The sequence below is a fragment of the Pelmatolapia mariae genome, linkage group LG18, assembly GCF_036321145.2.
Source record: "Pelmatolapia mariae isolate MD_Pm_ZW linkage group LG18, Pm_UMD_F_2, whole genome shotgun sequence".
In the NCBI taxonomy this organism is placed as follows: domain Eukaryota; kingdom Metazoa; phylum Chordata; class Actinopteri; order Cichliformes; family Cichlidae; genus Pelmatolapia; species Pelmatolapia mariae.
Window position 1 is genome coordinate 30,844,948 of NC_086243.1, and position 70,094 is coordinate 30,915,041.

The 70,094-nt window shown below is 40.8% G+C and overlaps 6 protein-coding genes and 1 pseudogene across 6 annotated transcripts; all 7 read left to right on the top strand.

Annotated features, from left to right (window-relative positions):
• The first annotated feature begins 323 nt into the window (after positions 1–323).
• Positions 324–2,000, top strand: LOC134616187 (uncharacterized). The gene is made up of 4 exons (XM_063460917.1): positions 324–608; positions 731–898; positions 1,135–1,230; positions 1,667–2,000. The coding sequence occupies exons 1-4, from the start codon at positions 324–326 to the stop codon at positions 1,979–1,981; spliced, it is 864 nt and encodes a 287-aa protein (XP_063316987.1). The 3' UTR covers positions 1,982–2,000.
• A 1,791-nt stretch (positions 2,001–3,791) lies between these two features.
• Positions 3,792–5,732, top strand: LOC134616837 (tripartite motif-containing protein 16-like). The gene has a single exon (XM_063461877.1). It carries the CDS (start codon positions 3,828–3,830, stop codon positions 5,490–5,492), a length of 1,665 nt encoding a protein of 554 aa, XP_063317947.1. The 5' UTR covers positions 3,792–3,827; the 3' UTR covers positions 5,493–5,732.
• A 21,153-nt stretch (positions 5,733–26,885) lies between these two features.
• Positions 26,886–36,510, top strand: LOC134616188 (E3 ubiquitin-protein ligase TRIM47-like). The gene is made up of 4 exons (XM_063460918.1): positions 26,886–26,949; positions 27,346–27,422; positions 28,836–30,674; positions 35,224–36,510. Exons 3-4 carry the CDS (start codon positions 29,019–29,021, stop codon positions 36,508–36,510), a joined length of 2,943 nt encoding a protein of 980 aa, XP_063316988.1. The 5' UTR covers positions 26,886–26,949; positions 27,346–27,422; positions 28,836–29,018.
• A 5,401-nt stretch (positions 36,511–41,911) lies between these two features.
• LOC134616564 (tripartite motif-containing protein 16-like) lies at positions 41,912–43,984 on the top strand. The gene has a single exon (XM_063461437.1). It carries the CDS (start codon positions 41,935–41,937, stop codon positions 43,600–43,602), a length of 1,668 nt encoding a protein of 555 aa, XP_063317507.1. The 5' UTR covers positions 41,912–41,934; the 3' UTR covers positions 43,603–43,984.
• Positions 43,985–49,976: 5,992 nt separating this feature from the next.
• LOC134617098 (tripartite motif-containing protein 16-like) lies at positions 49,977–52,209 on the top strand. The gene has a single exon (XM_065469572.1). It carries the CDS (start codon positions 50,081–50,083, stop codon positions 51,716–51,718), a length of 1,638 nt encoding a protein of 545 aa, XP_065325644.1. The 5' UTR covers positions 49,977–50,080; the 3' UTR covers positions 51,719–52,209.
• A 4,536-nt stretch (positions 52,210–56,745) lies between these two features.
• Positions 56,746–60,709, top strand: LOC134616783 (E3 ubiquitin/ISG15 ligase TRIM25-like). Its single transcript, XM_065469527.1, has 2 exons — positions 56,746–57,879; positions 60,704–60,709. The coding sequence occupies exons 1-2, from the start codon at positions 56,746–56,748 to the stop codon at positions 60,707–60,709; spliced, it is 1,140 nt and encodes a 379-aa protein (XP_065325599.1).
• Positions 60,710–66,986: 6,277 nt separating this feature from the next.
• Positions 66,987–68,081, top strand: LOC134616782 (E3 ubiquitin/ISG15 ligase TRIM25-like; annotated as a pseudogene).
• The last annotated feature ends 2,013 nt before the right edge of the window (positions 68,082–70,094 follow it).

Here is a 70,094-nt window from a genome sequence, read left to right on the forward strand (position 1 = left end):
CTGCAGACACGGGCATTGGCAGACTCTGCTCCTCCCGACTGTAAACGTAAATTTAAAATCCATTTTTTCCTACGTTTTTCGGTTAGAATTTTCCATTTTTCTCCTCTTCGTTGGGCTATTTTTGGTACCCTAAAATACCGTTTATCGGTTTCTCTGGTCGACCTACTGGAGCATCCGTAAACACAACAGGACATAGGCATTTTGCGTACTGTCTGTCTGTGATTTTGCGCTTATCTTTTTCACTTCCGACCGCCAGTCAAATTTCGCGCTTTACGTCGACGTCACGTCTACGTCAAATGAAACCTAGCTATTATAGGATCAAGATGAGACGGGCTGGATGTCAGGAGGTCACTGTTAATGCTGGAAAAAGAAGTAGAAGTAATCCTGATAATGAACCTTCACATTCCAACATTAAAAGGGATCCTTCAAGCCTTGACCAGTTGAGGCAAGCAATTGTTGAAGAAGTCAAGAAGGCTGAGAAGAACCTGCCCCTCATTAGAAAGTTGATGGAGACCACATTTCCCCTGCGCAGACAAACCATAGTGATGTCCTGCCCACCAGTGAAGGAGCTCTTGGACCTCTGGCCTGCTCTAAAAATGGAGTCTGAGGTAATATGGATCAGCTCTCTTTAAAATGAAAATTGTAATTCTTACTCATGTGGCAGCTTTTTGCTGCTTTATAAAGGTGTGCGAGATTCTTCAAATTGAACTGTATTGTCCTTCTGCTGTAGTTGTATGCAGAGTTTCAGCGGATTACAAATCAGAACCTGCCCAATACATTCTACGCTGAACTTGACCGCCATCTTCCTCGACTGATGACCTTATTCAGACAGAAGGCATCAAAAACTGGGAAGACAGCAGATGCCCTGGCTGAAATTCTAAGAATTCACGATGAACAGGTAATAATAGATTGTTACACATTTCATAGGTTGAACCAGTGAACATTGGACAGGTTCAATGATTTAAATGAGCTTTTTGAATTTTGCTATTAGTCCACTTTGTGTTTGCTATTTGTCTGACTGTATTAAAGATGTGAACAGGTTATTTGTGGACATATGTTCTGATTTGACTGTTGTTGTTGTTGTTGTTCAGTAAACTCACCAGTATATACAATTCTGTTTTTATCTGGCAATAGGACATCCATGATATCCACACCAAGCGCACTACCGTTCTCCACGCCCTTCCTGTCTATCTGCGTGAGGATGTCTCTGGATTTTTCAGAACCTGCACTGTGAGTGTCCTTAAGTATCTAACAGATACTACTGTACATACAAAGTACAAACATGTATTTTGATGCACTGTTTGGACTTACCTTTGTTTAGTCTACCCATACGGTTTCCATGTATGGTCTTTTCTGTCTCCTCACTACGAATGAACTGAATTGGTGTTTTGTTGAAAGTGATAAGATGTTTAGTAAAACATTTTCCTGTGTATTTCCTTTAGCTTAGTTTCAGTCTATCTCACACCACTTGATTCTCTGGTGAATTAGCTGATTTATGTGTGCAGAACATGGATCTTCTGTTTTTCACCTCTTACAGTGAGACCCAGGTCTCCCTTGTAAAAGAGGTATTGGATCTCAACGGGAGTTGGTAAAATGAGAAATTATATGTCGTCTGTTGTATTTCTTGGGTTAGATTGTGATTAGTATCTCTTTTTCATTCATTCAGGACGAATCTGATGAGTTGGAGCTTGATGGTGTTGAAGTGGCCCTCTTCACTGTCATCAGTGACCATGACACGACAAGTCCAGTTCACTACCAACCTGTGAAAACCTCTGTCGTCATTGAAAGTGATGCCGTGGTCAGTCTCCCCAGATTTGGTGAAGCCTTCCTGGTAATGTTTGGACTGATCTATGCACTTCACCTCAGCTACCCCAAAGCCCTGACCAACACTTTAGAATTTACTCAAAAGATTTTACTTGGTCTAGAAAGTGGTAAACTGTCACCCAGGTTACAGACCCTCAAGAATGACTTGGTTATGTAGGAACTCATCTGAAAGAAGGATGCAGGGTAAAGCATTATAAAAGGCTAGTTCAAAGTTCTCTCCTTTTATCTAAATAATGCCTCAAAACGTTATTGCATTACTCTACAGGTGTTCAGCCAATAGGTCCAAACTATACAACGTGCCTTTGTTCTCATTAACATAATGCAAAGAAACACTAATGTTTTGTATGTTTTAATGTTTTTCGTAATACTATTTCTAAAACATTGTGGGCTGCGCAAGATGACCTAAATTTCACTGTTTGATACTGGTTAATGTAAAACAAATAGCATTGTAATTCACTCAAATTGCTGCCCTGTTGCCTTATTCAGATATTAGCCATAGAGCCAAAGGCACATTTTGATATTATTTATTATTATTTGGCATTATTTTTTATTACTCTGACAGTTTTCCTGACTAAACAATTTTTGGTCTACTTATTTTAATTTATAAATGTTTTTGTTAATTATTTTTAATTTTTTTTTTTTTTTATGTATTTAATTTCAACATAATGTGCTAAAAGGGAGCAGGCAAGATACTGTTCAATGGCAGATGTTTATGACTTTTGCATATTAAGTTACCGATACTCAGTGTAATTGAGGCAATCAATTGCCTCAAAAATTTTAAGTTTTGAGTCACATGTTTCTAAGTATCAAGTATTCAACATATTTGACTAACGTGTACTTAAAATAATGACAACACAAACTAATAAACATTTGAGTTTTGTTAACATAAAAATGTTGTGGTTGTGTACTTATTTTTTATAAGTTCTGTGAACTTATTCCTTTGAAATTTGTAAACTTGAAACTTTAAGTCATATTAACTGCAAATATTTGAGTTGACCGTTCTCAAAAGATACAAGTACCATGTAATCCAAACTTTTATGTTCTGGAAAAATTTGACTTTTAAGTTGATCAACTTTAAAAAATTGAGGCAATCGATTGCCTCAATTTTTTTGAGTTCTGGTAACTTATTCGGGTTTACAGTCTAGATGTGTGTGTTCATGGAGCTTGCATTGTCACCTGCTGGACATCACTACCTGACAAGTTTAACTGTCTTCAGAACATAGCAGAGGCCTTATTGACAGTATTTGGCTCTACATATCTGTGTGAGCAGATTTTCTATCACATGAGTGTCCCCGGGTAGCCGTCTGAATGCTGGGCACTCAGAGACCTGTGTCTCTGAGTGGGAGACCAGAGATCACATTAACATTTGTATCTCTGTATTAACAAACATGCCATATTGGCCCAGTTTATTTTTCTTATCATTGTTGTGAGGAGACCATAAATAGCATTTGTATTTTCTGTATTTGCTGTTATGGAGTTCTTGTTATGGATTAAAAAGTGTCTTTTTTTTTTTGTTTGTTTCAAAATAGCTGATAACTATTCGCTGATAGCTGCCAACATCTGCGAACAAATATAATTCTATAAAGTTGTTCTATATAGTGTGTAACTGTTCATATAGAGCGTTATTAAATTTATTGCTAATGCAATCATATGGCACACTGACTTCTGAGGACATTTTAAATGGCACTCGTCATCAGAAAGGTTGCCTACCCCTGATACAGAGTGTCTGTGACTGCACAGTAGAACTGCAGCCATACCCTGGTTCTTATAAACAACTCATTGTCACTCTGCCAAGATATTTTTAGTGCCTCCCTTCACAGATGTGTCTGTATCAGGATGGGTCTAAACAACATGGTGTAAATGCAGTTGCTGGTGAGCCTCATTTCCTGTAGGAGGTGAACAAGAGCAGAGATCTGTTTCCCTTCAGAGCACAGAGGCTGTTTCTGTTCAGAGAAAGTCAAACTGTCTGACAGTCACTGAGAGACGGTGAAACGGCACAGCACATGAATCAAATGGACCAAACAAAATTCTGCTGTTCAGTCTGTTTGGATCTACTGAAGGATCCGGTGACTATTCCCTGTGGACACAGCTACTGCATGAACTGTATTAAAAGCTTCTGGGATGAAGAGGAAAAGAAGAAAATCTACAGCTGCCCTCAGTGCAGACAGACTTTCACAGCGAGGCCTGTCCTGGTGAAAAACACCATGTTAGCAGATTTAGTGGAGGAGCTGAAGAAGACTGGACTCCAAGCTGCTCCTGCTGATCACTGCTATGCTGGACCTGAAGATGTGGCCTGTGATGTCTGCACTGGAAGAAAAATGAAAGCCTTCAAGTCCTGTTTATTCTGTCTGGCATCTTACTGTGAGAAACACCTTCAGCCTCATTATGATGTGGCTCCATTAAAGAAACACAAGCTGGTGGAGCCCTCCAAGAAGCTCCAGGAGAACATCTGCTCTCGTCATGATGAGGTGATGAAGATGTTCTGCCGTACTGATCAGCAGAGTATCTGTTATCTCTGCTCTGTGGATGAACATAAAAGCCACGACACAGTCTCAGCTGCAGCAGAAAGGACTGAGAGGCAGAGAGAGCTGGAGGTGAGTCGACAAAACATCCAGCAGAGAATCCAGGACAGAGAGAAAGATGTGAAGCTGCTTCAACAGGAGGTGGAGGCCATCAATCAGTCTGCTGATCAAACAGTGGAGCACAGTGAGAAGATCTTCACTGAGCTGATCCATCTCATCCAGAAAAGAAGCTCTGATGTGAAGCAGCAGATCAGATCCCAGCAGGAAACTGAAGTGAGTCGAGTCAAAGAGCTTGAGGAGAAGCTGGAGCAGGAGATCACTGAGCTGAAGAGGAAAGATGCTGAGCTGAAGCAGCTCTCACACACAGAGGATCACATCCAGTTTCTACACAACTACCCCTCACTGTCAGCACTCAGTGAGTCTACAGACTCATCCAGCATCAATATCCGTCCTCTGAGCTACTTTGAGGATGTGACAGCAGCTGTGTCAGAGGTCAGAGATAAACTACAGGACATTCTGAGAGAGGAATGGACAAACATCTCACTGACAGTCACTGAAGTGGATGTTTTACTGTCAGATCCACCAGAGCCAAAGACCAGAGCTGGATTCTTAAAATATTCACGTGAAATCACACTGGATCCAAACACAGCAAACAAACAGCTGTTATTATCAGAGGGGAACAGAAAAGCAACATTAATGAAACAACAACAGTCTTATTCTGATCATCCAGACAGATTCACTGTACGATATCAGGTCCTGAGTAGAGAGAGTCTGACTGGACGTTGTTACTGGGAGGTGGAGTGGAGAGGGGGAGGAGTTTATGTAGCAGTCGCATACAAGAATATCAGCAGAAAAGGAGGGAGTGAATGTGTGTTTGGACGTAATAACAAATCTTGGTCATTAAATTTTTACAACAACAGATATACATTTCGGTACGACAACATTGAAACTCCTGTCTCAGGTCCTCGTTCCTCCAGAGTAGGAGTGTACCTGGATCACAGAGCAGGTATTTTGTCCTTCTACAGCGTCTCTGAAACCATGACTCTCCTGCACAGAGTCCAGACCACATTCACTCAGCCGCTCTATGCTGGACTGACATTTTGGTTAAATTATGGAGACTATGCTGAGTTGATTAAACTGAAATAGACTGAAGTCTTTCATATTGTGGATTTAAATCTGTATTTTAGTTTCATTTTATTTTCTCTCCATCATTTCTGCACAGAGATCAGCTGTCAGTCAAACATTATGGGTGGTACCTCCACATCTTCTAGTTCTTCTCTTGATGTTTCTGAGTTTTTAAAGGAGATCTTTCCTGTGACTGTTTATGGAGGCTATCACTGCTCATCATCATTTTGATTTACTAAAATATTTCTCCACATGAAAATGTAAACTTCTCTATCCTCTAAATGTTTCTGGAATATTTGTATTGAAAAATGTCGACATTTCTCTTTATGAGTATGGCAGACCATGTGTGTTTGTTTGTTTGTGTTTGTCTTTGTCAAAATCATCAAACAAATGAGGAAAAACTGTGATTTTAATGAATGAATTCATATATTGTGTTGATGTTTTATTGTGTGAATAAACTGGAAGGTTTAACTATAAATCAAACTTTGAACAAAGTCTTTTCTTCTGTCTTCATTCCAGGATCTCGCTCAAATCTGATGCAGAAAATATGAAACTAATCTGAGAGAATAACTGAAGCAGTTTTCCTCCTGAAGCATCACAAAGTTCAGAGTTCATGTTTAGAGCAGAAGATTCAGCAGTCGCTCTGTGACCTTTCAACTTTCTTCACTAAAACAGCTTCATTACAGAGAAACAAGTCACATTTTCTTCATGTTCTTCAGTCCTTTCAGATGTTTGTAATGGTCCTTGAATGCAGCATCAGTGTTACAGGTTGTGACTCCTGTGAACAAACTGACACAGTGTGATATTACACATATTTAAATCTGTCTTTACTGATGATGTTGAAGCTGCTGAAGGCTCAGTGAAGTTTTGTCTTCCTGCAGGTTAACAAGTGAAATCTGAAAGTGATGCACAACACAAGAGGGCGCCTTCATCCTGCTAACAGGGATGTAGAGGAGGTTAAAGCACCTCAGCTCAGTTTGTCCACATGTTTTACATTCTGACATGTTTTTAGGCTGAATAAAGCCTTTGTCATAAAGTGCATTATGTCATAGATCATTTTGTGTTATAAAAATGATAAGAATTATTGTAATATTGATATAGCACCAGGTTCAGTTACCTTTACATAAAAATTGATGGTAGAATTTTCCTTTAAGGAGCAACTTTTTACTTTAAGTACATTTCAATAAGGAGAGATCATCAGAAAGAATGAACATGATTTATTGATGAACTTACACAGAAGCTTTATTTCAGAGCCTGAACTTTTTTACTCTTAGTTGAGTAACACGAGTATTTGTACTTCTACTTAAATACAGAATGTCTGCACTTTTGCCACCTCTGCTTTTTGGTAGCTCCAGGAATGAGAACAGAGAGCAGAAAGAACAGAAAAAAAAAAAAAAAAAAAAAAACCCACACACACACACACACACACACACACACACACACACACACACACACACACACACACGTTCCGGAGGCCGGCCGCGCGGAAGGCAGCGGCGGCGGCGGAACAGCACAGAACAACAGCATTCAGGAGGGCGTCCACAATGGCGGACAGGACGAGGACGAGCAGGCCGGACAGGACGGGGTGAGGCAGGACCAGACGTTGCGGAGACCTCCGGCGTAGACGAGGCAGGACCAGACGGCAGCATGGCAACCGCAGGCGATGGAACAGGTGGTGGCACTGCGGGCCCCTCGGACCCTCCAGCGGAGGCAGACGAGCGAACAGGTGAAAACATAATTGGCCGAAAAACACTAACCTTTGCTTGATCCATAAGCTCTGCAACGCCAAGTCCCAGTTCTTTAGCCAACTTAGTTATGGCAGGTGGCACTCTGTTGCCAGTTCTATTTGCCAGCTGAGGCATGGAAAAAGACAGGCTGAGAATCTGCCAGAGAAACAAAAGGAGTCCTAGACATAATGGCAGCCACAGGGGCTGGCCGGAACACTAAACAGTCACCGGCTCCCAAAAGAAATGGGGTGCGCTCAGTCGTTCTGGAGTGGCAGTGGCGTGAACGCTGTTTACCCCGGGAAGGGGGAGGAGGCGAGCCGGACCATGAACCCTCCAGCTGACCGGGCTACAAGTCCTCCAGCTCATCACACAGAAGCGGTTCTCCAGAACCTCGAGCAGAAACGCCGTCCTGCTGTGGCGAACGCAGCTGCTTTACAGCGAGCTCCGTCTGCTGCTGGTGCGTTGGTGTGGAGAGAGAGATAGCAAGCTCGGTGGCTCTGACATGCTCCCTCCATGCGGCTATGGTGTGGCCCAGATAAGTGTCCATGGAGAACTGATGAAGCCGGGGGTTGGTCGTAATCATTGCCTCCACCGCGCTCAGTCCCACAGCCATAGCCTGTAAGTTATCGGCCTGAGCGATGTGGTCCAGCAAATCCACCAACCCCTTCATCTCAGCCTCAAAATCCGAGGTGGAAGAGTCTGCGGGGTCCATGTTCTGGTCGCGATCTTCTGTTATGAAACGGCTGTGTGCAGGCAGGAAAAGGACCCAAAGTGCAGACTCCAAAGACAACACGTAAACTCAAAAAACAGCTTTAATGCTAAACTCAAAAGGGTAACAAAACTAAGAATATAAAATAAGCTTACTCAGACAGACCACACAGCCAGATGAGGATGGATAAAGGTAGATCACAACACAGACCAAAGAGAACACAGGGCTTAAATACACAGAGGGAGCAATCAGGGAATGGGAAACAGGAGGGAAACACAGCTGGGGCAAATCAGGGCTAACGAGAACAGGAAAGCAAAACTAAATACGTTAACATGAGACACGGACTTTCAAAGTAAAACAGGAAACATAACACAGAGACGCAGACTTGACAAGGGGGTACAGCTGACAGGGGAGACAGCAACTAGAGAACACAGACATAAACCATAAGACAGAACTCTAGCAAAGAAACCAAAGACTAGAAATGATAAGTAATATCATAAACTCAAAACTCTGGGTCAACGACCCAGGCATCCTAACATCGGGTATGGAGGATTGAAGACAGCAGATGATGTTGTGGCAGAAGAGAAGATTCACACTGATGGGCTTCATCCATCAGTGTGAATCTTCTGTTGCCTCTACTGTTGTTAACAGAAAATGCAAATCAAAATTACTATTTTGTTAAATATGGGAAATGTTACCAACTATGTAGAGAATAATGGTGAGATGCAGTTGCACATCATCATCATCATGTGAACTGATTCCTGAACCGCTCGTCCTGCATCATCTTCAATTATCAAGCTCTGTCAGCATGATCTCCATGATTCCTGGGATGTATTCCTCATAGACCACCCTCAGGAGTTTCTGCAGTGTGTTTAGCTTCTGACTCAATATACACCACAGACCTGAATCAGACCCTTTAGGTTACACACAACAGAGCAGGTCAGTCAGGAATCTTTCTAATTACTTTTTAAATGGCAGCACTGCCACAGAGAAGCTTTTAAAAACCTGAATAATGCTGCTGAAACTAGAGGGTTTATATATCAATAAGATTAATGATAACACACTTACCTAAAACAAAGGTAATGTAAAGCATATCATCAAAGAGTAACTGCCACAGGAAAACATGACTGTCAGTGAAGACATGCATCTGTCTGCTGCTTCTACCATGGCACCATATTCAGCAGAGAAGACCACTTTGGTTTTGTCTCTCTAATTATGCGAGCTGGGACCACATCCTCACTTTAGGTTTGACAGCATTTCTAGTAGATAATGGCAGATGGCTTCAGCATGAACTGAGGCAGCGGTTTGGGGAAGGCCTCACATTATTAAACAACCCACAAACATAAAGCCCTGCTGCTGTCAAACTTTGTCATATAAACAAGTACAGAGAACTGTGCTGAAATCTGGAGTCACAAAGCAAAGCAGGTACAATTACAAATACAGATATCAGTGTCACAGTAAAAAGCTTCATTTGAACATGAATTTAGTTGTGATGACAAGCTGAGACAAAAAGGTAATCACTTATTCCACTTCCTCACCTAAAGTGGAACCTGCTCCCATCTGGTTCCCCCTCTCCACCTGCTCTAAAACAGAATAAATGTAAAGCACCCGAATCAGCACATGAAACCTAGAGTTGACTTAATGATGCTCACAGAAAAATATGTTTACCTCACAGATGTCTGTGCAGGTTCTCAGTCATCCAGCTCATGGTAGTCTAAGGAGCTGCTTAGGTTTACCTCACATGTCAGATCGTGTGCCTTGGAGTGCATTATGGACAGGAAAGTTTCAGGTCCATGAGGTGAGCATATTCTGGATGTGCAGAGATCACCTTATGCAAGTAGGACACAAACTTGCATGTGACTGCTGCCTGATGTTACCTCATCCATAAGTATTAAAGGATGGGCATAAACTTCCTGTCAGAAATGACTGAAGGTCCTGTGGGAAGTTTTCATCAATAAGTACAGTTTATGTACAGCAGTGGAACAGAAGCTGTTGTGGTCTTCTTGTCCTCATGTGCCAAACTACCATTTTATCTGTCTCTCCACCTTTTGCTCTTTATTTCTTTCCTCTGTGTGTGTGTGTGTGTGTGTGTGTGTGTGTGTGTGTGTGTGTGTGTGTGTGTGTGTGTGTGTGTGTGTGTGTGTGTGTGGAGGTGGAGCCTCCTCCTCTATGGGCTCAAATTGTGGTCATAAATATTTTGTACTTGTAAATCAGAATGCGTATATTTGTGCATCTGTAGATAAGAATTTGTGTGTACGTAAAAAAGATTTCCATGTGTAAAAATATTTACACAAGTTACAAATTCTTTTTGTTAAGGTCTGGTTACAGATACAAAGCAAAAAAAATACGTGTGAAACTCTGCACTCAAGTTTCAACTTACAAGTATGAATTTTGACCCACTTTTTCTTCCTTTCAGCTGATTGGTCAATGTCATGTCAATCACAAATTTAACTATCCAATCAGAGAACAGATGGGTTTGGCTGTGGGAGGGACGCTCTACTGAGCTGCAGGTCCTTGAAGGGTAATACAGTTTGAAGCTGGAGGATCTTTATATAAATGTCCCATAAGGCTCATACAAGCTAGGTCCTTTAACTTTTGGTAGGTGTTGAAAGGATAAAGTTGTGGTATATAAGTGGTCAGAAATACCATTATTACTTTAGTATTACTTTAACATAAAATTAGGGTTGACCCAGAACCACTGCTATGAGTCACACTATCCAGCATAAAGGCCGTTTCACATCGGACGCGGCATGCGGTGTGCTCACCGCTCCAGAATTTGTTGCGCTGGCTGCGCTCTGCTTGTATATCGTTTTTTTGCAATTGCTCTAGGTCTACTTGTCATTTCAAAACTTGCATTTCTCTGACTTTATCTCCCCTTGAGAGTTTGTGTTGTATTATGTTCAAATGTTTAATAAAAACATATCGCTCATTCATGAGAAGGAAAGCTTTGTAACTGTCCCGACTAGTGAAGAGTGTGTCATTTCCACAACACTGCTTTCCCTCCGAGGTCGACAGCGCCTTTGAAAACGCTCTGGAGGTCCCTGTGTAAGCACCTCAACCTGTGAGAAAAAGTTTACTTGGACACACACAGATCTTTTCCTTCATGGTTGAGCGATAAGAGACGTGAAAGGGCCTTTATCCTTCCATGACCTGCAGCTCAAAAGAGCGCCCCTGCTTGGTGCTGTTCCCAAACCAGGTGCAGATGTTTCCCATCAGGACGCTCTCGATGGTGCAGGAGTAAAAGTTCTTGAGCACCCTCAGTGGCAGATGGAAGTCTCTGAGTCTTCTGAGGAAGAAGAGACGCTGGCAGGCTTTCTTAACCAGGGTGTTAATGTGAAAGGACCATGACAGGTCCTGAGTGATGTGGACACCCAGGTATCGGAAACTGTGGGCTTGTAATTCCTTGCCTGCTTTGTAGTGAAGTCCACGATCAGCTCCTTAGTCTTGCTGACGTTTAAGAGGAGATTATTCTCCTGGCACCAGGTCTCCAGTTGGAAACTGGAATTGGCTGGGCCATGCTATGAATTCTGGGATATGGTTTTTCATTTTTTTTGTCCGGGTGGAAAATCGGGAGAAATTCAGGAGAGTGGTGGCTCCGGGAGACTTTCGGGAGGGGCACTGAAATTCGGGATTCTCCCGGAAAAATCAGGAGGGTTGGCATGTATGACTATAAATAACTCTAAATGCTTTTATTTAGTTCCTTTCACCTTATTTTGACACTCATCGCTGTTTTCTACTATCAGCTTCCTGTTGAGAGCTGTTGTTGCCGCAGTTTTTAGCCGCAGTTGCGGGACTTTGAAGTGTGATGGTTTAACGGAGCCCATGGAGATTTCTTTTGTCATTAGCAGCCCCCTTCATAGAGGCACAAGGTATGTTTATGACATAAATAAGGATATGTTTAGATGTTTTGTGTGACAGAGGCTACATTTGTTAAATTTTATGTTGAAACTTACTTTATGTTATAAGTTTTACGATTGTAAGAGTGTGGATTTTTTTGCTTACATGCTGTTTCTCTCTGTTTCTCTGCTATGGACTAGCAGGTTTGCTAGCAGGTTTGCTAGTCCATAGCATTGAGATCCAAAGACTGTTCAATGCTCACAGAAACTGCACAATACCCAAGAGCTGCATCTGAGCCTCTGCAGGCCTCAGACAGCATTTTAAATGTTAACGTTCATGACAGTTTAATTAGAAAATACCAAACAAGTCTGGTTTGTTTGGAAGGGCCGCCAGGAGAAAGCTTCTTGTCTCTAAAAAGAATACAACAACTCGGTTGAGGTTCACAAATTTGCCCTTGAAGAAGGCATCTGGAGCAACATCTTTTTAAAAGATGAGAACAAAGTGGAGTCTTGTGCTGTGTTTGATTTTTGCTGAAGGTACTGCTGTGCATTATGGCCAAACACCTCAAACCCACTGTCAAGGATGCTGGTTCAAGTGTAATTTGAGCTTGTTTTGCAGACACAACCAATAAGCACCTTGCAGTCGACAAACTCCTCTCTATGCCAAGGTTTTCTAGAGTCAAATGTGAGGCCGTCCGCTCAACAGCGCCCCCCAGGGATGTGTGCTGAGCCCGCTATTCTTCACACTGCTGACCCACGACTGCACCTCCACCTCCAGCTGGCACTATGGTGCCAGGACAAGAATCTATGTCTCAGTGTTGACAAAACAAAAGAGCTGATCGTTGACTTTAGGAAGACCAAAGCTGTCCATCTCAGCATTGCTGGTGTCACGGTAGAGCGAGTGAAGAGCACCAGATTCCTCGGTTTTTACTTCACAGTGGAGATGAGTCCTCCGTCACAGATGGTGCGGTCAGTGAAGATGGTCACCTGCAGGTTCAAGCTCATAGCATCTCCAACCCACATCCATTGCCACTGTACTTAAAGGAAGTTAAAGACTTTCTTCTGCACTTACATGTGGATCACCTAAATCCATGATAGTCCTTCAGGCACTAATGCCTGGACTGGAAACAAGCCATTCTTAAAATGTTATAACATACCAAGCTTCTGTGCTTGAATGCAAAACAAATGTGTTGTTTAAATTAGAGACTGAACTGATGACTGAACAATAAACACATTTTATTCTGATTATATAATTAATGTAATGTGAAAAACAAAGTTGGAGAAAGCCTAAACTTAGTTTCAGAATAATTAAATCTGAGACTTTGTATGATTGTAAGATTGTTTATTGTTCAGCAGAACAATATATTGACAATTATGTGTGTCCAGTATGTTGGCTGATTTTCTTTTACTTTTTGCATTTGAAAACAAAAGCTGGTCTGATAACACCATGAAGTGTTGTTAATTATTCTTTTTGAATCATGATCAGGTTACCACAAATTGTTTTTTAATTTAGTAGAGCTTTAGTAGAGCTTGTCACTGGGTAAACAATTTGTAATGCAACGTCCGAAACATCAAGTTATTCTTAGTACTGCATACTTGCAATGAAGAAGTTGTCCTAACAGTCATGTTAAGTAAAATTTACTCCATTTTTTTGAGTCAACGAGTTTGCATAGGTTTTTTTTTTAGTTCTGGGAACTAATTCGATTTTACAGTGCAGCAGTTTGAACATTTGCAATAACATTTGTGCAAACTGGAACAAAGCTGTCTCCTTTTCTAAAACTGTTGCTAACACTATGAGATGAAAATGAATCTTCCATCGTGAAGAAAGAGAGCGATAAATGTTACTTTTCTTGTTTTGTTTATATCTAAAGTTTAAAAATAAAAATAGAAACTGTTGAAATTACCTGAACTGCCTCAGCCCAGGTGATGTAACATTAGCAGACAGAGGGATTGATGTTGCAGAATCTTTGGAGGTGTACCACTCTGAACTGAAGAGCCCAGCTTTCACCAAAGGGAAGAACTAACTGGCCCCTAGATTCCAATCAAATCTCTCAATGTCAGCAGCCCTCCCCAACCTTCACTGTGCACTCACCTTGTAGAAAAGAGCTGAGTGTGGAAGAAATGACAAAAATGTGGAGCTGAAAAGCTAAGATAGAAAAAGAAATTATAAGTAAATTAATGTGTCAAATTAACTGACATTTTAGCGGTTGGAGCTCCTGCTGCATTTTAAATATATCTATATTGTGTCTTTTTTTTATCATAAATAATAAAAAACATTGTTTATCCTCACTGTTTGAACATTCTTGGAGTCCTTGAAGTCTCGTCATGTTAAAGTTACTCATGTGATGTGATGTTGTTATAATGGTCCCGCTGGTGTGCAGCCAACATGTACATAAAGGTTTTACAAAACACTTTGCCTTCTCTCTGCAATCTCCAACTCCGGTTTGTAAAAGTCTGAAAGAATGTACAGTCCTGAAAATGTGAAACCTACAGAATGTGTTTGAGTTAGCAGGTAGGGCTAAAACAGCTAAATCAAACGTAAACATGGTTACCATAGTTATGATAATAAACTTTATAATGTGTTGCTAACATTTTGGTTGTTGTGATGATTCAAATTTGTTCAGTAAACATCATCAAAATAAACATGTGTTGACATAAGCATATATTTGGATCTCATATGTTCTTATTAAATGTAGCTAATGTCCAATAAACTGAAATCTGGGACTTACCCAACACTAATATTTCATATATTACTTCAACTCACTAATTTAATTAAGGGGTTTGTTTTAAATTATAACGTAAGATTTAAAAAAAAAAAACAAAAAAAAAACAGAATGCACATGTGCAAATAACAGCAGCCAGCTGCTGCCACAAGTCTAAGAATGAAATGTAACATGTTAGAATTTAATGTTAGAAAATGTATGTTAGAAAATGGACTTTATAGTTTATATAATTTTTATATTTTACTTCAGATATCTTTAAAGTGCAAAATTAAAAAAAAAAAAACTAGGCTTCACTTCTCACTTTGTATTGTGGTGAAAAGATTTAACAGTCATCGAAAAACCATGATGGGACACGTCCTACAGATTCATTTACACAGGAATAAATAAACTTTTAGTTTAATTGTAGAAACATAATGAGAAACAAAACAAGAAATCATGTTTGTTAAATATGTTTAATGTATATATTTTTGAGAGTTTACAATACTGTTCACTACAAAAAAATAAACTGTGCATGGGGTGAAACTCAAAACCTCAATATTCTAAATCTGTTTGTAGCTCTTAATATTAAGTACAAAGACTTGCTTAGAATTTGATGTGACATACATTTTCACAAAACAAACACATGTCCAATGTATCACTGGGTGTAACAATGGCCATGAAACATCACCTTTACAAAGCTTTGTTCTTATAAATGTCCTGGTTTGCTAAATTCCTTCCAGAATCTGTGTAGAAGAACAGTACCAAAAAAGATGTGTCACAGTTTCTGGATGATCCCCACAGAAAGTGCAATTAATATTTGTGTTAGTGATGGGAATTCCGTCTCTTTTTAGAGAACCGGCTCTTTCGGCTCAGCTCACTAAAAAGAGCCGGCTCTTTCGGCTCCTAACCGGCTCTTCAGGTTGTTTTGTTGCTTTAATTAATTTATTATCAACAAAAATATGAAATTATGCACAAAAGGAATTAATAATGTAAAAAAAATTCTGGTTTTATTTATATATGTTTATATATAAATATATATGGTGGCCCCTAGAGACAAATCACGTACAAAGCTCAACATTGCCCCTAGCATCCTGGAGCACTTCCGTTGTGTTTTGTACATGTTTTGGAGTTTGTACGTGCTTTGTCTCCAGGGGTCACCGTAAATATACTTTTATTTATTCACTCCACATAAAATGTAATAAATAAATCATATAATACAAAAACCAACTATTTACGTTTCAACTTTTAACTATTTAAATTTTCAGCTTTTTCTTTTAAAAACAATTAAAGTGAAACAACACAAAACACTGCAAACCACAGCACAATTAAATATAAATTAAAATAGGAAAACAAAAAGAAGATGCATATTCTCTGTCATATGGGCCTGCATGAATAAACTTTCTGAATCCTTTATCATCCGCAAATGAAAATAGTTGTGGATGATTACTATACCTTTCTAATGTGACGTTGTTGTCCCTGGGTCGCTTTCTCTCTCTCTCCCTCCTGCTCTGTTCCTGTGCCACTGCGAGTGTAACTACCGCCCCTCCCCCCTCTTCCCAGCGCAAAGCACAAGGCTCGCGTGCGGAGTGAAGCGGAAAAAAGTGCGAGAGAGGCTCGCGTCGTTCACTTCAAAGATTCAGCTTTCGTTTGCGACTGACACATCACTAATGTTTAACTAAAACCAGTGAGTGTACTTGGAAAAAGCGTTTTACTTCTGATGTGTTTGTTACACACATTCTGTTACTGAACTCTTTCAATTTCTATCTCAAATGTAATAAAGCAAATAAAATGGCATAAATTGGCTTGTTTCCCCTCTCTCGCAGTATCAGCAGATTTCAGGTATGGAGGCACGTACACGGGAAAAGAGCCCACGGGTTTGCTGTGGAGCATGCGGCCTGAACCGGCAGCCACCCGGGCCTCAGCTGTCACGGTCAATCTTCTAGTAAAAGTCGTAGCGTGGCTCTAGAAATTAGTTTTAATTACCAGATCAAACCTTACACTACAGGCTTTTTCCCAGTCACATCATGGGTCCACATGTGAAACATATGTAGATACAAATCAGCCAATTTTTCTTTGGTTAATCGATTAGTCACCCATTATTTCAATAACTCTCATCACGCTGTTCTGTGGGCAGACCTCCTGTTCTAGGCTCCAGTACCTCACCTGCTCCAGTCTGCCAACCTGTGATTATCACCCCGTTGTCTCGTCCTACAGCAAATTAAAATAATGACCCAGGAAACAAATGAATTTGAAAAAAGTCTATTTTTAACATTACAGGACCCTCAGAATCAAAATGAAATAAATACAAATATTAGGTCATAAAGTATTTAAAAATTAAAAAGACTAAATGGAAATTAAAAATGGCTAATGCCCATACCTTCAAATTAAATAACAAGTATTCTATTATTTTTATTATTAAATATTTTATTTTGCGGTCCAAAATAATTCAACTTTATTTATACAGAACCAAATCCCAACAGCTGTCGCCTCAAGACTTTATATTGTAAGGTAGACCCTACAATAATACATACAGAGAGAAACCCAACAATCACTTTGGCGACAGTGAGAAGGAAAAACTCCCTGTTGACAGGAACCAGGCCAGATGACTGTGGATAGAGGACGATGGTGAGGTCACTGACATTTTCTCAGCATTCGAAGATAATGCTGACATCTTGGAAGGACGGTGGAGCCCACACGCTGCTCATTAATGCCCCACAAGCGTGGGCGATCGTGGCTCAAGAGTTGGCAGTTCGTCTTGTAATCGGAAGGTTACTGGTTCGAGCCCCGTCTCGGTCGTTGTGTCCTTGGGCAAGACACTTTACCCAATACTGGTGGTGGTGGTCAGAGGGCCTGGCCTACAGCGGTAGTGGACAGCATGTTGGACAGAAAGAGAGAAAATCTTAATTTGATGTAATTTGTTTGACTTTCAGCGGAGAAAACTGTCGTTTCAGCTCCGTGTGATGGGAGAACATTACAGCCATGCGCTGAGTCCCATAGACAACAATGATGCTAAGTTTAGCTAGTAAAACAGTTTGCTAATGTAGCTGCTGACACTAGTCTCATTTCAGTTTGATGGTACAAACGTAACAGGAGTGACATTATTGATATTTTACTATATACAAACCATTTTGGAAAGCTCAGTGGTGGAATCAAATATGACATTTCAGTCAAAATTCAAGGTATTTATTTCTATTTCATATCATTTAAGACCCCTGTGTGAAAGCTTTAGTTATAGTAGTAAGAGGACCAGCTGATCATGTTGTTACTAGGCAGCAGTACTAACCCCTGCAATCATCATCATCATTTATTTGGTCAGTAGCAAAGTAACCGAGGTATTTCCCCTTTTTGAAATTAAAAAATGTGTTAACCCCTGGACCAAAGAAAAAATGCTACAAGTGGGCGAGATGCTAATTTTCAGATGGCAGGTCTACATCTAGAATCAAAATGAGCACAAACATCAACAACCAAAGTGAAGCATTAAGACAAAACATAGCAATGTCAAACAGGATCCACATAATTGGGCCACAAAATAGATGTAAATTGACTAAACTAAGACACAAATCAGACAAAAATAGATGCAGCATGATCACAAACAGACATGTGTTGGCTACATATTGATGCTAAATGACTAAAATCACACGTGCAACACTTTCTACATATTTGACAACAGAAGAAAAACACAAACAAAGTTGGAATGTATTTTTAATTTAAATTTTTTTATTTCATGCCAAATTACATATTTTAAAAATTAAGCGCCAAATCACAAAGTCCCTGTTTGTACTGTAAGGTCAAAACCCTACAGTACTACAGAGAACCCCAACAATCAAATGATCCCCCTCTGAGCAAGCACTAGGCGACTGTGGGGAAGAAAAACTCCCTTTAACAGGAAGAAACTTCCAACGGAACCGGGCTCAGAAGGGGCGGCCATCCGCTGCGACCGGTTGGGGGGGATGGAAATCAAAACGGAGACAAGATGGCGTGAACTACAGTTGTTAAAATTTGGATTTGGTGTTAAAATTCTGCTTCAAGATGTTAAAAGAAGCAGGGCAGTGGGGAAAAGCCAGGATGGTCATTTTAATCATCTCTGGCTTTAGTGAACCACCTAAAGGGTTTTCGCAGAGTTTTTCCCAACGCTGAAAAAAACCTGGAAATTTTGGACTTTTTGGGAGGACTGGGGATGACTCCGAGGCGGATTTTTAGATGCTTTACCAGAGCCTCATCAAAAGACGAATCATTTGCCATTGCAGCCTTTAACACATTGTCTGCGGAGCCAAATTCCTTGATGAGGCATTTGGCTATTTTCTTGATGAACTTTTCCTTGTCATTCATCAGACTTGTTGCAGACTCTGTGCTGCTGAGTTCAGGCTGCATCAGATCTCCCAGACGTTTGATGACCACGTTTAGTTCTTCTGTAGTAGATGAGGTCGTGGAAAGAAAGTGTTGAGTTTCACATTTAGATTTTATGATGACTCTCATCATGAGGATACAAGCGAGATCACTGGAAATTTTCTCAGCATCAGAAGATGACACTGATACAGAACTCATCTCTGACATTTCAGAGGAATCCTTGAGAACGCCTGAAACACTGGCAGAGCATTTTTGGGGAGAAATGCTCCCAGTTTTTGTTGTTTGAGGTGTCTGATCAGGTGCTGGAGAAGATCTTTCTGGGGTAATGCTCCCAGGTTTTGGTGTCCGGGGTGTCTGATCAGGTGCCAGAGAGGATTTTTCTGGGGTAATGCGCCCAGGTTTTGGTGTCCGGGGTGTCTGATCAGGTGCCAGAGAGAATTTTTCTGGGGTAATGCTCCCAGATTTTGGTGTCCGGGGTGTCTGATCAGGTGCCAGAGAGGATTTTTCTGGGGTAATGCTCCCAGATTTTGGTGTCCGGGGTGTCTGATCAGGTGCCAGAGAGGATTTTTCTGGGGTAATGCTCCCAGGTTTTGGTGTCCGGGGTGTCTGATCAGGTTCCAGAGAGGATCTTTCTGGGGTAATGCTCCCAGATTTTGGTGTCTGGGGTGTCTGATCAGATTTTGGTGTTACAGGTGATTGAACAGATTCTCTTCCACTGCCATCTGAATCTGTGCTTGTGTCCTTTGTTGGGGTCCCTGTTCTTTTAATGAAGTTCTGGATTTCTTCCAAAGCCACAGAAACCTTATCCTCAATCATTTGATTTTTGTCTTCGTTTTCCACCCAGAGTAAAAGCTTTTGTACAAACTTTTCTACTGCGTCTTCTACGAGGACATAGAGGACTTCAGCAGAAAAGGGCCGCTTTGAGCCATGTGCTGGTTGTGGAGTCCTGGAGATGACGGTGTCTGAGATTGATCTACCCATTAGAGGTTCGGGGATTTCATACAGTCGATCCGTCATAAGTAGATCAAACACTTTACCTATTAACTCCACAGTAAAATCTCTGGTTCCCCCACTATTTCTAAAGTTTTCCACTGTTTTGTGGATGATGAAGAGTTCTTCTTTCTTTGTTAATTTCTCAAATAACTGATTAACGTCTGATCTAATGGCGTCAAAGTCGACTGGAGAAGAACGTATGTAACGGAGCAGTGTGTTTCGGGAAGGGGCTCGATGAGCCTCTGTACTCTGGGGACGAGGACCTTCTGGGACTGACCCTGGGAGGTTGAAAACCATACTTTCATCCGAGGGCACGGTGTCACTCTTGGGGAACTTGGAAACTTTTTTTAGGCAAACAAAAAATTTCCTGTTTGCCTTTATTACTTTTCTCAGCTCTTTTTTCATTTTTTCAAACTGTTTTTTCGCAAACATGGAAAAGCGGTGTTTGCGTGCTTTGAGCCCGGAGTGAGAGGTGGATGGCAAACATCTGGAGAAGAAGTCTCTCAGCTTGTTGATAATTGATCCTGCATTAAAGGCAGGTTTGGGTAAGCTACACCTCTCACAGAGCTCTTCACTGCTTGAATCCATGTTCCCAGATATCTCATTTACGATGTCAGCTGCAACCACTTTTACTGGGGTTGGAGCGCGGATACTTTGGCTTCCTGCTGCTGGTTTTATTTCGTCCTTTTCTGTTAGAGCTGATTTGGCTGGAAGCTCAGTTTCTTCCTCATCCTCATCTTTATCTGTCATCTCTCCATCTGAGCTCCTTGATGACAGAATCACAGAAATCTCTGTGATTGCTGATTGCACTGACATCTTTGAATCCGTATTTTCTGTACCGGAATCAGACCCGCTTGTCCCGCACCGACAGCGCAGCTTACGTGCTACATCCCTTTTAAGGCACGAGGCAGCTTGGCAAACCATGCGGTGCAGCTTTTTAATATTACTACATTTGCCGCTAACATAAACGGCGGGGTCTTGCGGGAGATCGGGGCTTTCTGTAATGAGTTTGACTGTTGAGCTGACCTTTTCGGAGACCTCTTCCTCAACCATCCGTGTCAGCTCGTCAGCGCTCTCATGTCGCTGTTTCGGGACGTTAAGAGCGCTGGCGATGGCGGCTGAGATCGAGTCTCCGAGGGACAGGCTTATTTTCCCTGCATCTAAAGGCTCCGGATCTGCCTTCGTCATGCGATCCTGAATAACAGGAAGGGCATTTTTGAGGATTTTGCTAGAGGCGATCTGAATGATTTCACAAATCATATCAGCGAGCACCGCTTGGGCGCCCGAGTCACATGCGCCACTTTCTATCATGCTCCACTGAACTCCAGAGAGCCTTTCGAAGCACCTGTTGATAGGTGGCATAATCTGGTCTGGTGTGACCACGACTGAATTTTCATTTTCGCTACGTGTTGACATGGTTGTATCACACATTAGATTTTCTGGATTTGAGAGAACAGCTGGATAATTTCCTTGTTTTAAAGAACGCCGACTGTTGAACATTTGCAAACAGATGAGCAGTAATGTTTCTGTGCGAGAGCCCCTATTTAAGGCTTTCGCTGCCTGTGACGTGGCTGACGGATCAAAGCAAAAGCTAATTCCTTTGATCTGCAAGTGACGTCACAAAGAACGCACGCGCACATGGATTAAAGCCTCTAGCGCACGCTCACAGCGGGGCAGCAGCAGATTTGAGTTGGCCACCATATCCCAGGATTCACTGTGAGTCAACGGTTGAAGGAAAAGTGGTGGACGGTCGAAGTGAAGCGGTCCAGAAATAAACTCCTCAAAGTAAGCACTGGGCTTTTATCTTACTTCAAATATACCGCGGCACAAACGTTAGCATAATGAAAAGTCTTAAAAAGTCACATTTAGCGAACCTTCGGCTAAGTTACGTGACGTTAGTGAGATCGCCGTTTAACGCGGCTCTTTGGTCGGTTAGTTAGTTGAGGTTTCTGCCGAAGCTGGGTCTGTTTGTCGGTGTGAAGCCAAACGTACTTAAACGTTTCAGGAAACACCGAGCAAACGGTTGAGCAAATATCTGGCCCGCGAACTGTGGTGATGACGCAGACTCAACCATCCTGTGCTGCAGTTTGTCCTTAAAGAGCTCTCATCCTGTATAAACCACTAATAATGAGACAGACAGTAGATGGAGAAGTCCTCCTCCTGTTTCTCTGCTGTTTTTGTCAGGCTTATATCAAACAACCTGAGTCTGTCACCTTTGTTATGAAGACCAACACTCTGCAGGATCCTGTCCTGTTTTTCCTTTCTCTGATTAAAACACATAAAGTGTGTCTTTGTGATTATAAGAGAAAACTGTTTTCATCCTGCAAGTTAACAGATATTTGATAAACTTCTGCGGCTTTTGTTGCTAACTGCCGTGGTTGATTTCCTTCTGCAAGTGTCCAGAGTCAGAAGAGACTGAGAAGGTGAGAGGAGACGGAGGCTCTCCACCCCTGATGAGACACCAGGACAGATCCAGGACAGTGTGTGAGGAAGAGGAGGAAAAGGAGCCAGCAGCAGCTGAGAGATGCAGAGGAGAACAGACAGCTCTCTGTATTTGAGGGACTGATAAAAACATTGAAAACACTTTCTCGATATTTGCTTTGTGTATTTGCAGAAGTATCTCCAACACAAACTGTAACAGCTGCATACAGGGAACCACTCACTGCTGTTTATCCTGCAGGACAGGATCTGATAGGGAAAGAAGGAAGAATAAGGGAACCATGGACAACTTTGATAATGCTTTGATTTATCCAGAATATATTTAGTTCAAATATTGTTGTCATCACAGTGGGATTGTGCTGGTTTCAGTGGGAAAAGTATGCAGCTCATTTAAATACAAAGTTGTCCATTCATAAAGTGTGTCAGTATTTTATAAAGATGTCATGTTTCTGTATCATCTCTCTCCTGTTAGAGCCTCTTACCCAAACATCAGCCTGTTTAATGCTCTCATATCTTCACCATCTTTAGTAAATCATACTGCACAGTTTTCTCATCAATAAAATAATATTTACTGCATCAGTTTGTCTTCATTACATCTGAAACACACAAGGATCAAATCTCTGACTTTATTTTGGGGATATTGTCCTTAAATATAACTAAAGCTTTCAAACAGGGGTCATAAATGATATGAAATAGAAATAAATACCTTGAATTTTGACTGAAATGTCATATTTGATTCCACCACTGAGCTTTCCTTTTTCCAAAATGGTGCGTATATAGTAAAATATCAATAATGTCACTCCTGTTAAGTTTCTTACCATCCAAACTAGTGTCTGCAGCTACACTAGCACACTGTTTTACTAGCTAAACCTAGCATCATTGTTGTCTGTGAGACTCAGTTCACAGTACATGATTGCCTTTAAGTGTTGCTCCACAGCTTATAAATAAAGTGTTGTTATCACGTTTATAAGTGTCTCCGTCTGCATTTGCCTCTGTTTTCCTGATTCGGCCGTGACAAGTTCCTCCCATCCTCTCTCTCACCCTGAGTCAGGCTCTGGCTGACGAGAAGTTTAAAGTGTTGCTCGAGAATCTCCCTCCAGGATATCCGCTAAACGCCCGCTCCCTCCATCACTCTGAGGACAAGGACGGCCGGGAGGCTCACGGGCACTACGTCAGCGAGCTGTGGTGTCAGGTGGGCTTCTCTATTCCTTTTTCACTTATAAAAACAAGAAAAATGAAGTAAACCAATGAACAGATGTCCAAGAAGCTGTTTAAAGTTATACATTCAGGCACAGTCGGTATAATCTAAGTCATGACCGTTTGCATAATCAGCAGGAAACACTGAGAGTCCATTCCAGCTCCTTTGGTGCAACTCAAAGTGACGACAGGTGACCTGAATACCTGCAGCTCATTCAGGTCGTCCAGCTGAAGGTTTCCTGTGTCTGACATAGTGCAGCAGATCTACTCCAGCCTGATTCTTTTTTTCTACGTTATCTTTAAATTCCACCAAATACTTAGATGTTTAATAGTGATGGGAATTCCAGCTCTTTTGGCTCGGCTCTCTTTCGGCTCCTAACCGGCTCTTCAGGTTGTTTTGTTGCTTTAATTAATTTATTATCAACAAAAATATGAAATTATGCACAAAAGGAATTACTAATGTAAAAAAAATTGTGGTTTTATTTATATATGTTTACATATAAGTATATACGGTGGCCCCTAGAGACAAATCACGTACAAAGCCCAACATTGCCCCTAGCATCCTGGAGCACTTCCATTGTGTTTTGTACATGTTTTGGAGTTTGGACGTGCTTTGTCTCTAGGGGCCACAAGGTGTAGGTCTATTAGGTGTTGATACTGGAGTGCAAAATTGCTGATGGACAAGAAAAGGTCAAAGCCATCAGGTCCTCGGTTTAGAAAAAAACAGAAAAGGAGAAACAAGCAAAAGATACAGGTAAGCAGATGTGTGTGTATTAAGTATCCCGAAACAAGATAACATTCATTAGTAGGAATTGGGAAAATTTCCAAAAGATTAAAAGATTATTGAATCTTTTGGACTGTTCAGCATAATATTTATTCGATTTTACAGTCCTGTGGTCTCAGCCTCAGATACTTATCAAATCAAACAAAGCTCATAAAAAAACAAACAGATGGACACTGAATGAATTATTAGATTAATTGGAAGAGGTGTTTTATTGATTTGTCTGCTACTCTCAATGTATGATGAATTATAATGGCTGTTTGTCATCCATTTACTCTCTTTCTCTCACTATATCAAATATTTATCTGGTTAAATTCAGTATGGTCCCGATAGCACAATAACATATATTAATGTACAATCCTTAATTTGGTGTGTGTGTGTGTGTGTGAGAGAGAGAGTGAGAGAGAGAGAGAGAGAGACAGTCAGTGAGTGGACGGGTATTAACATCTTCGTGGGGACCAAAACTTGGTAGTTTACTATACTCGTGGGGACAAACAGGCCTCACAGGGACCAAAATCCCAGTCCTCACGTGTTTGAAGGCATTTTTGAGACTCAAAATTTGGTTTTAGTGTCAGGGTTACAATTAGGTTATGGTTAGGTTTAGGGTAAGGGTCAGGGTTAGGCATTCATTTTTGATGGTTAGCAGCTAGCTTGTGTGTGTGCCCTTCCTGCCTTTACGCCATGTGCACCTAGAAGCAGTTGAGTCTTCAAGCCAAGTGGTTCACAAAACGTTCATTTCTCAAGGCTTCACACAGCGTGTGTGTGTGTGATTTACATTGCTGTGCTTGAGAGTCACCATCTACCGGAACCAAATTCCTTGTATGTGTCTGCACATATACATGGCCAATGAACACGATTCTGATTCTGATTCTTATATTTCTGTTTTGCCTACGTCGTTGGGTTCGAGGGATCTCTCTCCCGTGTGTCTTGCTGGTGTCTGCTTACATCTGCTATTTGTCTGTTTGACTTGCTCCAGTCGCCACAGATGGCCCCATGCTGCATTCCTTTAGTGTGTTTGTGCTAGGATCAGTTATAACAACCATCATTGGTGTATGCGATTCACCTGTGGAGTGTAAATTACTATTTGACTTGTGTATTTTTTATTTTCTTTGATTTAAAAGCATGTGTGATGTTTTTATATGCTTGAAGTAGATTTTAGTAGTTCTTCTTCTATGACTGTGAGCAATGAGCCTGGTGCTAAGTGTCCTATTAGAGGTTTAAAAGTAGGATAAGCCAGTAGCCGTGGGCCCTTCATGCCAGTGGGTTGTTTTCCACATTTCGTTTGTTTTACACCACCTTGTGTATATAGGTGGTTGGTTTGTACGTGTTCCTTTTCTCTCCCCATGGTCCTCAGCTACTGGTAAGTCCAGCTCAATATTTGGTTGTTTTACTTCACAGTCAACCTTTATACTGATTCATGCTGCACTTGTTTTAACTTCTGTTTTATTTGTATTTGTTTGTTTGTTTTTAACAAATATATTGAATAAAAGTATTTTGATATCGAAACCAGTCTGCATCAGTAGTGTATTCGAGCCTGCGTTATCATTTGTTTGGCTTTTTTGAAACTACAATCTTTATATTTCTTGCGGTGAAATTCCCCTAGGTTGTGGTGTTGCATTTTAATCATAACCCCCCCTGAAAAACCTCACCAGACATTATGTTTTTGAGACCTGGGTGGAGATTCAGTTCAATTCAGTTTTCACTTCCATCATACGATGTGAAATCCTTTGGTTCCTAACATAGTACTCAGTTCATATCAGCTCAGATATCCAGCATGAGTTTTTTTCCCTTTTCAGATCTGAAGTGTGTTCAAAGCATTGTTTTAATTTGTTTCAGATCCGGATATAATGCCTATTTATGTCCTGATGGAAAACACCATGTAAGCAGATTTAGTGGAGGAGCTGAAGAAGACTGGACTCCATGCTGGACCTGAAGATGTGGCCTGTGATGTCTGCACTGGAAGAAAAATGAAAGCCTTCAAGTCCGGTTATGATGAGGTGATGAAGATGTTCTGCTATAAGAAAATATCTGCAGCTGTGTTTACATTTTTATGTTGAATATTCTTTTTAAGATTTGCTACAAAAACTGAGGCAGGATTTAAATGGCTAGTTTTGATCTTTTTATCTATAATTTGTTCAATTTTAAATTCTTTAAAGTTTTTTGTAAACTGGAGTGTCCATTATGAATAATTGAATTATTTGCACTGGTAATAAATACAATAAAATACATTCACGAATAACAAAAGGGTTTTTTTTGTTTTCAATTTTTTTTTAAATATAACCAACAAATACAACAATGCACCAAAATTATACAAGACTGTGGATGATACAAAGTGCTGCTGTAACTGTGACAGGGTGGAAAACTACCCTTATAGCCCCTTAGCAGTACCAAAAGACTCCATACAGCTGTTATTCATAAGTTGATTTCGTACTAAAAGAGCTGACAGTAAAAAAAAAAAAAAGAAGGCACACAGTTAATACAAATTCATAAGTATGAAAACAATGTAAATATACTACGAAATTGTTTTAAATTGGTTATTTTTCATGTTGCATTAATGGTTGTCATTTGATTCAAGAGAACTGCGATCTGTACATCAGTAATCGGCTAGTAAGTCTTTTCTGGGATCGATTGGTAGTGGCTTCATTCTCCACTAGGGGGCTTTCGCGCTCTCTCTCCTCATTACAAAACTACTGCAGAAGAGAAGCATCTCAAAATCACCCTCGTCATTCTTTCCCCCGTGTTTTAAGGTAATGGTGATCAAAACATGATATTTTATACTCTGTACGTTGCTAAGATATTTTATAGGTAGTCTTTCGTTATTTTGTGAGCTTCAGAAACATTTTATTATAGATTTTTAGTGGGTAGACCGCGGTTTTGAGCCTCAGTTGGACAATTGCCATTAAGCTAACGGCAGGAGCTACAAACGTGTCTTTTGTTATCTATTTTGTAAGGAAACATGTTCAGATACAAATAGTAAGCACTCAATTGTTATTTTTGGGTTATTAAGTAGCTCTTTCTTCCACTGTGTGACTTTGAGCAGTACGCAATGTAAATTACCTTTGTTCATTTTTCATTGCATTAAACTACTGCATGAGAGAATCACTTTAAAATCACTCTTATAATTCTTTCCCCTCTGTTTTCAGGGGTGTAACATAACTGCGCAATACAGCTGCAGTGAGACAAGCTTTGGATGTACAGTTAGGAAACTAAAATACTAAAGGTAGGTGAAGCAAGCATACAGTTAATGACTTTTTTACACCACAGTACACTTGGCATTGGGGCTGCCAAGATTAGTCGACTAGTCATTATTACGTCGATTATCAAAATCGGAGACCACTAATTTAATAGTCGACACGTCGTTTGAAGCTTTGTAAGACCCTGAAAGACACAGTAATAAGCAGTAGGGCTGAGAGTGTAATAACGGACTGAAACAGAAGATGGCAGCACTGCATGTACAAGGATCCCAGCTGCCGTTAAAGGCAAAAGAAGAAGAAGCAGTCTCCGGCATCGTAGCTGTGTCCAAATTCAGGGGCCCCATCCTTTGTAGGCTGATTACGTTACAGCGACGCGACGAAGGCTGTCCATTTCGAAGACTCCGACAAATGCGTCGTCCTTTTCCCCGGATTTGGAGGATGGGTCATGCTAGTGCAGTAAGCTGTGTGTCCAATGGATGCATGACCTGATCAGTCAACTAATCGCAAAAATAATCGGTGACTAGTCGACGATCAAAATCATCATTTGTGGCAGCCCTACTTGGCACTGGTATAACAATTCTTACATAATGAGTAAAACATATGTTTGATTTATTGTAGACAGTTGTTCCCATGCCTTTTTTTGAGAAAAAGTCAACATGTGAGATTACAGTTGTTTCAAGAAAAACTGCCATGGCTGCTGTACCCTCTACAAAATGCCTTGTTTAAATGAGTTAATAGTGTAAAAAATTTATCAGCTGTTTTGTCCCGTCTTATGATACAAAATCCATCCTGTTTAATCCGCAAGGGCAGGGGTGTCAAAGTCCTGAAAGTTTCACATGTGTCCCTGCTGTAACACACCTGAATAAAATGAGTAGGTCATTAGCAAGAGTCTTGACTACGTGCTGAGGTGGGAACCCCTAAACCTCAACATTTTTAACTTAACATTCAGCAATTATTTCAGAAAATGCATTTTCTAGTTTTAAGTAAATGAATTGGAAAAATGTACTTCCACAATAAAAATGCTTTGATTGTGCCACGTTCATTCATGAGCTGCTATAACATGAATCAAATGGCTGAATTGCCACCTCAGCATGCAGTCAGGTTCTATGGTCTCTTGCTAATTGATCTAATTTTATTCAGGTGTGTTGGAGCAGGGACACGTATAAAAGTTTCAGGACCTCAAGGACTGGAGTTTTGACACCTGTGCACAAGGGTGTAACCATCGTTATCAGGGAGCGCTTTATTATCTCAAAAGGTACTATACCAATAAAGTTTTACCTTACATAAATTATCGCCACAAGGCATTTCATATAGGCTAAGTCACTAGTTAACAAGGTTAGCTAGGTCACAGTTTTAACTGCATATTGTAAATCAAACATAACAAACCCTGGCACTGATGAAATAAGCATTTTATGACTTGTTGTTGCCTCCCTTCACAGATCTGTCTGTATCAGGATGGGTCTAAACAACATGGTGTAAATGCAGTTGCTGGTGAGCCTCATTTCCTGTAGGAGGTGAACAAGAGCAGAGATCTGTTTCCCTTCAGAGCACAGAGGTTGTTTCTGTTCAGAGAAAGTCAAACTGTCTGACAGTCACTGAGAGACGTTGAAACGACACAGCAAATGGATCAAACAAAATTCTGCTGTTCAGTCTGTTTGGATCTACTGAAGGATCCGGTGACTATTCCCTGTGGACACAGCTACTGCATGAACTGTATTAAAACCCACTGGGATACAGAGGAAAACAGGAAAATCTACAGCTGCCCTCAGTGCAGACAGGCGTTCACAGCGAGGCCTGTCCTGGTGAAAAACAATATGTTAGCAGATTTAGTGGAGGAGCTGAAGAAGACTGGACTCCAAGCTGCTCCTGCTGATCACTGCTATGCTGGACCTGAAGATGTGGCCTGTGATGTCTGCACTGGAAGAAAAATGAAAGCCTTTAAGTCCTGTTTAGTCTGTCTGGCATCTTACTGTGAGAAACACCTTCAGACTCATTATGAAGTAGCTCCATTAAAGAAACACAAGCTGGTAGATCCCTCCAAGAAGCTCCAGGAGAACATCTGCTCTCGTCATGATGAGGTGATGAAGATGTTCTGCCGTACTGATCAGCAGAGTATCTGTTATCTCTGCTCTGTGGATGAACATAAAGGCCACGACACAGTCTCAGCTGCAGCAGAAAGGACTGAGAGGCAGAGAGAGCTGGAGGTGAGTCGACAAAACATCCAGCAGAGAATCCAGGACAGAGAGAAAGATGTGAAGCTGCTTCAACAGGAGGTGGAGGCCATCAATCAGTCTGCTGATCAAACAGTGGAGCACAGTGAGAAGATCTTCACTGAGCTGATCCATCTCATCCAGAAAAGAAGCTCTGATGTGAAGCAGCAGATCAGATCCCAGCAGGAAACTGAAGTGAGTCGAGTCAAAGAGCTCCAGGAGAAGCTGGAGCAGGAGATCACTGAGCTGAAGAGGAAAGATGCTGAGCTGAAGCAGCTCTCACACACAGAGGATCACATCCAGTTTCTACACAACTACCCCTCACTGTCAGCACTCAGTGAGTCTACAGACTCATCCAGCATCAATATCCGTCCTCTGAGCTACTTTGAGGATGTGACAGCAGCTGTGTCAGAGGTCAGAGATAAACTACAGGACATTCTGAGAGAGGAATGGACAAACATCTCACTGACAGTCACTGAAGTGGATGTTTTACTGTCAGATCCACAACCAGAGCCAAAGACCAGAGCTGGATTCTTAAAATATTCAAAGGCAATCACACTGGATCCAAACACAGCACACGAAGAGCTGTTATTGTCAGAGGGGAACAGAAAAGCAACCTTAATGAAACAAAAACATTATTCTGATCATCCAGACAGATTCACTTTGTATAAACAGGTCCTGAGTAGAGAGAGTCTGACTGGACATTGTTACTGGGAGGTGGAGTGGAGAGGGAGAGTTGATGTAGCAGTCACATACAAGAATATCAGCAGAAAAGGGAGTGTGATTCAATGTGTATTTGGATGTAATGACAAATCTTGGTCATTAGATTGTAACAAAAGCAGTTATACATTTTGGTACAACAACATCCAAACTCATGTCTCAGGTCCTCGTTCCTCCAGAGTAGGAGTGTACCTGGATCACAGAGCAGGTATTTTGTCCTTCTACAGCGTCTCTGAAACCATGACTCTCCTCCACAGAGTCCAGACCACATTCACTCAGCCGCTCTGTGCTGGACTGATGTTTTACCATGCTGTACTTGGAGACTTTGCCGAGTTGATTAAAGTGAAATAGACTGAAGTCTTTCATATTGTGGGTTTTAAATCTGTATTTTAGTTTCATTTTATTTTCTCTCCATCATTTCTGCACAGAGATCAGCTGTCAGTCACAGGAAAGGAGATCTTTCCTGTGATTGTTTATGGAGGCTATCACTGCTCATCATTTTTATTTACAATATTTCTCCACATGAAAATGTAAACTTCTCTATCCTCTAAATTTTTTTTCAATATTTCTATATAAAAATGTCTATTTCTCTTAGAGTATAGCAGAGCGTGTGTTTGTTTGTTGCCAAAATCATCAAACAAATGAGGAAAAACTGATTTTAATGAATGAATTCATATATTGTGTTGATGTTTTATTGTGTGAATAAACTGGAAGGTTTAACTATAAATCAGACTTTGAACAAAGTCTTTTCTTCTGTCTTGATGTTTTTTTAAGTCCTTTCAGATGTTTGTAATGGTCCTTGAATGCAGCATCAGTGTTACAGGTTGTGACTCCTGTGAACAAACTGACACAGTGTGATATTACACATATTTAAATCTGTCTTTACTGATGATGTTGAAGCTGCTGAAGGCTCAGTGAAGTTTTGTCTTCCTGCAGGTTAACAAGTGAAATCTGAAAGTGATGCACAACACAAGAGGGCGCCTTCATCCTGCTAACAGGGATGTAGAGGAGGTTAAAGCACCTCAGCTCAGTTTGTCCACATGTTTTACATTCTGCCATGTTTTTAGGCTGAATAAAGCCTTTATCATAAAGTGCATTGTGTCATAGATCATGGTAAACTGGATCAAAGCATCATTAGTTAAATGATACAGCTCCAAACTAAATAATTGACTAACACTGTAGAAGCTTTCCCTTCAGCTTCAGCCCATTTCATTAAAAACAGCAGGACTGTTGATGAGAACAAACAGCAGGGGGCACTGTATCAGCAAACACCACGGTTTAACATGAACAGTAAAAATCTCATAAAATGACTATGAGGACTCTTTAAATATGTTATCTGCAGTGCCTCTCTGGGGGTGATTGCAATAATACACAAAAATGTGTTTTTTCACACCTTTTGTTGTCCTTGTAATTTCACTTTGTTCCTGACTTTAACATTTTCATAGCACCTGTTAAAAATGTGACTGGCTGAGTCAAACCCTTTCATTTAGCTTGGCTCTCTAACTTTACTAAAGAAAGTTACAGATCTAACCCTTTTATTCCTCTTGAATGAAAAAAAACTTCATCAGCAGCTCATCAGCTTTGTAAATGCACCATATGGGCCACATTTAAAACCACAGTATTACTCTTCACAACAAGAGAAAAATAGGTCAGTTACAGTAGAACAACTACATCATGAAACAGTAATGGTGACGACAGAGCAGCTGGAGGCTGCTGTCGTTAATTTCTATTCATGATCATTTTGTCTGAAGATCACAACATGAAATCATTTGATCAGCTGCTGTGTCTCATTTCGTACCAGATGTTGACTCTGATGCACTTTTGTTTAATGCTGACTAAAAACAGTGAAGAAGAGCTTCAGCTTTCAGACGTTTCACTTTGGACAGAAGCCTCCATAAAAAGTGACTCAGACACAAAATAATAATAATGAAAATCCAAATTTAAAACCAGGACTTGTTAAAATTTATCACCCATGAGACTTAAGGACTCTTTGCCCTTTGACCTCCAGCAGCATATTTTGAACTCATGTGTTTTATGTCATTCTCTGGTCTTTTCTAACCAAGAAAATATGATAAACATTTAAAAAGCTTTCATCTACAACAGTGGTGAAAAATAACCCCACTTCTGTTTTCATGAACAGATTAAAATTTGTGTGTGAGGTCAGAGGGCCACATCCATCAGCATCATTGGAGTTTCAGGGTCTCATCTGGTGGTTTTACAGTTTGTTAATGTGTGTTCTCACAAAAAGATCACTTTCATTTTCCTAAAGAGGACACGTACACTTTATGTGCTTATTTTGTACTCTTTATTTTCTCTATGCTTTTAAAAGTGTCACATAAACAGAATTTCCAGTTTTTCTATTTTTCACATATTTAATCTTTTCCTTTAACTCAACAATCCTTCTGATAATGATATTACTGTAGAGCTGGTACATACTAATGAACACATCACTGCTTACACATGAATTATGTGTTACTATCAGTTTACATAGTTAAAGCATTATTATTATTATTTATATGGTTATATTTATCCTGATGTTTAGCAATGCTACACAGTAAATAGGCAAAAAGAGGCAAAACTGGAACTGCAGGTCTGCTTTGACAGCACTGACTGGAGTGTTTTTGAGGCCACAGCTACAGACCTGATGATCTCACCGATGCTGTAACATCCTCCATCAGTTTCTGTGCCAACTCAAACCTTCCACACATCCGTCGGGTCAAGAAGGAGGCCTACAGAAGTGGGGGAGGAATCCTGAACAGGTCAGAATCACAGTGTAAAAGCAGAGAGAGTAAAGAGGTGCTACACTGAAAAGGTGAGAACAGTTTTCAGGAAACGACCCTGCTTCGATGTGGAGAGGACTGCAGGATATCACCAACCACAGGAGACCATCCCCCCACACCAGGGAGAACAATCAACTGGCCAAAGACCTGAATGTTTCCCTGCAGATTTAACAATCACGTTTTCACACCCCTCACCCTCTCCAACCACTTCCCACCACCACCCACCCCTCCTTACTGACTCACCATCTACACTTTATAGGTGTGAAGAAGATGTGAGGTAACTCTTCAGCAGACAAAACACAGGTAACAGACAGTGTGTCACCCTCCTGCCCCAAAGTCTGAGCTGACCAGCTGGCTCCCATCATCACACAGATCTTCAGCAGATCCCTGGACCTGTGTGAAGTCCCCTCCTGCTTCAAGCACTCCACAATCATCCCGGTCTAAAAAAAACCCCTCTGTCACTGAGTTAAATGACTACAGACCTGTCGCCCTCTAGGACATCACAGCCCCCCTGCAGGATGCTTACTGGTCAAACACTTCAGCAGAAATATGGATATATTTGTATGTCATCAAGTTCCAATCTAGTTATATTCTAAAGTTCTATATTCATAATAACCAGTTATCCATCCCTTATTTACTCCATTATTTATTCCAGTATCTTTGTACACATAAATATGTTATACATGTTGTTGTTGTCTGTTCACTGAAAAGCAAAGAAACAGAACCCATTTCCTTGGATGTGTGCGCAGAATCAGAAAGACTTTCTTTATCCCCAAGGGGCAATAAAGATACAACAGAGCAGCATGACGTTGAAGATAAGGACAGGGCAGATACAGGCAATAAGAGTAGGATAATAAATACACTGAATATACAGTTTATACACAGTTTTAAAATTACACAGTTTAAAAATTAAAGTGAATAGCTGAATAAATAGTGACTAAAAGTGAGTAAAGTGTCTGCAGTACAAAAAGAGTGTAGTGTAGTTTATGTTTCTGGTGTGGGAAATCGTCTTATCGGCTGGAGTTAAAAAGCAGGGTGGCTTTGGGGACAAAGGTGGCTCTCCTCCTCTCAGTCCTGCAGGAAATGCAGCGGAGGCGTCGCTCAGAGAGGAGCCATTGAAATGCGGGGTGAAGAATGTGAGAGGGGTCACTGATGATTTTGGCTGCCTGTCTGAGGGCCTGTTGCCTGAAAAACTGCCAGCGTTGTGACAGGCAGGCCAACTTTGGCACAGGTTTTTGCCACATACATGGTAATAAAGGTGATTCTGATTTTATAACTTTAAAATCATTTGTGTTCACACTTTTTGTCTTTCCTCTTCCTCCGTCTTTTTTAATATTTCCGTTTTACAGTAAAAAATAAATAAATTAAACATCTCTTCTCACGATGTGAATTCTATTTTCATTTTATCTTAAAATGAAACTGCCACTTTAAGACAAAGTTTTGAGATCCCTTCCCAGACGCCTTAACGCCCACTCACATTCTGGGCCATCTGACCTCAGGAATTCACATGATAGGGTGGGGCCAGGTTTAACAATGAGCTCACCCGAAACCCTGGCTGATTAGGTCCCACACCCGCTTTCACACCTTGGCTCATGTGATTAGAGGATCACCAGGGGGTCCTTTGTCCCTCTTTGGGGGGATACTCCCACTGGGTTTAAATCTGGGACTCTCGGCCATTTGACCTTAGAACTGAAGAAGCTTCTCGGATGAGAGGTGAAACGTCTTCAAGCAACTTTAAGAAGTCCAGACGCTTTTCTTTCCAAGCTCCTTAGACTACGATGACCTGGATGACTGAGAACCTTCACAGACACTTTAAGACAAACCGTTCCCGCGCTAACTGCGCATGCTCTGCGCATGCTCGTCTTCACGCTCTCCCCGTCGCTGATCTACAAGTGTGAAGATGGGTGTAACCAGCGCGTGACTGCGTGAGCTGAAAGGTTCCATTCAAACGCAGATCGGCGGCTAAACAGAAACCAGAGGAGGAGGGTTTGGTTTGAATCGGAGCGCAGACACGTGTTTCTGCTCAACGCTGTCCACACTTACGGGGAGAAATGGCAGAGAAAGGCGTTCTTCTGGATAAAAAGACCTGTTGTTTGATCTGTTTGGATTTGTTAAAGGATCCGCTGACTGTTTCCTGTGGTCACAGCTACTGTACCAACTGCATTAATTCCCACTGGGATAAGGAGGACAGGAATGCCACCTGCAGCTGCCCAAAGTGCAGGAAGTCCTTCACAGCGCAGCCTGACCAGGCAGCAAACACCACGTTAGCAGAGTTGGTGGAGGAGCTGAAGAACAGTGGAATTAATGTGGGAATGAACGGTGACGGTCAGACCGAGCTGGGGTCAAGCAGACAAAAAATCAAGCAGAGAATCGAGACGAGACAAAAGGACATGAAGCTGCTTAAACTGGAGGTGGAGAAAATCAATCTCTCTGCTGATAAAGCGCTGAAGGAGAGCAGGAGCGTTTTTGATCAACTCACCCAGCAGATCAAAAAAAGAAGCTTTGATGTGATGTATCGGATCAGATCCCTGCAGAAAGCCGAACAGAATCGAATCAAAGAGCTTCAGGAGAAGCTGGAGCAGGAGATCACTGACCTGAAAAGGAAAGACGCTGAACTGGAGGAGCTCTCACACACAGAGGATCACATCCAGTTTCTGCATCACCTTCCTTCATTCACTCATCCACCTACAGAGTTACCCAGAGCCAAAATCCTTCCTCTGAGGTTCTTCGAGGAGGTGACAGCAGCTGTGTCAGAGCTCAGAGCTAAAGTACAGGACATCCTGAGGGACACCTGGGTGGATGTTTCACCCGTGGTTGATGTAAACCCACAAGTAGAGTCAAAGACCAGACCTGACTTCTTAAAATATTCATTCCAAATCACGCTGGATCCCAACACCGCAAACACACAGCTGTCATTATCAGAGGGGAACAGGAGAGCGACATTAATGAGAGAGGAGCAGTCTTATCCTACTCACCCGGACAGATTCGTTAGGTGGAGGCAGGTCCTGAGTAACCAGAGCCTGACTGGGCGTCATTACTGGGAGGTGGAGTGGTGCAGGAAGAGAGTCACAGTGGCGCTGGCATACAAAGATATCAGCAGAGAGGGGTCCATGACCGAGTGCGCATTTGGATTCAACGACAAGTCCTGGGCGCTGGAGTGTAACTGCAGCAGCAGCTACAAATTCATACACAACAGCGTGAAAACAGCCGTCTCGGGCCCGTGGACCTCCCGGCTCGGAGTGTACCTGGATCACAGTGCAGGTGTCCTGGCTTTCTACAGCGTCTCTGAAAGCATGACTCTCCTCCACAGAGTCCAGACCACATTCAATCAGCCGCTCTATGCTGGACTTTGGTTCAGTGGATATCACAAAGCCACTGCAGAGTTCATTGAGCTCGGAGCATAAATGAGACGACCTGCAAGATTTTTTTTTTCTTTTTATCATCATTGTTACATTTCAAGAATAAGAAGTGGTATTCAAGACTTGCAAGTATCTAGAGACACAGTATTCTATGACAACAGTGACTCTTTATTTCACCTCCTCCTCCACACCATCATCATCATCATCTATGACCTCCATTTAGTCTTTGTTTTTTTTGGGTAGCTGAAGAGTTTAGGATATATTTTCATATATGACGTTATTAGAGTCCTGAAACCGATGCATCAAAGTGGAAGCAGCAATTTAATTTGTGGTCTCAGTGGTTTGATCTGCTTTATGTAGAGTTAGATTTTCAGTGGGTTTGCAAAGGGAAACAAATGGATGAGAGGAAATATAAAACAGTTCTGATGCCAAATTTTCTTTTCGTGTTTTGTACGGTTCTATAAACTCTGTGCATCATTTGATAACTTTAAATGTTTTTGTTCCAACTTTGAGTTATTGGAGCTTTTCATGTTTTTAATATGACTTCATATGTAAATTGTTCCAGACCTGCAGCTAAGATACTCGAGGATCTTAAAATATGAAGCTGAGTATTACTTCCATACTTTCCTCCACTGCTGATGACCTTGTTACCTGCTGCTCCCTGTTAATGATCAGCCTCAGTTCTGATAGTAAACTGTTGACTCTCGTTCTGTCAGGTTGTTGCTCAGTGACGTCTTGTTTTCATTTTCAAATGTGTCTTCCTTTAACTCTTTGCTTTTGTTTCTGCTTCAAACACCAAATGATACACGTGCTGCACCTCTGATGGTTTTTCTCCTCGAATTTAGATTATAGAGAATATTTTACAATTAAACTTTAAATGCATCACGTGTGTTTCATCATTGGATGTTTATAGTTGTGACTCTTTGATTTGCTGTGTTGCTCTTAAGCAGTATATGTTTACAATAAGTTAGTATCAGAGTATACCACACAATCTGAGTACATTTGTTTACATGAAGTTATCACTATTATCACTCTCACTGTTCAGATCATGTTTTTCATGTAAAGATGGAAATAAACACAGATGGAAACACTGAGAGTGTTGCTGCTGGTTATTCAGTATATTAACAGAACACGGTTCATAAAACTGCTCCTACAACTGTTTTTGAGTCATCTTTAAAGACACTTTATTGTTTTGTGTTTTGGCACTTTGTGAATTTAATCTTCAGTCGTTCGGCTACTGAAAATCAAAGTCTCCTCTTTAAATCCCTCCATTTTTCTGACTGCCTGGACTCTCAATCATGAATAAGTAAGTTGTTATACGGTGTTGAGGACAATGTACAGATTCTGAGAAACAGTCAGGCTGTTTGACAAAAGACAGAAGGAGGCCATTTGTGTTCAAGTAGAGAAACTATCGCTCTGTAGAGGAGGGCAATAACTCCACTGATCCTTCAAATAAAGTGCTGTTCTTTCATCACTTCCCAGCAGTTTAAACCACCCACAGGCCTCATCATGTGATGTTATTTGTGCTTTGTGTTTTTTCCTGCATGATGCCACATCGAGGACATCTCTCTTGTTGTCGTGGATGTGGGACTGGATTTATGACAACTGAGGGCTCATCTTACAGTCTCGCAGATTCAGTCCAAGAGGATCACACAATGCATTTTTATTCATTAGAACTACATTAAGTTTGCTGAACATTTTAAATAATTTAAACATAAACTGGTGTTTTGTGTAAAATTACAGTGGGATGCAAAAGTTTGGGCAACCTTGTTAATAGTCATTATTTTCCTGTATAAATCGTTGGTTGTTACAATAAAAAACATCAGTTAAATATATCATATAGGAGACACAGTGATATTTGAGAGTTGAAATGAAGTTTATTGGATTTACAGAAAGTGTGCAATAAATGTTTAAACTAAATCAGGCAGGTGCATAAATTTGGGCACCACAAAAAAAGAAATGAAATCAATATTTAGTAGATCCGTCTTTTGCAGAAATTACAGCCTCTAAACGCTTCCTGTAGGTTCCAATGAGAGTCTGGATTGTGGTTGAAGGTATTTTGGACCATTCCTCTTTACAAAACATCTCTAGTTCATTCAGGTTTGATGGCTTCCGAGCATGGACAGCTCTCTTTAACTCACACCACAGATTTTCAATAATTTTCAGGTCTGGGGACTGAGATGGCCGTTCCAGAACGTTGTACTTGTTCCTCTGCATGAATGCCTTAGTGGATTTTGAGCAGTGTTTCGGGTCGTTGTCTTGTTGAAAGATCCAGCCCCGGCGCAGCTTCAGCTTTGTCACTGATTCCTGGACATTGGTCTCCAGAATCTGCTGATACTGAGTGGAATCCATGTGTCCCTCAACTTTGACAAGATTCCCAGTCCCTGCACTGGTCACACAGCCCCACAGCATGATGGAACCACCACCACATTTTACTGTAGGTAGCAGGTGTTTTTCTTGGAATGCTGTGTTCTTTTTCCTTCATGCATGACGCCCCTTGTTATGCCCAAATAACTCAATTTTAGTTTCATCAGCCCACAGCACCTTATTCCAGAATGAAGCTGGCTTGTCCAAATGTGCTTTAGCAAACCTCAAGCGGCTCTGTTTGTGCTGTGGGCGGAGAAAAGGCTTCCTCTGCATCACTCTCGCATACAGCATCTCCTTGTGTAAAGTGCGCCGAATGGTTGAACGATGCACAGTGACTCCATCTGCTGCAAGATGAGGTTGTAGGTCTTTGGTGCTGGTCTGTGGGTTGACTCTGACTCTTCTCACCGTTCGTCGCTTCTGTCTATCCGAGATTTTTCTTGGTCTGCACTTCGAGCCTTAACTTGAACTGAGCCTGTGGTCTTCCATTTTCTCAATATGTTCCTAACTGTGGAAACAGACAGCCTAAATCTCTGAGACAGCTTTCTGTATCCTTCCCCTAAACCATGATGGTGAACAGTCTTTGTCTTCAGGTCATTTGAGAGTTGTTTTCAGACCCCCATGTTGCTACTCTTCAGAGAAAATTAAAAGAGAAGGGAAACTTACACTTGACCCCCTTAAATACTCTTTCTCATTATTGGATTCACATGTGTATGTAGGTAGGTCAGGGGTCACTGAGCTTACCAAGCCAATTTTAGTTCCAATAATTAGTTCTAAAGGTTTTGGAATCAATAAAATGACAACAGTGCCCAAATTTATGCACCTGCCTGGTTTTGTTTAAACATTTATTGCACACTTTCTGTAAATCCAATAAACTTCATTTCACTTCTCAAATATCACTGTGTGTGTCTCCTATATGATATATTTAACTAACATTTCCTATTGTAACAACCAACGATTTATACAGGAAAATAATGACTATTAACAAGGTTGCCCAAACGTTTGCATCCCACTGTATCAAAGTTTAATTGGGTCAAATGTATTGCTGCATGCTCCTGCAAATCAGACACATCAGACAAACACAAACATTGCCTTCCTTAAATGCCATTTGTATCTCTGTCAGAATCATTCTTTAAAGCCTCCCTTCACAGATGTGTCTGTATCAGGATGGGTCTAAACAACATGGTGTAAATGCAGTTGCTGGTGAGCCTCATTTCCTGTAGGAGGTGAACAAGAGCAGAGATCTGTTTCCCTTCAGAGCACAGAGGTTGTTTCTGTTCAGAGGAAGTGAAACTGTCTGACAGTCACTGAGAGACGGTGAAACGGCACAGCACATGAATCAAATGGACCAAACAAAATTCTGCTGTTCAGTCTGTTTGGATTTACTGTGGACACAGCTACTGCATGGACTGTATTGAAAGCTTCTGGGATGAAGAGGAAGAGAAGAAAATCTACAGCTGCTCTCAGTGCAGACAGACTTTCACAGCGAGACCTGTCCTGGTGAAAAACACCATGTTAGCAGATTTAGTGGAAGAGCTGAAGAAGACTGGACTCCAAGCTGCTCCTGCTGATCACTGCTATGCTGGACCTGAAGATGTGGCCTGTGATGTCTGCACTGGGAGAAAAATGAAAGCCTTCAAGTCCTGTTTGGCATTTTTGATCTCCTACTGTGAGAAACAGGAGGTGGAGGCCATCAATCAGTCTGCTGATCAAACAGTGGAGCACAGTGAGAAGATCTTCACTGAGCTGATCCATCTCATCCAGAAAAGAAGCTCTGATGTGAAGCAGCAGATGATACCAATATTAAACACAAACACTGGGTCTAATGACCCAGGACCATGACGACATCAAAGTTTAGACTTGTGTTAAATAGACAAAATACATATAAAATATCTGGTGTAATGCTTGTCATACAGAGTCTTCTCATCTAAAAATGAGTTTGATTTGTTACAGTGTTACTGTACGGTTGTACCCACGCCTCATTCTCAAAGTGTGGGAAAGAACTAAGATGAAGATTTTTCTAAATATAAAGTTTGGTCTTTATTCATTGAAACTCAAATTTTTTTGCTTAGGTTTTGAAAAATATTAAAAACACACAATCCCCTGGTGTTACATGCTGAATGTTACAGCTCCAACAAGTCCAACAACCAAAGTGTAACTAGGTCACTGTTGTTATTGCATGATATAAAGAAAACATAGCACTCCCTGCCTGTCACAAATAAAGCTCTTTATGACTCTTTGTTACATTCCCTTTACAGACAAGTTTGTTTAAGCCTGTATTGAAAATGCATGGTGTTTACATAGTTGCTAAAGAGCCTGATTTTGTGTAAGAGGTCAACAGGAGCCGTGTCTCATTCACAAAGTGCAGGAAGGAACTAACATTGAAACGATTTAAAATTTAAAGTGTGATCTTAATTCATAATAGCTTCATGAATTTTGATAAAGGTTTTTGAAAAACATAAAAAATACAAACTCGCTGGGTCTTGCACTCCAAATGTCAAATCTCCAGGTCCATCTATCAAAGATTAACTAGGTCACAGTTGTTACAGCATACTGTAATGTAAACATAACACACCCTGAAACCAGTGCCTCATGATTTTATGACTTGTGGTACCTACCCTTCACAGACCAATCTGTATTAGGGTGTATCTAAAATTTATATGCAGTAAATCTCATTTCCTTAAAGATGTGAACACGAGTAGCAATTTCTTTTTTCCTACGGAACTCAGAAAGTGTCAGTCAGTGAGGGCAAAACTGCACAGCAAGGAGATCGGATAGCTCAAATAACATTCTGAATTCTGCAAAACTTTGGATAATACAAAGTGTGTCTGTGACTGCACAGTAGAACTGCAACCATACCCTGGCTCTAATAAACAACTCATTGTCACTCTGCCAAGATATTTTTAGTGCCTCCCTTCACAGATGTGTCTGTATCAGGATGGGTCTAAACAACATGGTGTAAATGCAGTTGCTGGTGAGCCTCATTTCCTGTAGGAGGTGAACAAGAGCAGAGATCTGTTTCCCTTCAGAGCACAGAGGCTGTTTCTGTTCAGAGGAAGTCAAACTGTCTGACAGTCGCTGAGAGACGGTGAAACGGCACAGCACATGAATCAAATGGACCAAACAAAATTCTGCTGTTCAGTCTGTTTGGATCTACTGAAGGATCCGGTGACTATTCCCTGTGGACACAACTACTGCATGAACTGTATTAAAACCCACTGGGATACAGAGGAAAAGAAGAGAATCTACAGCTGCCCTCAGTGCAGACAGACTTTCACACCGAGGCCTGTCCTGGTGAAAAACACCATGTTAGCAGAATTAGTGGAGGAGCTGAAGAACACTGGACTCCAAGCTGCTCCTGCTGATCACTGCTATGCTGGACCTGAAGATGTGGCCTGTGATGTCTGCACTGGAAGAAAAATGAAAGCCTTCAAGTCCTGTTTATTTTGTCTGGCATCTTACTGTAAGGAACACCTTCAGCCTCATTATGATGTGGTTCCATTAAAGAAACACAAGCTGATGGAGCCCTCCAAGAAGCTCCAGGAGAACATCTGCTCTCGTCATGATGAGGTGATGAAGATGTTCTGTCGTACTGATCAGCAGATTATCTGTTATCTCTGCTGTGTGGATGAACATAAAGGCCACGACACAGTCTCAGCTGCAGCAGAAAGGACTGAGAGGCAGAGAGAGCTGGAGGTGAGTCGACAAAACATCCAGCAGAGAATCCAGGAAAGAGAGAAAGATGTGAAGCTGCTTCAACAGGAGGTGGAGGCCATCAATCAGTCTGCTGATCAAACAGTGGAGCACAGTGAGAAGATCTTCACTGAGCTGATCCATCTCATCCAGAAAAGAAGCTCTGATGTGAAGCAGCAGATCAGATCCCAGCAGGAAACTGAAGTGAGTCGAGTCAAAGAGCTTGAGGAGAAGCTGGAGCAGGAGATCACTGAGCTGAAGAGGAAAGATGCTGAGCTGAAGCAGCTCTCACACACAGAGGATCACATCCAGTTTCTACACAACTACCCCTCACTGTCAGCACTCAGTGAGTCTACAGACTCATCCAGCATCAATATCCGTCCTCTGAGCTACTTTGAGGATGTGACAGCAGCTGTGTCAGAGGTCAGAGATAAACTACAGGACATTCTGAGAGAGGAATGGACAAACATCTCACTGACAGTCACTGAAGTGGATGTTTTACTGTCAGATCCACCAGAGCCAAAGACCAGAGCTGAATTCTTAAAATATTCATGTGAAATCACACTGGATCCAAACACAGCACACAAACAGCTGTTATTATCAGAGGGGAACAGAAAGGCAACATTAATGGAAGACCTACAGTCTTATTCTGATCATCCAGACAGATTCACTGTACGATATCAGGTCCTGAGTAGAGAGAGTCTGACTGGACGTTGCTACTGGGAGGTGCAATGGAGAGGGAGAGGAGGTTATGTAGTAGTTTCGTATAAGAATATTATCAGAGAAGATTGTGGGAATGAATCTAAATTTGGACATAATGACAAATCCTGGTCATTAAATTGTTATCAAAACCATTATAAATTGTGGCACAACAACATCCAAACTCCTGTCTCAGGTCCTCAGTCCTCCAGAGTAGGAGTGTACCTGGATCACAGAGCAGGTATTTTGTCCTTCTACAGCGTCTCTGAAACCATGACTCTCCTCCACAGAGTCCAGACCACATTCACTCAGCCGCTCTATGCTGGACTTTGGCTTTACTGCAATTTTGGAGACACTGCTGAGTTGATTAAACTCAAGTAGAATGAAGTATTTTCGTATTGTCTAATATCGTTGTATTTTACTTTTATAAAATGGTGACATGCTTGAATCCCTGTTGGATTGTGAAATCACACATCCGGATTCAGTGTAATACGTTTGCACTCATGGAGATTCTGCTAATTTTATTAAACTGAAATAGACCAAAATCTTTAATATTGTTCTGCTTTTTAATCTGTAATATATCGTTATTGTTTTTTTTCTCCATGCTGGTTGTGGCATTTCTCAACAGCACAGAGATCAGCTGTCAGTCAAACATTAGGCCCTCCAAGGTTTGGAGGCCTATCTCCCCCCACCACTTCCCCTGCCGGTGGCAGACGCCCTCAGACATCGATGCGTTGGTGGTTCTTTGTGTCCGGGGGTGGGCGTCCGGGTACACACCGGCTCACTCCTTGGTGGCTGCTTATCGGGGCCTGGAACCTGGGGCTCGCTCGGGCCACTTCGGGGGTGGGGTGCCCTCGGCCTCTCGGCCTGGGGCTCGGTCACTCAGGCACAGCTGGCTGCCGGCGGAGCTCACGGGCACGTCACTGCAACCCCCCCTGGCTTCTGCTCCGCGGCTGCTGAGTGATCCCTCATCTGGGACTCTCCTCAGCTCTTTCTGGGACAGTGGCGCGGCTGCCCCTCTGTTGGTCTTCCTTGGTCTCTTGTGTTCTGGGGGCCTCTGGATGTCTGGAGTTTTGATCTCCTCCATACCTGCTTCATGCCCTGGAGGATGGGACTGTGGCCCCCCACACCCTCTAGCAGATCATTACATTAAGGAACCTTTTAAATACAAGCGCGCTCATGCTCACAGGTGTACACACAGGTGATCACACACACAAACTACACCCTTTTTGGCTCCTACCTCAAAGCACACTGTGCGCTGTCGATCTTACGTGCTGCACAATAATGTTTAATATTAAGTTTGTAGTGTTATATTCCCATATATCATTGTGATGTTGTTTATTCTATTACTCTCGTTTTCTTCTGCTTGTTTTCTTTTTTCTTTCTCAACAGGTGATCCAGGTGATCGATATATGTATTTTTTGTCTGCTTATTTTGTTGGTTTTTGTTTTTTGCCCTTTATCCCCGTCCCTGTTCTCCGCTGTTTTTTTTTTTTTTTTTGTTTGTTTTGTTTTTTCCCCCCTCTTTCTTTCTCCCTTTTCTTTTCCCCTGTCCCGTATCTAGCAAGTAAAAAAAAAAAATAAAATAAAATAAACAATAAAAGGTAAATCAAATGGACCATTACGGCAAGGCTGGGATGGTCCATTTGGTAAAGTAAATCCGTTGGGCATCTTTCTTCGCCTTTAGACAATAATTCTGATGGCAAAAGAACCAAACGGGACAGGTTTTTAAAAAAAAAAAAAAAAAACATTATGGGTGGTACCTCCACATCTTCTAGTTGTTCTCTTGATGTTTCTGAGTTTTTAAAGGAGATCTTTCTTGTGACTGTTTATGGAGGCTATCACTGCTCATCATCATTTCCTTTTTACAAAATATTTCTGCACATGAAAATGTAAACTTCTCTGTGCTCTAAATGTTTGTTGAAAATTAACATGTATTTTTACGTTGTCCTTATTGTTCCACTTCATGGGCCTTAACAAAGAATTCAGCAGATCTTCCTTTATCAGATTTCCTTGTGTCGGTTTGGCAGACTTTTATTGTTAAAATCAACAAAGATCTTAATGAATATATGAAATGTATGAGTTCCTTTTTTAATGTGTGATCAAACTACAACTTTTCAGGATTAATAAAATTCTCAGCAAAGTCTTTTCTTCTGTCTTCATTCCAGATCATAGAAGCGTCCATACGGGGAAATAAGTTTTGCTCCTTTTTTTAAAAAAAAGTCCTGTTGGGTAAGATATTTAAACAAAGTGGGAAAATGACAATAACACTAATAGCTTATCTGCTCGGTTTTTGTTTGTTTTGGGCTTGTTTGTTTAAGACTGTCACAGTCCTGGGTCTGCCACCCAGTGTTTTGAGTTTTGTACTATTATTGATTTTTGGTTTCGGTTTTCAGTATTATTTTCAGTGCTCTCCTTCTGTGTCTCAGGCTCTTCATTCCCGGGGTTCAGGTTTTCATAACGTTTACTACCTTCCTCATGTTCTTTTAGTTAGTTTATGCCAGTTTAGGTTCTGTCAGTCTTTGTTTGGATTTTGCATTTCACTATAAATAAATTCACTCACAGCTGCGCTGTTCTCAGTGCCCCTTCTCTCCACATGGTTGCCTGGCTAACTGTGACAAAGACAGTTTGGGTTTTGGGGGTTATGATTTTTTTTAAGTTAGTTCAAAAGTGTTTTATGACATTTAGTTTTTACACATCTTCCTGCAGGTTGACAACTAAAGTCTGTAAACTGAGGTCAACACAAGAGGGCGCCTTCATCCTGCTAACAGGGATCTAGAGGAGCTGGAGCTGGAGCATCCACAGGGAACTCACACAAGTGCAGGAAGATGAATTTTGGAGCACTTTGGCAACAGTGGGGAATAAAAACTCCCTTTTAAAGCAAAGAAACCTCCAGCAGAACCAGGCTCTGCAGTGCTCAGTTGGGATTGAGGGAGGGAGACATGATAAACACACCCACCCACTCCACCTTGCCATGTTATATTCTTCACTTCTATTATGCACTTCTTCACCCAGAACGTTAGACTCACGTGCAGTTTCCACATGTAAAAAATAATTAAAAATCTGAATGTGCGTTCATCTGATTTACTAAACACTTAAACACAACCTACAGTATTAAATGAGGCTTTTGCCAGGATTGTCTTTCATCCCCACTGTAGTTCACACTAACGATCAAACCTTGTGTAATAACTGTATAATTATATCTACAACGGTGTCATATATTGACTACAAATTATCACTATATGCTATTATTATCATTTTTAGTACTTAATTTTTCTATTTTATTAAACATTATTAAAAACAAATGAAGGTAAACATTTCAAGCTCAATTGATAGATGACTATACTGTAGTATAGCTAATTGTCGGAATAAAATATTTAAACCATAAATTTGTTAGCAAACGTTACTTTCTTTTTCAACACATTCTTGTGCCACACCCAACGATTTAATCTTTGGCCTGTCATGGTTTAATCCTGAGACTGTCTCACACTCCAGGTATGAGATTAAAACACAGTGCAATACAAAGTGTGAAAAAAATAGTAATAATGATACATAAATGCAGAAATTATACTAGATAAGTAGTAGTAAATAAGGTAATGACAGTTTGAGCTTTCCATTGTGGCCCATGATTTATTTTTCTTTGCACCTGCTGCTTCCCGTTAATGATCGGCTTGATGGTAAACAGGTGACAATCATTTGTGGATTGTTGCTCGGTGAAGTCTTGCCTTTAACCCTTCCCAGTTTTTTGTCAGCTAATATACCAACTGCTTCACCTGCTGATGTTTTTCAGAGAATAACAACGTTTACTATAAATAATGTTTTACAGTTGAATATAAATCTTAAAGGAATCATCTAGAATACATAATTAGTGGCCTTATCTGTGTTTAGGCTCAACATCAACATGGTAAGGAACACATATACTAAACCCTGAACCCTGAATTTCTAATCTGTCAGAAATTGTTTATTCAAAAGTAAACTAGACTTCATAAGTTAAGTAACTATGGCACTATACCGCACACTACGTGTACTTTTTTTTAATAAGAAAATGATCAGCCCTATGACTCGTAGAGAACTTTTACTTTTTTTACATACTGGTTTTTCCAGCTATTGTGCATTGTGACTGACACTGAGGATATAAATAAACACAGAAAGAAACAATGAGTATGAGTGTCTGACAGGCAGTTAGTCATTATTGTCATTGTCAGTAATTATAAGCAACAAAATAAACTCCTACCAACAAGTCTTTCTGGGTAAGTTTGATAAATCAGTCATCAGGATATTTATTACCAAAGAAAAGCTTGATGCATAAGTGAAGTCACGGATCTTCTCACGGTGTTGGTTTCTCTACTTCTCTACTAACGATCTAAGAACTTTCAAACTGCCTGCATTAACTAACTAGAATAACTTGAAGTAGTGCCCGTTCCTCCTCCTCAGCTGCTTTGAGGACAACAATACGCATATTGTAAGATCAGAGAGGACAGGCTCTTTGCAAAGCAGAGTGAAGGAGGCCATCTATGTTAAGGACGGGAAACCATAGCTCAGAATCAGAATTGGTTTACACACAAACAAGCAATTTGTCCTGGAGTCACAGTGATATGAGCGAGTCATATACACAGATATTATAACCGAAATTAAAATACATGAAAAGGCCATAAATGGGAGATAGGGAGAAGTGCATCATATAAATAGAAGATGATGTGCAAAGTTGTGGGGTGAGGGGGGTGTTGTTTAATAGTCCAGCAGCCTGGTGAAAGAAACTGCTGTTATGCTCTGAGCTGTTAGTTCTGATGGACCCTGAGGGGAGTGTCATAAACAGTTCATGTCCGGTGTGGGAAGAGTCAGCAGCACTCTTCCTTGCCTGTCTCAGGTGATCTTGTGTGGGCAGCCAATCACCGTCTCCTTAGTGGATGACGCACTGCAGCCAGCCTTTGTCCATGGGCAGCATAGCAGATGGTGATGGAGGAGGTGAGGATAGATTCAATGATGCAAGTGTAAAACTGCAACGTCATTGACTTTTGACCAACTAATAATTGAATTCTGTTTCACACATTGAATCATGATATTGTCCTAAAAGATCTAGAATATCACCTTTGATACAGAGTAATTTGTTCCTAGGCCTCATTCCTGTGGTGTAGGAACCAGCTGTAGATACATAAAGTTATCTTTATTTAATTTTTTTTTCTTAAAACTTAAAAGCACATGTTTACAGCTAATCAAGTCTTCAGTATGTGGAATGCCCCAATGTGTATTCCTACAAGAACATATACGTCTGAAGAATGTGTTAAGTAGAGGATGACAATGCCAGAATAATGTTGTTTCTACCAGTGTGGAAAAATTGGTTTATATATTCAATAATAAAAATCTTTTACAAGACTTGCAGTGCTGTGTAAAAGCTTTGAGTCACCCTTCATTTGTTTATATTTTGCTTTCAAGGGGCCAGACTTTCTAAAAAGAAAAATTTAATGTCCTTGAGCAATAATTCTCAAGGCTTTGTGATAGTGTTTTATAGTCCCCACACACCCTTTTAAGCTGCTTAACATTGACCTGATAATCCTTCAAGCATAAAAAAGCACGCAACTCAAGGGAAGAATCAGTGTCGGGTATACAAATGACAGACAACTTGGCAAAGAAGGCTTTTAAAACTGTAGCTTTAGGCACTTTGTTACTTGCAGTAACAACACATGTTAGTACCCACATTATAGTAACCTGTTAGGACAGGTTACTACAAAAAAGCTTCTGTTCAATGAAGATTAATGGAAAAAAAAATCTTTGTTTCGCATGAATTAATCAGCTCGTGACAAACAATGCAATACCTCGCAATCTCAACAGCAGGCTGAGAACAATTTCACTGCACTGTAACAGGTTAAAAGCACAATAAGTGAAGAGAACAAATGTTGTTCTTGATTTTTACACCTAATTAGTTTCACTGCAGCCCGTGAAAAGCAAACACATCAATGCATAAACATAAAAAAGGACAAAAAAGTCTAGTCCACCTTAAGGGGAACGTCCAACTCTTTTTTATCTGTACTGGCTCACTTACCAGGATGGGCGAGACAAATGAGTAAATCCCCCCAAAAAAACAAATCACAAAAGAAACAGCAAAACCTCCACAGCAAGAGCAGCAAGGGGCTCAAAACAGGGTTGAAACTCAACTTCTGTTGGAGCTCGAAGCACGAAGGAGCACCACAGACTAAGACAGTAGAATTGGTAATAAATAAGAATAAAAATAAACACATGTTGTATGTGTAGTGCATGAAGTGACTGTATTCTCTTATTTATTGTTTTCTTTGGTTTAGTTAAACTTCAAATTTTCTATTCTTTGACTTCTGATTTTGACTTTCTAAGCTTTAAACAAAAGGGGGGTGGGGGGTGGGGGGGTTATGATTGTGGCATAATTTTAATTTATTTTTCTTGTGTGTTTCCAGTACCATCTTCGTTCACTGTCTACATCATTGTGTGGTTTTCTTTTTTTGTGATTATCACAGTGTCAGTTCTTTAACGTGTGTTTGTTTGACAGTCCTCTCCCTCCTGTTGTGTGATTTTAATGTCCTTTTAGGGGATTCTTCTGTCTTTTATCAGCCAATGAAGGCTCGCGTTTTGTTTCTTAACAGATCTGTCTTGCATTTATGTCATCTCTACTGTGACAGGTTTGTATGGCTGTACTTGCCAAACATGTCCTGCCTCTTCATAAACTCCTGTTCCTGGAAAAAACACTGTTGACTCCGCCCACTTCGGTGGTGCATAAATTTCCTTGTCCATTCTTGTTCACGTGTTTTCCAGTTCCTGGATGGGTGTAACCAGCATGTCTGTGGTGAGCAACTACTTTCCTTGTTTCTGACAGTTAGACACTGCAGGGTGAAATGGCACAGCAAGAAAAGTTCTGCTGTTCAATCTGTCTGGATCTACTGAAGGATCCGGTGACTATTCCCTGTGGACACAACTACTGCATGAACTGTATTAAAACCCACTGGGATGGAGAGGATCAGAAGGAAAATTGTAGGTGCCCTCAGTGCAGACACCCCTTCACACCGAGGCCTGTCCTGGTGAAAAACACGATGTTAGCAGATTTAGTGGAGGAGTGGAAGAAGACTGGACTCCAAGCTGCTCCTGCTGATCACTGCTATGCTGGACCTGAAGATGTGGCCTGTGATGTCTGCACTGGAAGACAAATGAAAGCCTTCAAGTCCTGTTTATTTTGTCTGGCATCTTACTGTAAGGAACACCTTCAGCCTCATTATGATGTGGCTGCATTAATGAAACACAAGCTGGTGGAGCCCTCCAAGAAGCTCCAGGAGAACATCTGCTCTCGTCATGATGAGGTGATGAAGATGTTCTGCCGTACTGATCAGCAGAGTATCTGTTATCTCTGCTGTGTGGATGAACATAAAGGCCACGACACAGTCTCAGCTGCAGCAGAAAGGACTGAGAGGCAGAGAGAGCTGGAGGTGAGTCGACAAAACATCCAGCAGAGAATCCAGGACAGAGAGAAAGATGTGAAGCTGCTTCAACAGGAGGTGGAGGCCATCAATCAGTCTGCTGATCAAACAGTGGAGCACAGTGAGAAGATCTTCACTGAGCTGATCCATCTCATCCAGAAAAGAAGCTCTGATGTGAAGCAGCAGATCAGATCCCAGCAGGAAACTGAAGTGAGTCGAGTCAAAGAGCTTGAGGAGAAGCTGGAGCAGGAGATCACTGAGCTGAAGAGGAAAGATGCTGAGCTGAAGCAGCTCTCTCACACAGAGGATCACATCCAGTTTCTACACAACTACCCCTCACTGTCAGCACTCAGTGAGTCTACAGACTCATCCAGCATCAATATCCGTCCTCTGAGCTACTTTGAGGATGTGACAGCAGCTGTGTCAGAGGTCAGAGATAAACTACAGGACATTCTGAGAGAGGACTGGACAAACATCTCACTGACAGTCACTGAAGTGGAGCCAGAGCCAAAGACCAGAGCTGGATTCTTAAAATATTCATGTGAAATCACACTGGATCCAAACACAGCAAACAAACAGCTGTTATTATCAGAGGGGAACAGAAAAGTAACAGTAATGAATGAACAACAGTGTTATTATCATCATCCAGACAGATTCACTTATTGGTGTCAGGCCCTGAGTAGAGAGAGTCTGACTGGACGTTGTTACTGGGAGGTGGAGTGGAGAGGGAGAGGAATTCATGTCGCAGTCGCTTACAAGGATATCAGTAGAACAGGGTGGGGTAATGAGTGTAAATTGGGACGTAATGAAAATTCTTGGGCATTCAATTATTACAAAAGTAGTTATACATTTTGGTACAACAACATCCAAACTCCTGTCTCAGGTCCTCAGTCCTCCAGAGTAGGAGTGTACCTGGATCACAGAGCAGGTATTTTGTCCTTCTACAGCGTCTCTGAAACCATGACTCTCCTCCACAGAGTCCAGACCACATTCACTCAGCCGCTCTATGCTGGACTCTGGCTTTACTCTGGTGTAATAAGTGCTAAATTCTGTAAACTATAATAGAATTTCATATTCATATAAATGTGCATTTAATGTTTTCTCCATCATTGTTGTGCCATTTCTGTTCTGCACAGAGATCAGCTGTCAGTCAACATTGTGGGTGGTACCTCGACATTTTCCAGTTGTTCTCTTGATGTTTTGGAGTTCATTCTCTGGAGATTATTCATTTGTCTGTTTAGCCATGGAGGCTATCATCACGCATAATGTTTTTAATTTGTAAAATTATTTTTTACATGAAAATGGAAACATCTCTGTGCTCCAAATGTATAAATGAATATTTGTATTGATGTCTTTTTACCTTGTTGTTTCTGTTCCACTTCAAGGACAGAGACATGGGCAGACCCCCTTTAAAGAAATGTTCACACAGTTTTTTGTATCAGTATATGAAGAAAGAATAGAGAATTATATTTATGTTTAGCACACCAAATACTTATGATGTTGTTGTCTAAGCTGACAAACAAATTGAAGGTTTTAATAATTAAAAGAATGTCACAGTCTTTACCTTTGTCTTCATTCTAGGATCTCCCACAAAAAAATAAAGTTTAACAGTGAACTGAAACCGTTTCATAATCAGGGAATACGATTTATATGAGATTATATTCATATGAGAAAATTAACAGATGTTGTTCATGCACATTTCTGTCCATGGAGGAGTCCACAGGAGGTATTTTGCATGACACAAAAAATCATAATGTAATCATGTGTCATCCGTGAACTATTTATTACATGAAAAATATTTAGGAGTTTTTTGTGTTGGTTTGAATAGATTCTTAATCATTCAAATATTTAAACTGGCATTAAAATGATTGAAATCCTGAAAATAATTCAATGTTAGATCATTTTGGAAAAGGGCTCAAGCTGATTAGGTCATTTATGAAAAAAAAGCTAAAAAAAAACATATTGTTGTATGAGGATTTTATGACAAATTTTTGAGTGTACATTTTTTTACACAAAAGACTCAAAAGCATGCAAAATGCATCAACTATATGGATGACAAGTAAGGGTAAAAAGCACTACATTTCAAAAATTTGACTTAAAAGTAGATTTCCTGCAAAAATCAATCCCACAAGTTATAACACAGCCAAAAAACTAACAAAAAAGTTCAAGTAAATGAATAAAAATGCCTGGTGAGGCCATAAGGGTTAAATCAGGGTTCAGTGCTTAAGGTGTCAAGCTTCGTGGTGTGGAGGGAAGGAAAAGAGGACCCAAACGCAGGACTCATGGATGAGTGATGAACTAAAGGCTGTTTATTACTGAGAATGGATGAACAGAACATGAACGAACACTGACTGGATGACTGGCTGAGCTAAACTGAAAACACGCACAGTAACGGCAACAGTAACAATGACACAACAAGGGAGTACACAGCTGAACTGATGACACACAGGAAGAGAACTAGAACATAATGCATGTGGACAGGAGGCTGGCACAGACAAGCAGGAAATATGAACAGGTGAAAAAGGAACCGAACATGAACAGAAAACACTGGGTCAACGACCCAGGAACCCTGACAGAAGGCCATTTAAAGTTTATGCTTTTTACTGTATTGTAGCTGCATTGTTAAATACATATATGAACTCAAGTAACCCCATACATACCATACCATAATTTATTTATACAGCACCTTAAAAACAACACATGGCCGACCAAAGTGCTGCACAGCAGAAATATAAAAAGTACAATAAAAATAACAAATACAGTACATAAATAACAATAAAATAACAGTTCCAGTTACCAACTGAGTCAAAGGCCAGCAAATAAAAATGAGCCACAATAGAGAACGCTCGGTCTCCTCTAAGTTTCAGCCGTGATTTAGGGACTGAGAGCAACAGCTGCAACCCGTACATATGTATTAATATTGTTTTCAATGTCATGCCGTAACCTACGGATAAGTCTTGTACATTCAATAGCAGGCTGCTACACCCACAGCTGAACTCTACTGTACCTATATATAAGAAGATTAATTTATTTGGAATGGCTCTTTAGTGGGAAGATAAGATATGATTGGACAGGATGAGCAAAAGCAACTGATCTCAATGTGACAAATATTTCACTTTATTGACTCTTTATTGTGGTTTGTTTAATATTACAACCTTGGTAATGAAACTATATTTTTCACTTTTTGTGTTTTTTAAAAAGATGTTTATAAAACAGTTAGAACTATTAGAGTAAATTAGGCTAACATGCATGTTTGTAGTCCAACTTGGAGACATTGTAGTTTCACCAGAGCAGACCAGTGTCAGCAAGAAGCACTCTGAGAGTGCAAACCTCTGCCAAGGCAGCTACTCTACTCCACCTTAAGGGCAATACCCAAGTCCTCCAAAGAAAAAACAAATCACAAAAGAAACAGCAAAACCTAATCCTCCACAGCAAGAGCAGCACGGGGCTCAAAACAGGGTTGAAACTCAGCTGTTGGAGCTCAAACCATGAAGGAGCACCACAGACTAAGACAGTAGAATTGGTAATAAATATGAATAAATAAGAATAAAAATAAACATATGTCATATGTGTCGTACATGAAATGACTGTATTCTCTTATTTATTGTTTTCTCGTGTTTGATTAAACCCCAAATTATCTATTCAAATCACAAAACAAACAGCAAAACCTAATCATCCACAGCAGGAGCAGCAAGGGGCTCAAAACAGGGTTGCTATTTTAATCAATTTGTTCTAACTGTTTTATAAAATAAAATAAAAAGCACCACAAGTAAAAAGTATAATTTCATTAGCAGTCACTGAAGTGGAGGCTTTACTCACACAACCAGAGCCAAAGACCAGAGCTTTCTCAGGTCACTCCTCCAGAGTAGGAGTGTACCTGGATCCAGTGTTGGGGAGTAACGGAATACATGTACCGCCGTTACGTATTTAAAATACAAAATATGAGTAACTGTATTCCTGCTAATAAATCATGGCGTCCTGTACGAGTGTATCGTTCGTTTCTCAGTTATTTGGTCTGGAGCTGTGCCATCTAACTGTCACAGGCTGGGTCTCTGACTCGGCGTTCTGAGTGTAGTTTGTATTTGTCTTATGTTAGATTTGTGATTATAATTTGTGTGATTCTTATTTCGGTTTTAGTTGAGGATAAGCTCGGCCATTATTTATCACTGTCTCCTTGGTTTCTGTGTTTGGGTTCCTGTCTAGTTTTTCATGTGTGCCAAATCTGTTAAGCTGGTATTGTCTCGTCTATGTTTTCTATTTTATTTTGTAAAGGTCCTGTGTTTCCCTTGGTCAGTGTGCTTAGCTTTACAACTCCACTGTGTGGCATTATGTGCATTTGTGTCAGCTGTTTCTCGTGTGTTTCCACTTCCCCTGATCAGTTCTTGTGTGTATTTAGTCTGTGTGTTCTATTCTGTCTTTGTCAGAACATCTGTGTTTCCACGTCTAGTCATAGTTTAAAATCATAGCTTATGTCATAGTTTAAAGACATTGTTGTCATAGCTTCTTTGTTTTTCATAGTCTTCATAGTTTCATGTGTATCTCTTGCTACCAGCCAAATAAAGACTCGCTCTTCGTTCAAGTTCAGTTCCGTCTCCTTGCCTGTGTCTGCTCCTGAGTCCTGCCTCGCAGACTGCGACACTAACATTGTAGAATTGAAAAACAGGACTTGCTTTAGACATTTTCTGTGTGACTGCAGTCGTGTGAAGACATTTCTCTTTAATTTTTCAACTACTTTCACAAGCTACATTTACTGGCCCTGTAATTTCGGTTTGTTCCTGACATTAACATTTTCAACACACTCTATCGACACTTTGTTTTCAACACAGTCTCTGTACGTCGTTTTCTCTGAATTTCTGGTGGCCAATCAATCACAGTTCAAAGATACAAACTGTTCAAAGGTTGAAACTTATCAGGACGGTCTTGTTTGTTTGTGGATAACACAAGTTAACTTGTCTAACTTTCACATATGTCCCGCAGCCTCTTCATATTGTTGAAATCAAATCACATGATTATCATACAGCCAAATTCACTCAGCTCTGGATCGGTCTCCAACAGGTTCAGCTGCAGAGTCAGGTGACAACTATATTTGCATTTGTACATTATCAATCAAGCTACTGTTTATATAGGAGCTCATTTAGTGCAGCTTAAGTTTGCATAACACCCATCCTCCCTTTGACAACAAAAGCCTAGTACACTGTCTTCACTGAAAGAAAGGATCTCTTGTTGCGTTGCTGTAGCTTCAAACATGACTGATGCCATTCAAAGTACGCAAACTGGAAACGCTGTCAAAGCTGTGCCTGACTGCATTGTACCAACACATTTCAAAAGGCTCAACTCGTGAGTCCCAGTATCAACTGGTGAATAGTTTTCGAGTGTTTCTTCCATGACAATTACTGGTAACCACAACAACCTTCTAGCAACCAAAACCTTTTTACCTTCTTGCAACCAATTTCAAGCTACCAACTCCCAGCAAACTCCAGCAAACACTCACCAGCTGCTGAGTCTGGTGAATATTCACTTTTCCCTTGTAGCCAGTGGTTGTTGACTGGTCTCTATGCCTGTGGAACTGGGGCCTTACCTTAGTCAAAGTAACCCTACCACATTTTCACAATACCCTCATTTGCCCTGTGATTGGAATATTTAGTTGAAATGTTTAAATCTTGCATAATTCTGATAGACTGGACACCTATCCAGGGCATACCCCACCTTACAGCTGAGAGTAAAGCTTACAGCTTTCCTGGACTAAATGTCACATTGGTGTATAAGTGACAAAACTAAGAATTTTAGTAATTGCATTTATACGTTAAATTTTCATTTACCATCTAAAAGTTAATGTGAACAAAGTCTTAAATGAAGAATTGTAAAAAACCTGATAATCCTTCCTATTCTTCTCACTCTCTGACACTTTATTTCTTCGTGGTCCACATGTTTGCGTTGTCCCTCCGCTGCAGTTTGATCAACAGGTGGTCTTGTGTAAGAGCTGGCAGACACCATTTACTGCAGAAAGTTATGTTGCTTACATAACAGCCCAGTGTAGTTTCAGTTGTAAGGCAAAGAAACTCAAACAGTCGCTGACACTGTTGGGTGAAATGGCGCAGAAAGGAGTTCAGTTGGACCGAGAAACCTTCTCTTGTTCAGTCTGTTTGGATCTACTGAAGGATCCGGTGACTATTCCCTGTGGACACAGCTACTGCATGAACTGTATTAAAAGCTTCTGGGATGAAGAGGAAGAGAAGAAAATCTACAGCTGCCCTCAGTGCAGACAGACTTTCCCAGCGAGGCCTGTCCTGGAGAAAAACACCATGTTAGCAGATTTAGTGGAGGAGCTGAAGAAGACTGGACTCCAAGCTGCTCCTGCTGATCACTGCTATGCTGGACCTGAAGATGTGGCCTGTGATCTGTGCTCTGGCATGAAGCTAAAAGCTGTGAAATCCTGTCTGATGTGTTTGGTTTCTTACTGTGAGAAACACCTTCAGCCTCATTATGATGTGGCTGCATTAAAGAAACACAAGCTGGTGGAGCCCTCCAAGAAGCTCCAGGAGAACATCTGCTCTCGTCATGATGAGGTGATGAAGATGTTCTGCCGTACTGATCAGCAGAGTATCTGTTATCTCTGCCCTGTGGATGAACATAAAGGCCACGACACAGTCTCAGCTGCAGCAGAAAGGACTGAGAGGCAGAGAGAGCTGGAGGTGAGTCGACAAAACATCCAGCAGAGAATCCAGGACAGAGAGAAAGATGTGAAGCTGCTTCAACAGGAGGTGGAGGCCATCAATCAGTCTGCTGATCAAACAGTGGAGCACAGTGAGAAGATCTTCACTGAGCTGATCCATCTCATCCAGAAAAGAAGCTCTGATGTGAAGCAGCAGATCAGATCCCAGCAGGAAACTGAAGTGAGTCGAGTCAAAGAGCTTCAGGAGAAGCTGGAGCAGGAGATCACTGAGCTGAAGAGGAAAGATGCTGAGCTGAAGCAGCTCTCACACACAGAGGATCACATCCAGTTTCTACACAACTACCCCTCACTGTCAGCACTCAGTGAGTCTACAGACTCATCCAGCATCATTATCCGTCCTCTGAGCTACTTTGAGGATGTGACAGCAGCTGTGTCAGAGGTCAGAGATAAACTACAGGACATTCTGAGAGAGGAATGGACAAACATCTCACTGACAGTCACTGAAGTGGATGTTTTACTGTCAGATCCACCAGCAGAGCCAAAGACCAGAGCTGGATTCTTTTTTTCTTTTTTTTTTCTTTTTTTTTTCTTTCTTTTTTTTCTTTTTTTTTTTTTCTTTTAATTTTAATACAGGGAGAAAGAATGAAAGAAAGAGAGGGAGAGAAAGAAAAATAGAGGGGAGAAGAGATGGTGAGAAAGGGGAGAAGAAAGAAAGAGAAAACAAACAAAACACCTGGATCACCTGTATGGAGAAAAAAAAACAGAAGAGAAAACAAACAAACAAAAAACAGCAACATAATAAATACAACACCATCACAATAAACTAGCTAGCAGTAGATAACAGTAGATACTAAATATTAAATGTTATTGTGCAGCACGCAAGATAGACAGCGCACAATGTGCTTTGAGGTAGCAGCCAAGAAAGGTGTAGTTTGTGTCTGTGAACACCCGTGTGTACACCTGTGTGGATAAGCATGCTTGTATTCAAAAGGTTTCTCCATGTAACGATCTGCTAGGGAGTGTGGGGAGCCATAGCCCCGTCCCCCAGGGCATGAAGCAGGTATGGAGGAGATCCAGGCCCCAGAGTACGAGGACCATCAAAGGGGGGGAACCGTGCCACCCTCCTGGGAAGAGCTGAGTAAAGCCCCAAACGAGAGGTCACCCAGCAGCCACAGAGCAGAGGCCAGAGGGGGTTGCAGTGGCGTGCCCGCGGGCTCTGCCGGCAGCCAGCTGCGCCAGAGAGGACCGAGCTTCAGGCCCAGAGGCCTGAGGGCACCCCACCCCCCGGAAGGGGCCCAGCCGGGCCACAGACGCCAGGCCCCGCCAATCGGCCACCAGGAGTGAGCCGGTACATACATGAGCGCCCAGCCCCAGTCGACAAGAACCACCAGCACACCAACGTCTGAGGGCATCAGCCACCGGCAGGGAGTGTGGTGAGGGGAGATAGGCCTCCGTACTTTGGAGGGCCTGAGATGTTCCCAGAGAGGTGGAGTCTAAGACCCAACCTGACATATAGACACAGACGAACAGGCGCACGCAGACTCAAACGTGCATTCCTACCCTCATATACACAACCAAATACTCGGCACTTACCCAACGTGTAGAGAGACACAAATAGACACTGCACAGACAATCACACTCCCCAAACATACTCTATATCCCAGGTCCAGGTTCCCCCGCCCCCAGAGGGGCAAGCCGCACCTAGACCCAGGAGGTGTAACCCTTCTTTCTGGGGTGGAGGCAAGCGGACCGCCTCCTTATCTGCAGTAGCAGGGAGGCCCCGCATCCCAGACCCCAATCTGACGGCCAGCACCTCCTCCCAGCCCCCCAGCCCTGACGGCTAACAGAACCGGGGTGAGTGAAGACCCCAAACCTCCCTCCGCCCGCTCATATGTAGTGTTGCTGTGTGCTGTTCTAAAGTGCATTTAAAACACAGGAGGGCATGGTGCATCCTGCCAGAGAGCAACACGGCTCCTCCCGAAAACCCTCAGTGTCTATATGCATTAAAATTGAGGGTAGGGCACCAGTGCCAGAGGTGGGTTGGAATACACCGACCATCCTCTGGATGCTGTAAAATGTGCCCACCCCCAAGGCCCTATATGTATGTGTTATGTGAGAGTGTGAGTAATGTGGATGTCTAGGTTGCAGAATAAAATTGAGGCACAGGTGGCCAGAAGGGGACAGAGGGGGAGTGCCTCCCCTGTACCCTGGTGACATATCTGCACCCCAAGCCCTGCGTGTGTGGGTGGGTGTGGTAGAGCGGGAAGAGGGAGGTAGCTGAGGATGGGGAGGGAAGAAAGGGAGGATCTCCAGCATCAATATCCGTCCTCTGAAGTTCTTTGAGGATGTGACAGCAGCTGTGTCAGAGGTCAGAGATAAACTACAGGACATTCTGAGAGAGGAATGGACAAAAATCTCACTGACAGTCACTGAAGTGGATGTTTTACTGTCAGATCCACCAGCAGAGCCAAAGACCAGAGCTGGATTCTTTTTTTTTTTTTTTTTTTTTTTAACCTGTCCCGTTTGGTTCTTTTGCCATCAGAATTATTGTCTAAAGGCGAGGAAAGATGCCCAACGGATTTACTTTACCAAATGGACCATCCCAGCCTTGCCGTAATGGTCCATTTGAATCCAGAGCTGGATTCTTAAAATATTCATGTGAAATCACACTGGATCCAAACACAGCACACATATTTGTTGTTATCGAAGGGGAACAGAAGAGTAACGTTAATGAAACAAGATCAGTTTTATTCTGATCATCCAGACAGATTCACTGGATGGTTTCAGGTCCTGAGTAGAGAGAGTCTGACTGGACGTTGTTACTGGGAGGTGGAGAGGAGAGGGGGAGGAGTTTATGTAGCAGTCGCGTACAAGAACATCAACAGAGAGCAGAGCTGGAAAAAATGTGGGTTTGGACGAAATGCCCAATCTTGGGCATTTAATTTTTCCAAAGATGCTTATACATTTTGGTACAACAACAGCCAAAATCCTGTCTCAGGTCCTCGGTGTTCCAGATTAGGAGTGTACCTGGATCACAGAGCAGGTATTTTGTCCTTCTACAGCGTCTCTGAAACCATGAGTCACCTCCTCAGGGTCAAGACAACATTCAGTCAGCCAGTCTATGTCGGACTTTGGCTTGAAGGTGATGCAGGAAACTTTTGCGAAATCAGATAGACTGAAGTCATCCATAATTCAGTGTGTTTAAATCTACACTTTGTCTTTTATTACAACACAGAGATGGAAAGTCAGTGAAACATTTGACAATTTGAACTTCATAAAATGAAATGAAAATGTAAACTCCTCTGTGCTCTAAATGATTGTTTAACATTTGTTTTTATGTATTTTTATGTTGTTGTCTCTCTTCCACTTCCCAGGCCTAAATGTAATCACCAGACCTGCCTTTAACACATATATTCTGTTTATCATATCCTAAATATATAATTACATTTGCATCTATCTTTTTGGCAGACAAAATATTTTCTTGTTTTGTAAATGAACACATTCTATGTATGTAATACATACATATGTATGTATGTAATGAATGAAGACATAATTTTTGTGGTTAATTTTAATGTGTGGACAAATGGACACTTTTTTAAATGCATTTTGAGGTATGAACAAACTCTTCATTCCAAGGTCTCACTCAGATTTGATGAAGAATATGTGAAACTAGTCTGAAGGTCAAAGTTCATTTAGAGCACAACAACCCAGGCCAGTCATCAGTCAGAGAGACTTGTTGGCTTATTTCACTAAAAAAGCTTCGTTACAGAGAAATAATTCTAGCTGTCTCTTTTGTTTGTAAAGCCAGTCTTTTATTAATTCATTCATTTTCATTTTACTTGTTTATTTTTAAACATACTTGTACACATTTCTTTAACAAAATCATAATAATCACACAGTTCTATAGAAGCTCAGTTTGTTCATGCTTTCAATTCAATTTTCAATTCAATTCAATTTTGTTTATGCACCGCGCAAAATCCCAACAACAGACACCTCAAGGCGCTTTATATTGTAAGGCAGACAATAATACATAAAGGCACAAATCCAACAGTCATATGACGCCCTATGAGCAAGCACTTTGGCAACAGTGGGAAGGAAAAACTCCCTTTTAACAGGAAGAAACCTCCGGCAGAACCAGGCTCAGGGAGGGGCGGGGCCATCTGCTGCGACTACTTGGGGGTGAGAGAACGAAGACAGGATAAAGACATGCTGTGGAAGAGAGACAGAGATTAATATCAGATATGATTCAATGCAGAGAGATAGTGAGTGAAGAAGGTGACTGAAGAAGACTCAATGCATCATGTTTTAAACACATACCTGTGTATAAGTGTGTCGTAAACCATGGATAAGGCTGCAAGCTGTTCATTGACTTCTGTAAATCACTTTTAACTGCAACTGTGTCTGTTAAATACAAATGAAACAATGTGTTATCTCGTTTTAAGGAAGAATCTTTGAAATTATATATGTTGAGCTGTATTCAATACTATTTTATAACAGTTGTTTTTGCTGTCATGCATTCCACGTTTGCATAATTACGCCTCGGTCTGTATTATAGTTCCTGTTGTCCTGTTTGCAGGGCTTTATTAACAATTTGGGATTTAAAAAAGTATTCTGATTCTGATTTAAACACAAACACGATGCACAGGTTACGCTGCTGCAGACTCTCAGCAGGAGCTCAGTTCAAAAGAAAATGAAAATGTAGTGAGTGTAGAGGTCTATATAGCATTTTATTATACACCAGATGAGTCTGTTGGATATGGGTTGAGTGCTCTAAATATAAAAACGCTGTGTACAAAGGTTACACAGCTGTCAGATCAGTGTTTGGTGTGTCCCAAAGAGTAAAACTTTATTTAATATCTTGGGAACTGTAAACAATATTAGTGGGTAATGAAAAATCTAAACCTGTGGATTCATGTTAGACGTGTGCTAAGGCAATACGTGGTTTTCATGTTTTGTTGAACCAGCTAAGGCAATTTAAGCCAGCCTGTGTTAACTTGCTTTGTGGTGTAACGCTTTGGTTAGGTTCCAGATTAGAGATCAACACATATAAAATCACCGCACACTGACCAATCAGTTCTCTGGGAAATACTGTCACTGAATAAAATGAGTGATAAATAATACAGAGCCTAATGTCTTTGACTCCAGTACTCTCTCTTTGTAGCACAGTCCTCAGTACTTCTGCTATAACAGTTTGTGCACCACGACAGACTTCCAGTGCCAAGTTTACTGATCTTATCACACACACACCTTCAAAATGATGTTGCTCAAACCTATCTGTTGTTTAGCTAGCTGCTCCTACAGAGTAGATCACATTTCCTTGAATTTTCTGCTAAATTGTTGCTCTCCTGCTTTAAAATGTGCCTCACAATCTCACAGTAGCTCTGAATGTTGTCACTTTGTGCCAGGAAGCATCTTTGCATTGACCTTCAGTCCAGAATTTGAATGTGTACTGGCTAGAGGTCAACCATGCAAAGACAGACAGTGCACAGGAGTGATTTGTAACAGAAGGACAATAGCAAGAGAGAAAGGGAGGGTTTACACAGTGGTAGTGAGACGTAGAGGTGGCAAAGCTGAAGATGTGACCAGGATGGACGAGGTTAGAGATGGAGGAAATAGAGGAGTAAACGACCAAAGATAAGATTAATGGCTGCAGTGAAGGAAAACATCCAGCGGGTTGGTGTGACAGAGGAAGATGACTGAGTGAGATGGAGAAAAATGATCCGCAACCCCTAAAGGGAGCGGCCGAAAGAAGACAAAGACTGACATTCCACAGAAAGTTGCTCATTTCAGCTCATTTCTGTTGTTGTCTTTCAGTCAGGAAGAGCGACCTAGTTTTGCAGAGTTATGTCCGCTATGTCCGCTTACATAAAGCCGTGTCATGGTGTAGGTGAGGTGTTGGATTCCAGCAATTCTTGTTCCAAAGAAAACAACCTGAATCCCTGTGAGAACAGCTGTGAAGCACCTCTACAAGACAACTTTTTAAATGGTTATGGTCAGTTATTATTCATTATTACTATATTTTATTGAATGACAGTACCAATAAGATGGTCGATTTTACATTTTACACTCGTGATTAGAGGCCCAATGAGACAGGGTGTCATTAATTGTGGAGCAACTGCAGCTGTAGTAACAGGATCAGTACTGAGCAGAATGGAAGAATATTTAGGCTTTATCTGTTTTATCTGTGACAAGCTGTTCTCTTCTTTATCCCCGCCATCTCTGCTTCACCGTCAGCAACTTGGATGTCAAATTCAAACCAGTCTGACGGGTCAGTGTGGGCACGCATGAGCTGGGAGAAAACGCAGCAGTGGAAGTCAGTTCTCGTGGAATGCGGCAACTTTAATGCAAGTCGCCTGATATTCAGTTTACTCATTTAGTCCAAAATAAATGTTGCTCCTGTATATGTTGTCCTGCTGGGTGTGAAGAGGAAAAGACGACAGAGATTTTTCAACCTTTCATTTCAAATGTAACATCTAATTCTGAGACAGACGTATGAAGGGAATCTGCTGGAATGGGCAGTTTATTTACCACCTCTATAAGTCTCAGCATGTTTTCCTGAAGTTGTTTTCCCTTTGTTGGCTTCAACCTCAAAAAATGGTATTGTCAGTGTCATCTAACAAGCACCCTCGTAACTGTAATTCTGGTAACTTGAAAAACACCTTTTACTGGACAGATGGGATCATCCCAGCACACTCTCTACTCTCAAAGTGAGATGGTTGTTGTTAGCTGGTTGGATACCACACATCATAGTCCTCCAGGTAAGATGGTTGTCAGTCTCTTTAGGCCTAGCTTCCTGCTCCGCTAAAGTTTCTTGAAAAGTCCAGGACATCAGTAAATGTGGCGATCATTACTTGCTTCAAAGGTTCAAGTAATTGCAGACACCATGGCCACCTGGTAAAAGATGACAAGAAGACTTTAGGTCCCCTTTAAAATTGTTATTTATATTCTGGCTGAGTGTGCTCCACAAAAAAAGATAAGACAGAAAACAGACACGTGCTCTGCAACATCAGTTTCACAAACGACTGCTCTGTTTCGCATTAGTCACTAGGGGGCAACAAAGGACCACTACAGAATATCTTTAATCCAAAGTAATGCTAAATTTCAATAATAATAATAAACTGCAACAGTCTACTCTGTTATCTATCTATCTATCTATCTATCTATCTATCTATCTATCTATACATAGATATATATATATATACATAGATATATATATATATATATATATATATATATATATATATATATATATATATATATATATATATATATATATATATATATATATATATCTGTATATATCTATGTATATATATATATATATATATATATATATATAGATATATATATATATATAGATATATATATATATATATATATATATATATATATATATATATACATAGATATATATAGATATATATATAGATATCACCTCTGTGCTCAGATAGCAGGACAGTCTAAAGTCTTTTTTTTCAGTGGGTATTGTAATAAATATGCATTCTTAGATGGCACTTTATTCTTCAATCTTTTTTAATATTGCCTGCAAACAAACAAACAAATTAATCAAATTTGCACGATTAAGCCTACATTTGAATGCTGTTTTTAATATTAATTATTTAGTTGCTCTCAAATCAGAGCTGCAGCTGAAGGAATAAAAACTAAAACCATCTGTCAAACATTTATATAATACTCAGTTATATTCCATCAGTTTATCTTTGTCCTAATGATAGAGTTGTGATATTGGCAAGTTTATTAAATTACACGATCTGCATTGTTGAGTACATTAGTACTGACCTCGCTTAAAGCACTCACGTATTCATACAGTGCTTTTAATATTAAACTTTCATGCAGCCAGTATACTCATCCATAGTTGTGACTGGTCGGATGCTGCCAACACCACCACTTTCATGTGACCAGGCCAGTTGCTAGATTGGGAGAACTGAGTTGACAACCAGCTTTGTGCGACCTCTAATATTTACTGCTGATTTGAGATTAAGTGCATTCAGATAATAGAAAGGTACTCTAGATATGTCTAACTTGCTTCATAGTACAATGCACATATTTACCTGGATTGTTTTCTCACATGTTAATTTTTTGTGTTTATTTTCAAGCTTTTTTTTTCGTTCTTTGTGCTTGCCTGCCCCTCGTTCGTTGTTCTTATCCACCCTAAATTATTTCCTTCTGTGCAGTATTCCCACACCTGTCCTGTTATCTAATCCAACTCTAGTATATAGAGCTTCCCGTTGTCAAGATGTCTGTTTTTGCATGAGTTGGATTTCCTGTTTTGCGTTGGACTCATAAAAGGTTTGCTTTTGTTACTTTCCTTCTGATTTGATTTGGATTCCCTCTTCAGCAAATTTCATTTTAAATCACACAGTTTACGAATTATGCTCTGATTCCTTACAAACCCAGTCTGACAAACATGTAAATATGAGTCTAGCAAACTTGTTTAATTTTGAACCTAATATGCTGTATAAATTTTACCAAGACGTATACAAATTTTAACAACAAAAGTCACTAATAAATGCCAGAACAGATTTTAACAAAGAAACAAAGAAGAATAACATCTGTAATTTAGAGGTAATCCTAACTACATAGAAACCACTCGACACTGGGGGGGAAAAAACCCTTTAACGAGGGCCCCTGACAATAAGCCACTGCGGTCCACTCTCCATCATAAACTGGCACACACTGATCCTCGAGGAGTTGCAGCCTTTGACTAAATAGCCAGTGGCTTTCCCCACTCCTTGGAAAAGCAGTTAAATACAATTAAAGATTAAATAAATTAACAATGCTCAATCTGTCATTCAAATATAATAAGTTAACAGTGGGAACATTAAGACAAATATATTAAGACAATGCTCCGATTCTGCAAATGTTTAAAACCAACAGACACTACATTTGGCACATTCCCTTCCACAAACCTTACCATAAAAGGACGTCAGAAAGACTCAGACTGGTTTTGCAGTTCCTTTGCCAGCTGGAGGCCAGGTGTAGTCGGGAGGAGAGGTGAGAAACAAATTAGATGCAACCCTTTCCACGATATTAAAAAATAATCTGGTGGCAATATACACAGTGGTTAGATTAAAGGCACTGCAGCATGCTTCGGGTGACACTCCTGCCTGCCCTCAATCTGTCCATGACCCCAGCAAACAAGAAGGGCCAGATGCAAACTCAGATGTTAGATTTCTGTTGTGTTCTTGGTCTTTATTTATTGGTTTGTTTGTGATATAAAAAATAATGTTTTGTTTCCCAAATATTGACGGCAGAGCAAGTATTTTGTTAACATTACTGACTTACGATAGGTGTGCCCTTTACTAAAGCACATTATTAACGTGGGAATATAACATAATTAATGTATCATAACATGTACATCATTAAAGCACGTAATTATGTAACACTTCTGTTTGTTGTAAATGAAAACATGTCGAGCATCTTGAACAACTGTTGTATCTAAAACAAAGAACAAAAAACCCAACCCTGATGATACTTCCCTCTTCCACATGCGGTACATATTTCCTCATTCCTTCACGTTCACGATTCTTTAAATTTGTGAATGGGTGTAACCAGCTTGTCTGTCTGCAAGCTCAGACAAACTCTTCTAACATTGCAGACAGAGACACATGTTGGCTGTGCATGAAACCGAGAGCTGCAATGGCAGAGCTAGAATTTCAAAACGACCAAACAAAATTCTGCTGTTCGATCTGTTTGGATCTACTGAAGGATCCCACAACTATTCCCTGTGGACACAACTACTGCATGAGATGTATCAAAGCCCACTGGGATGTAGAAGATACAAAGCAAGCTCACAGCTGCCCTCAGTGCAGACAGACTTTCACAGGGAGGCCTGTCCTGGTAAAAAACACCATGTTAGCTGAGTTGGTGGAAGAGCTGAAGAGGATTGGACTCCAAGCTGCTCCTGCTGATCACTGCTATGCTGGACCTGAAGATGTGGCCTGTGATGTCTGCACTGGAAGAAAAATGAAAGCCTTCAAGTCCTGTTTATTCTGTCTGGCATCTTACTGTGAGAAACACCTTCAGACTCATTATGATGTGGCTCCATTAAAGAAACACAAGCTGGTGGAGCCCTCCAAGAAGCTCCAGGAGAGCATCTGCTCTCGTCATGATGAGGTGATGAAGATGTTCTGCCGTACTGATCAGCAGAGTATCTGTTATCTCTGCTCTGTGGATGAACATAAAGGCCACGACACAGTCTCAGCTGCAGCAGAAAGGACTGAGAGGCAGAGAGAGCTGGAGGTGAGTCGACAAAACATCCAGCAGAGAATCCAGGACAGAGAGAAAGATGTGAAGCTGCTTCAACAGGAGGTGGAGGCCATCAATCAGTCTGCTGATCAAACAGTGGAGCACAGTGAGAAGATCTTCACTGAGCTGATCCATCTCATCCAGAAAAGAAGCTCTGATGTGAAGCAGCAGATCAGATCCCAGCAGGAAACTGAAGTGAGTCGAGTCAAAGAGCTTCAGGAGAAGCTGGAGCAGGAGATCACTGAGCTGAAGAGGAAAGATGCTGAGCTGAAGCAGCTCTCACACACAGAGGATCACATCCAGTTTCTACACAACTACCCCTCACTGTCAGCACTCAGTGAGTCTACAGACTCATCCAGCATCAATATCCGTCCTCTGAGCTACTTTGAGGATGTGACAGCAGCTGTGTCAGAGGTCAGAGATAAACTACAGGACATTCTGAGAGAGGAATGGACAAACATCTCACTGACAGTCACTGAAGTGGAGCCAGAGCCAAAGACCAGAGCTGAATTCTTAAAATATTCATGTGAAATCACACTGGATCCAAACACAACAAACAAACAGCTGTTATTATCAGAGGGAAACAGAAAAGCAACAGCAGTGAAACAACAACAGTCTTATTCTGATCATCCAGACAGATTCACTATAATGTGGCAAGTTCTGAGTACAGAGAGTCTGACTGGACATTGTTACTGGGAGGTGGAGTGGAGAGGGAACGGAGCTTATGTAGCAGTCGGTTACAAGAATATCAGCAGAACAGGGAGTGGGAATGAATGTAGATTTGGACGTAATGACAAATCTTGGTCATTAGACTGCTTCAAAAACAGTTATACATTTTGGCACAACAACGTCCAAACTCGTGTCTCAGGTCCTCGTTCCTCCAGAGTAGGAGTGTACCTGGATCACAGAGCAGGTATTTTGTCCTTCTACAGCGTCTCTGGAACCATGACTCTCCTCCACAGAGTCCAGACCACATTCACTCAGCCGCTCTGTGCTGGACTTTGGTTTCACTGTTTTGGAAACACTGCTAAGTTTAGTAAACTGAAACAAACATGTTTTTAAAGTTATACAGGAGTTGGCTTACATCTGTATATTATTATTATTTTGTATCTGTAAATGATCACAATCACTGTTGTAGCATTTCTGCACTGTACTAGATGACCTTTATCTACAAGGTTCTAAACGTCTGTTGAATATTTGTATGTATTCAAGTGGAATATATGTATTTGTTTTTATTTAGCTATTGTTTTTTTGTTTTTTGTTTTCCAATTCATCAGCTGGGACAGAGACAATACAAGACCTTCCTGTGTATATATCTATATATATATATATATATATATATATATATACACACATATTTATTCATTTTTTTATTTTTATTTTTAAAGAAATGAATTATTTACTCATTTTGAATTTTATGCCAGAAACAGTTTTAAATCATCTTTTAAATATAATCTTTTAGAGTTTGCTCTTTAAACTGAGGACAATATTTGTGTCCACAGAATATTTCTCAGGTGGTTTTATCAAGTCAGTTAGATAACATCTCAGTACCTGGTGTTTACTTGTTTTTGTATGTATGAGTCAGAGGTTTTTGATTGGGTGCCAGGTCTACACTGCAGACAAACCAGCTTGAGGTGGTTTATTTATTGCTGTGACGTTATACTGTAGATTTACTAGAAGGATGTGGTTTGCCATCATTTTTGAATGATTACAGCCTTCCTAAAAAACACGAACATTTCCTTCAGAAATATTTTCCATTAACCGTTAAACTATTTGCACCTGCAGTCTTTAAAGTGGAGGTGAACTTTTTATCATTACTTTTGAAAAACTAAGCAACAAACAGAAATTCTGTTTGTTACGTTGACCAAGTCAAAATAATCTCATCTCTGCCATTTGTTGTTTTTGTTGTTGGTTTTTAAATTGTTCTAAAACAAATGAAGCTTAAATAAAAGAAATAATCAGTGTTGCTGAGAGCTTGTAAACTTACAAACAGACTTGTGTATTCAAACCTTTGCACTCACTCTCACACTTTCTGCACTTTTCAACATCAAAACATAATTATCCCTGAAACCTAATAACTGGTTGGGTCTCCCGTACCAGACATCGACACCAATCAAGAATTTATTGTTACTGGCGATGAGTCTTTTGCATTGTCATGGAGGAATTTTGGCTGACTCCTTATTGCAGAATCTCTTGAATCAGAATCAAAATCATCTTTACTTGGTCAAGTTTGTGCACACAAGAAAGGAATTTGACTCTGGTTCACTTTATTATTCTGCAGGCAAAAAAAAGAACCACACCAAAGCATCTCAATCTGATTTAAATCCAGACTTTGATTACGCAATTCCACAACCTTTTTTTTCTTTTAGAAACATTGGAGGGGTTTTCAAACACGGACAGGATGTTTAAGGTCATGCCAAAGCATCTCAGTCTCATTTAAGTCCAAACTTTGATTAGGACACTCCAAAGCTTTTATTTTGTAGACTTGCTGATGTGTTT

Coding starts and splice junctions, on each gene's coding strand:
- LOC134616188 (XM_063460918.1), top strand. CDS start 29,019: ATGGATCAAACAAAATTCTGCTGTTCAGTCTGTTTGGATCTACTGAAG. Junction 30,675..35,223: donor CCGAGTTGATTAAAGTGAAA/TAGACTGAAGTC, acceptor GATTTGTTAAAG/GATCCGCTGACTGTTTCCTG.
- LOC134616783 (XM_065469527.1), top strand. CDS start 56,746: ATGGCGCAGAAAGGAGTTCAGTTGGACCGAGAAACCTTCTCTTGTTCA.
- LOC134616564 (XM_063461437.1), top strand. CDS start 41,935: ATGAATCAAATGGACCAAACAAAATTCTGCTGTTCAGTCTGTTTGGAT.
- LOC134617098 (XM_065469572.1), top strand. CDS start 50,081: ATGGCACAGCAAGAAAAGTTCTGCTGTTCAATCTGTCTGGATCTACTG.
- LOC134616837 (XM_063461877.1), top strand. CDS start 3,828: ATGAATCAAATGGACCAAACAAAATTCTGCTGTTCAGTCTGTTTGGAT.
- LOC134616187 (XM_063460917.1), top strand. CDS start 324: ATGAGACGGGCTGGATGTCAGGAGGTCACTGTTAATGCTGGAAAAAGA. Junction 609..730: donor CTCTAAAAATGGAGTCTGAG/GTAATATGGATC, acceptor CTTCTGCTGTAG/TTGTATGCAGAGTTTCAGCG. Junction 1,231..1,666: donor GATTTTTCAGAACCTGCACT/GTGAGTGTCCTT, acceptor TCATTCATTCAG/GACGAATCTGATGAGTTGGA.